Source organism: Gadus morhua, chromosome 15 (genome assembly GCF_902167405.1).
Source record: "Gadus morhua chromosome 15, gadMor3.0, whole genome shotgun sequence".
In the NCBI taxonomy this organism is placed as follows: domain Eukaryota; kingdom Metazoa; phylum Chordata; class Actinopteri; order Gadiformes; family Gadidae; genus Gadus; species Gadus morhua.
Genome location: NC_044062.1, coordinates 23,404,625 through 23,468,651, shown reverse-complemented (window position 1 = coordinate 23,468,651; position 64,027 = coordinate 23,404,625). Strand labels below are relative to the sequence as shown.

General features: G+C 44.4%; 3 protein-coding genes and 1 long non-coding RNA gene across 12 annotated transcripts in view; 2 read left to right on the top strand and 2 right to left on the bottom strand.

Annotated features, from left to right (window-relative positions):
* The first annotated feature begins 5,020 nt into the window (after positions 1-5,020).
* ppm1ba (protein phosphatase, Mg2+/Mn2+ dependent, 1Ba) lies at positions 5,021-37,108 on the top strand. Of its 6 annotated transcripts, XR_003979637.1 has the most exons (8): positions 5,021-5,388; positions 24,520-25,410; positions 25,991-26,108; positions 29,243-29,354; positions 32,648-32,705; positions 34,412-34,428; positions 34,884-34,964; positions 35,193-37,108. XR_003979637.1 is itself a non-coding variant. In XM_030379017.1 (7 exons), coding segments are annotated over exons 2-7 (1,173 nt in total). In that variant the 5' UTR covers positions 5,021-5,388; positions 24,520-24,543; the 3' UTR covers positions 35,194-37,108. The 6 variants fall into 6 exon arrangements, 4 of the variants coding, with proteins under 4 accessions (XP_030234877.1, XP_030234876.1, XP_030234875.1 ...); XR_003979636.1 differs by lacking the exon at positions 34,412-34,428; XM_030379017.1 differs by lacking the exon at positions 34,884-34,964.
* Positions 13,992-21,306, bottom strand: LOC115559870 (uncharacterized). The gene is made up of 2 exons (XR_003979638.1): positions 21,169-21,306; positions 13,992-14,629 (listed from the first exon to the last, which is right to left on the bottom strand). It is a non-coding gene; the product is annotated as an uncharacterized LOC115559870 (long non-coding RNA).
* Positions 37,109-43,418: 6,310 nt separating the features above from the next.
* On the top strand, positions 43,419-63,244 carry slc3a1 (solute carrier family 3 member 1). Its single transcript, XM_030378358.1, has 11 exons — positions 43,419-44,080; positions 45,444-45,623; positions 46,832-46,977; positions 47,432-47,557; positions 47,917-48,036; positions 57,287-57,411; positions 57,766-57,967; positions 60,241-60,423; positions 60,781-60,906; positions 61,450-61,914; positions 62,462-63,244. The coding sequence occupies exons 1-10, from the start codon at positions 43,618-43,620 to the stop codon at positions 61,879-61,881; spliced, it is 2,103 nt and encodes a 700-aa protein (XP_030234218.1). The 5' UTR covers positions 43,419-43,617; the 3' UTR covers positions 61,882-61,914; positions 62,462-63,244.
* The window catches only part of prepl (prolyl endopeptidase like), a 13,566-nt gene continuing 12,349 nt past the window's right edge, over positions 62,811-64,027 (bottom strand). For 3 of the 4 annotated variants that reach the window (XM_030378353.1, XM_030378356.1, XM_030378357.1), the window contains 2 exons: positions 63,909-63,944; positions 62,811-63,427 (listed from right to left, as the gene is read on the bottom strand). In XM_030378353.1, coding sequence (XP_030234213.1) covers positions 63,362-63,427; positions 63,909-63,944 — 102 coding nt within the window. In that variant the 3' untranslated portion in view covers positions 62,811-63,361. The remainder of the gene's footprint in view (positions 63,428-63,908; positions 63,945-64,027) is intronic. The other variant, XM_030378355.1, reaches the window with a different exon arrangement.

Below are 64,027 nucleotides of genomic sequence, written 5' to 3'. Positions count from 1 at the left end.
TTTATTGTGAAAAAAACTCAAACATTGGTATGTACCATTTTACCAATTGATGGTAAAAGGACAAATGTGTTCAGTTGCCTAAATACAGGGGGTTGGTCAACTTAGCCACTGGCTCATCTTACCCGACCCTCCCCTAAGCCACAGGGGGCTTGGGGGAGTTCCGGGTGACTTCTTGCTGGTGGCCGCTGCCCAGATAAGGTCTGTGAGGCTGCCATTGAGGCAGGGGTATATTATTCTCTGGTTCTCCTTTGGCCATGTTGTTTGTGACGATTGTTCAACTGTTTGTGTAGCTATGGGACCACAGGGTAATGGGCATCAGACTAAATATTTTTAGTAACCTGATTTATGTTATCCTCTTTTATCCTTTCCGTAAATTATTTTACACATTTACTGTCGTTTATTTCGTTTTGCACTGAACAATGCATTGCACATTGTGTTCTTTTAACCTTTGCGTCGTGTTCGTTTCTCCCCCCTTACTTTGGTGTTCCCAGTCAAATTTGACTGGGAACAAGTTTTAACTGCCCTTACATTACCACAAAAACCATTGATCATCACCAACTTTTATTTAACTCCCTTTTAACCTGTAAACAATAGCTGTGTTCGAAATCGTTCCCTATCCACTCACTCACTATTCCTATATAGTGTTCATGATATAGTGCACTATTTAGGGAACGAACAAACGAGAATTCGGACACTACGCTTAAGATTTCTAAACGTCATTTGCGTCAGTAAATGCGCCGGGTATTTGTGTGACGCAGACAGATGCGCTGTCACGTTAAAATTGTACCGGGGGCGAAAATTGTACCGGCCTACGTCATCAGTTGTTTACATCTTGACAACCTGCCTGGCAACAAACGACGCGATCGTCTGTTGCCGGGCAGTGTGGCAACCCGGCTTGGTGAGTGACCCGCCTCCTTCCAATAAGCACACCAGCTGGAGCTTACTTAAAGCCAAAATGGCACTTTTATTCATTCATAAATGATTTATCTAACAAAGCAAACCAAAAAAAACTCAGCTTTGGAGGAATCAACAGTCTTTTCCCTCCGGGTGGAATCACATCACCCACGAGACTGGTCTCTCCACACACGCGAACCAGGGGACCCCTCCATGAGTGTGGAAGCATGCTTTTTAAAGCATGCTTCCCCCCCTGCTCCTCAGGTGCTCCGCATTTCATTAATTGGCCCAAATGTTCTTACTGGCGCCATCTGTTGAGAATCGGTCAGTTCCTCTTGCGGATCAGGTGCTCCCGTTCCTCCCTCTCTTAACACTGACGGATGCGATCCCGCCTCGCCACCTCTCGGATGCGTCGCCTAGGCTGGGCTGCCCGTCCAGGTGGCGCTGTTCCCTGTCTGTCCTGACGAGTCTCAATTGGCTGGGGCTGGGGACCGACGTTGATGCTCAGCTGTTGGGCAACCTGCTGGTTCTCTTCCAGCTCCTTCATCAAACCCAACAGCTGGGCCTTCAGTGCCTCCCTCTCCCGCAACCAGTCCAGGCTTTGGGCCTCGTGTCTGGCGGCAGTCTCCTCCAGGGCCATCTTGTGCTCCACCTTCATCCTCTCCAGCGTAGTCCTGCTGGCCACCAGCTCCTCACCTTTCTCCTGGTCATCCTGGAACCCTTGTTCCTTCAGCCGCTGGATGATATGCTCCTTCTCAGCGAGGGATTCCACCAACCTGGTGAGGGCGCTGTCTGTGTTGGAGGTGTCCGCCTGCAGCGACTTGATCCTCCCTTTCAGGCTGCCCATCTGCTTCTCCTTGTCCCGAAGCTGTTCCTGCAGGTTCTCCATCCCGTTCTGTAGGTCATTGACCCTCCGCTCCTTAACCTCCAGCATGTCCTTGAGGTCCTGGATCTCCCTGATCTTCTCGTTGAACGTGGGCCCCTGCTCGAGCCATTGGACTGCCTCTCGGAGGAGTTGGAGTTCCTTTTCTCTCTGGGTGGCAGCTGCAGCTCTGTTGGGGCTCTGCATCGGGGTTCTGGCATCCACTGAAAAACCTGTGGCTCGGTCGAGGCTCTGCGTTGGGGTTCGTTCATCCATTGAAAAGGAAAAACAGTTGCGTGGTCGGATTGCCTCCATTGGAAGTCGGCGTTTACTTAAAAGACGGTCCGTAGATTGGTCGAGATGCCCGCATGCTCCACCATATGTGGCAACCCGGCTTGGTGAGTGACCCGCCTCCTTCCAATAAGCACACCAACTGGAGCTTACTTAAAGCCAAAATGGCACTTTTATTCATTCATAAATGATATATCTAACAAAGCAAACCAAAAAACTCAGCTTTGGAGGAATCTACAGTCTTTTCCCTCCGGGTGGAATCACATCACCCACGAGACTGGTCTCTCCACACACGCGAACCAGGAGACCCCTCCATGAGTGTGGAAGCATGCTTTTTAAAGAATTCGAACACCCTACAAAATGGCGTGCACCCTATTTAGTGCACTACATCCATGATAGGGGAACGATTTCGAACACAGCTAATGTCTCAGACTACTGGTTTACATTAATTACTGCAGTGAATAGACACAGAAATTCCAAATCCTATTCCAAAATGAACATTTATATTTAAAAAAAAGACAGAAAAATATAAACAGAGACCAAATTCACAGAAGGTCAGAACATCAACATGAACACATCGTGTGTGTGTGTGTGTGTGTGTGTGTGTGTGTGTGTGTGTGTGTGTGTGTGTGTGTGTGTGTGTGTGTGTGTGTGTGTGTGCAGGAGTGGCATTTTGCAATCAGGTCGCAGTGTGCCTTGTAAACGTAGGTATCACATTTGAAACATGTAAGACGTGTCTTATTGTCTCTAGGGGCACAGAGCTCGCATTGCTTCCGTTTCTGCCCCTGTTTTGGGGGGAGAGCGGCCAGGGCAGTGGCGAGGGCTTGCATCCTCCTCACCAGACTGCCAGAGGCTGGTGTGCGGGGAAGGTGCTGGCGCCGTTGAATTAGAGGAGTCACTAAAGCTTTCCCAAGCTTTGCCAGGAAGAGTCTCCTCCTGAAACATTTCCCCTGATTCCAGGCTGGGTCGATCGCTGTCCACACCACACATTACATACAGGCGCTCGTCCATTGTCACCTCAGAGCCTGGATTGTACATCAGTGGTAGGCGCTCCACCCTCCTGTCCCAAACGTTCCTGATGGTAGCCAGTTTGTCGTCTTGCCAGCGGAAAGGTTGTGTAGCTCTGTCATCAAATCTGAAAACTCTTGCGAGGACATGAAACTGCTGCAGGGACATAGTTGAAAGGAATATAGGCCTCCCTGACTCTCCATCCCACAGACTTTTTGTAGCCTCATTGTTGGACCGATGTTCTCCTGCTAGAATCAACAGACCCATGTAGGCTTGGAGGTCTACCTGGTCCAAAGCCTTCCTTGTGTCCGCAAACACATGCCCCCCTTCCAGGTTTGTCATCGCCAGTATAATTTCCACAATGGACTCTGGTAAAAAAGAGTTTGAAGCTGGACTTGATGTCATCCAAACGAGATGTTGCATACCGTGTTGGCCCTGGCGTCATCCTAATGATATTTTCCCCTCTTGCTCTGCCTCCTCTGTCCTTGGGGGATGAATACCAGAGCGAGTTGCCATCCTTGGACTGGAATGTCACCTCAGGTGTGTCTTCCTCCGGTGCCTCTTCCCCAGGTGCCTCTTCCTCCGGTGCCTCTTCCTCAGGTGCCTCTTCCTCAGGTGCCTCTTCCTCAGGGGCCTCTTCCTCGCCATCTGTTGACTGTTCGGTCTCATGATGGTCTGGATCGAAATCAGGATCATTGTCTTCTATTTCTGAGACATCCTCCTCTATTTCTGGTTCAACTTCAATCTCCTCTTCGTCAGTTTGAAAAAAAAAAGTTCAAGAGCCTCAAATCGTCTGATCGGGCGCCGTCTCATTGTGTTCAGAGTAAAATAAGAACAATGCACAAGCAAGAGATATAGGGGATCTGTGAGAAGATATCATACATTTTGTATCGAAAGTGTGTCGTTCACGTGGGGGGATGGACACATAAGCCCGGGAAAGAGCCGGGTTCGGCTCTTTCGGCTGTCAAAAACCTAATTGGTAACTTTGAAATGTGGAACAGGTGTTATACGTTTAGTCTGGAAGGTGTGGTTCACGTAGGGGAATCCGCACATAAGCACGGGAAAGAGAGGACACCTAATTGTTCAGTCTGAAAGGGTTCACGTTGGGTGGAGTGTTTGAGTGTGAGTGTGTGAGTGTGCGTGCGTGCGTGCGTGCGTGCGTGTGCATGTAGGTGTGTGTGTGTGTGTGCGTGAAAGTATGTGTGTGTGTGTGCAGGGCCGTCGGACAAAGGGGACAAAGGGGACAGTTGTGGGGGGGCCCAAGGCAGAGGGGGGGCCCATGACCAAAAAAATCTTATATCTTACCTCCCCCCCCCCCCCCCCCCCCCCCCTCAACAATCTGGCGCAGGGGGTCCATCAGTACCTATAGTATAGGGGCCCAGGATTTGGTGCTACGGCCCTGTGTGTGTGTGTGAGTGTAGGTGTGGTGTGTGTGCGTGTGGTGTACTATCTGATGGATGTACACAATCTGGGGTCACCCATTCATTTCCTATGGCGGTCATTTTTGACCGGGAACACCACAGGTGTTACAAAGTTGACATTCAAAATTCAATGAAAGAAGTCATCATTAATTGTATATGTTCAAATGCCTAGTGTGGAGGATATCATAAGCCTGCGAGACAAATAAATGTAAAACACAATATTTATGATTGATCGAAAATGAAATCGGTCAGATTTGACCCGAACACGACAGGAGGGTTAAGTAGGCTATTTGTCTTATCTATATTGTCTCATTAAAGCACTTTGAAAACCCTACTCGAAGTGTAGCATTGTTATTCTATACTCTTCTTTTCCAATTGTTTATCCTCCAAATCGTGAGTGAACCCCACTCTTATCAGGGTTAGGGTAACCCTGACTTTAATGAATGGAGGTAGAGGGTCGGACTGATTTGGCGTTTGGCCTATCTCATCATAACTTTTAAGACAACACTGGCCAATGAGAAGAGAGAAGCAGAAATATGACCCTCCCTCTAACTGGATGGGAATGAACGTCATCTGTCTCTTACGGTTAGCCATAGCCACATTTAGCTCGCCGCTCCTGTGACGGGTGTTTCGTCTCAACGAGCTGGTTGTCTCACTTTGACCCTTTGGGGCCCTCATTGCTTCCTTGCAAAACATGTTTCCCAGAAGCGTAACCCGACGCCGAGGCACACAGACCGGAGTACAGACCGGAGTACAGACCGAGTGAAGGTCTGGCTACATCAATGCTAGTGGACGAGAAACCAAAGTGGCAGGAATAAGCCACCTAAACCTTTAAAAACACCTTTCGGTGGGTCACCATACCGACTACTGGGGCTGTAGAAAGAGCCCAGACCACCCTGTCCTCCGTATAAAGTAAGTGATGTTGGCGTTTCTAACATTGAGGAAATCTCGTTTACATGTAGAGCACATTGGGACTGAATCCAGTGGTATTAAACCAGCTGGTTTAAATGACCTTATGTTTACAAATCACTGTCAGAATCTGGGTTGGTTCGATTGCCAACATGAACAGCGCTACCCAATGTGGTGTTGTTGTGGTGGTTTCACATCAGTCGTGATTTTCACACTTAATAACCTGCAGCCGTGTAGTGTAGTGTACTGTAGGCTACTGTAGTGTAGTGTAAAGCCCTGTACTGCACTGTACTTCGCTGTTCTGTATTGTACTGTTCTGTACAGCCATGTACCGCACTGGACTATACGATACTCCACTGGACTGTACGGGCGCGTACTGCACTGCATTGTACTGGACTGCGCTGGAATTTACTGCACTGTACTGCACTGCACTGTATTCTATATTTGTGTATAATCCACGCCGTGCATGCATGCATCCCTCTTCACTTTAATGTCTTGTTAGAGTGCTTTAACCTGAGTAAAGCAAATGTTTGTACATTGCTAAAAGTGTCTTCCATGCAGCAGGTGCAACTAGCTATTTAAAATGTAATAAGATATTTATTTGGAGCCAGGTTATTAACTATTCATTCATTGAACACAGGTTATAACCTCGTGTGTGTGTGTGTGTGTGTGTGTGTGTGTGTGTGTGTGTGTGTGTGTGTGTGTGTGTGTGTGTGTGGTTATGTGTGTGTGTGGTTAGCTTAGCAAAACTTGGTTGGGTTGGTTCACAGATACACACAGACACTCACACCCCTCACTTTCTTAAAATAACCCAGATAAGTGTGTCAAGCACCAAGTGGGAATCGTGGTGTGGGAATTAATGGAATAACCCACATGTCCCATATCAACTCTGTCATACTCACACACTACAGGGCTGTAACACCTAATAGTTGGTAGACTTAGTCCAATTGAGTGGTAGAAGATTCTTTAGTTGGCGACCCATATTATCATTTGTTTCGGTTAGCATTTACACTGGACTTTGCTAGCGAGCCAAACATTGTGAACAAAGGCCTCATGGTCGATCAAGTTGGTCATCTTTTAGACAACGCATGAACAAATACTTGGGAAACTCAACTTTCAGTTGAGCATCATTTACAAACATCATTGTTTTTGTGGGTGACTATTTTATGATCTCTTTATATTGTAGTCAGATCATATTTCGATGAGTGCCTCCTCAATGCACAACGTCGGAGAGCGACAAATTTTAATCCACCATAAATTCACGCCTACCTGGTTCAAAATGTTTATTAATTTCAGTTTGTCTCAAAAGTGTGCATTCAACCCACAACGCATAGTTTTTCAGTTGGTTACCTATATTTGGCTCAGATCACGTTCAGACATACAGCGAACCAAACAAGAGTTTAAAAGCAAGGAACACCCTGTTTTAAGTAGATCAGAGTTAAACCGTACTTGCGTCCTGGAAAGCCCTCAGGGGTTTGATTAGAAACAGCTAAGTTGTAAAAGTATCCGTTCCCTCATAGGTCTATTTCAGAAATGCCTTACTGGATTTGATTAGACAGATTATAATTTTTACTCCTGTCTAGTTTGATATAACACAGCCTTGAATGAAGTACAGTGCATAACCAACCACTGAGCCATCTTCATTCATAACCACCCGTGATAGTGTTTGTCATCTTCATCACTCCCTCACTCCCTCATCTATAACTATAACCACCTGTGTTAAAGTTTGTCACTCCCTCACTCATCTATTACCACCTGTGATGTTTGTCACTTCCTCATCTATAACCACCTGTTATGTTTGTCACTCCCCCACTCCCTCATCTATTACCGCCTCTGTTAATGTTTGTCACTCCCTCATCTATAACCACATCATGTGTTAATGTTTGTCAATCCCTCACTCCCTCATCTATAACCACCTGTGATAATGTTTGTCACTCCCTCACTCCCTCATCTATAACCACCTGTGATAATGTTTGTCACTCCCTCACTCACTCATCTATAACCACCTGTGATAATATTTGTCAGTCCCTCACTCCCTTATCTAACTAGCCTGGCTAACGCCAGACCTCATCTCAATCGACATTGAGATGAGGTTTGGGAAACACGCATTCATTTTCTCGTATTTGAGGCGTGGTCTACGATTGCCCGAAGCCGTTTATTGAGCGCTACGAATGTCTATCATATAAGTCTGTAGTAGTACGTAGGTCATAGCCAATCAAAGCCTGTTGGTAGCAGATCAAAGACAGTTGCTATTTTTTCACAATAAACTTGCATTCTAAACTGCTTAGAACACTATCTAATCCTTAAAAGCATACCAAGTTAACAACAAACCAAATGTTCTCACCGCATACGATGTGGGTGGCCATATTGAAATTATGTCAAATTACATTGAGGCTTGAACTGGGGGTTGAGGTATCCAGGGGAAGGGATGTGAAACAACATCTCCGGGTTTCACCTGGGCATGAGGAGAAACATGGGCATACGATAGTACGAACGCTGAACAAGCAACAAAAGAAAACCAGATGTGTATTTTCGTTCTTAATAAAAAACAAGACACCTCGACACTCCTCTGCAAACTTGGTTACCAGTCTACCTCCTCTAGAAATAATGACTATTTCTTAATGACAAGCATGACACAAAACCGCTAGTATGCTGATCACATCTAGCATTTCCCCCATTTGATGGCGTATAAAGTCCAGCGGCTAAGTGGCTGCCCTTGTTACCGCTCCTCTAGTATAAGTACCGGCAGGCATGGTAGGAGCCCGGGTTGGTGGCCTACAGAGCACCGCTATTCTGTCACCAAGTTACCTGCTGCGGTTCTTTTTTATTTTATGACATGTTTGATTGATTTGATTGTGTAAATGTTGTGAACGATTCGTGAGCGTTCATTCTTTCCTATCTCCATCAGATAAATGGCAAATGTCATTGTGATAACAACACTATTGCCCTAGAAGGGAGGCGATTTGATGATTTGCTGCTGACAACCGCAAACGGATGCCTATAGCCCGCGCAACAGAAATCACCACAGCTGAAGACGGGGTTGGGATTGGGCCATTGTCTCTATTCATAGTTAGGGATGCACCGATCCGATATTTGTATCGGTATCGGTACCGATATTGAAGACATTTCGAGATCGGGTATCGGTGACAAATGGGCCGATCCATATTTAAAAAAAAAAAAAGAAAAAACTTTTTTTTTTTACGTTTATGTACATACTTGAATCCTATTCCTACTACCTTGCTGCTTTGATAATTGAATTTCCCACGAAAATGTTCTCACGGGATTAATAAAAGTGTATCTATCTATCTATTGGCTGAGCTATTCAGTTTCTATGCTGTGCGCTGTGAGTGACGTCATAAACAAGCAACACGCCGTGCGGAGCCTACAGTGATTGCAAAATGGAGCGAGCAAAAGGATCTGCTATCTGGAGCTATTTCACTTTACCTAAACCAGCAAGCTCCACGGCTACATGCAACATATGCAAAGTAAATGTCCCGAGGGGTGGTACTAAACCTTCTAGCTTTAATACCACAAACCTTATAAAGCACCTCCAAAAATTCAAGTCTCATGATCCCAGTCTTTTCCCCTCAATGAAACGTACAGTTTGTAGCCATAATTTCGCGCTGTTTTTCTATATCGGTATCGGATCGGTATCGGCCGATACTAAACCTCAGATATCAGTATCGGAGGTGAAAAAAGCGGATCGGTGCATCCCTATTCATAGTGGTGAAAGTCTGGATTAGTAACATACAAAGTTGAATTGAGTTGCTATCTTATTTGGGGGAGAGGCTACATGGAGTAGGCTATTGACAGTGCATAACTCCCATGGGGAAACATGGTGGTTCAAAAGTTCATGGCACTGAGCATGTTTAGCTAACTACGCTCAGTAGATTAAAATAGAATCCCCAGTGTCTCCTGCAGGTTCACAACCCACTGTATGGCTGGATGTGTGAGAGGATCATTGGAGCTGTGTTAAGCCTATTTGAGGTCCAACAAAGCACATGGAGTGCTGAGTTGCATGGCTTAGCCTCCATAGGCACCAGATTACTTCAGTGAGCACCTTTTCGCAACAAAGTGTACATTTATAACACAATACAATGTCACTTCGTATTCAAACCTAATTTTACATGCTGAATGTCTGTACCTTGAGGACCATAAGGTACATTTTTCAGACAGACAGACAGACAGACAGACAGACAGACAGACAGACAGACAGACAGACAGACAGACAGACAGACAGACAGACAGACAGACAGACAGACAGACAGAGGATGGCACTGCACTGCAGTCCCCTAGTTGCACGTTTTCGCAACTAAATTATACAGCTTCTGTTGCTCATTACTCAGCTGCTTCTCAGATCTGAGTTACCATGGAGATTTGGGGTGACATCACACCCAGTACTTGCACCGGATGGGATGCTGCCTATTTGTCGTTTATGTTTCCGCGATAAGGATTGCCGAGTTGATTGTGCTTCAGTGCTTAAAGAAAAAGAGAGGACAAGGAATATACATAAACAATATATACAGTATGATAAAAAAGACACTGTATATCTAACTAAAACTGATACATCTAATATAAATCTAACTAAAAATAACACATCTAATCTAAATCTAACTAAAACTGAGTTAAAGTGCAGTTGAATGACTTGAAAAAACATGAAACCAAAAAAATCCTTATGTTAGTTGTGTGTCGTTTTTTCCTGTAAAACGCTGCTGTATTTATATTGTATTTAAATAAAACTATTTATATTTATATTGTTTTAACTTCACATATCACTTTATACAATGCTTGAGTTGTAAATGAGGAGGTGGTCGAACACCGAGGGACTGCTGATCCGGCCGGTCGAGGGGGAGAAAGAAAAGTCACCAACATGACTGCGGATGGCTTCAAAACCACAGGGCCTGGTGCACAGCCACAGCGATACCACATGCACACATTATGCTGCAGCCATGGGCCTTGAATAAGTATTGGCCATGCTCATCTCATTTCAGAGCAAAAATGTGTGGTTGACAGTACTGAATGCATGTGTAGTGTACCTTTTTCTTTGTGATTCAACAGAATATACATTCAAACATGCCACATACTACTAGCAGACTCTACTAGTCTGTCATCAGTCAACTAGTAACATTGTGTTGATAAGATATTGGCATATTCTGTTCATATTATGTCAGTAGTATTTCAACATTTTCTCCCACCCTTCTCTTCAGGCAGGGCTCTACACTGAGCAGTACATATTCTCCTCAATGAAATTATTTGGTAGCGCAGGGAAATATGAATTTAAGGCACACACACACACACACACACGCGCGCTACGCACACACGAATACAGAGGCATACCTGCACCCAACTGTCCACAGATAGGGTGATCTGGTTAGTGTTTGAAGTGTGTATGGAATGAGTCTCTAGGGATGGGTTTTGGCAGTATGATATCGATACTACTAATAAAGTTACTTCCTATCGGTTCAGTATTTTATCAATAGTTTTATTGGTTATTTTTTAATATTTTTGAGGGGAAAAAAAGGAAACTGAACAGAATCGGCATTGCTCATTGTTATTTTCTGAAAATTGTATACAATAAAATACAAAATATTCTTTGCAGATTAAGCCTGACTACATTTTCCTAGCAGTTCTTCTGCAGACATCCACAGAGTTGCTTGGATGTGTCCTGACCTGCGCGGTCACTAGAGGAGACCCTGTCTCTTTGGCTGAAAGATGCCTGGACACGGACAGTAGTTGAAAGCTGGGCAGGGGAAGAATACAATTTTTTTCTCCCCACCAAAATGCATTGGATAGTAGCTAAGCATTGCTAGCCAAACAATTAGTTTAAATTGAATAGCCTGGCCATTTGTAGCATTTAGCTTTTAGACTTGGGAACTCTGTATCTTTGACTCGGGCATGGCCTACCCACAGTGGAGGAAGATAGAGGAATCGAGGTAAATGGTCAAACCGCCAATTTTGCAGATTTATCTCATGCTTGCTAGCGATTTGTTTTGTTAAATTGGTTAGCGTTAGGGTTAGCTAACCCTTACTGCCATGGAGCTTATCACATTTGTGACTTGAATAAAATAACCAATGTAAATGTTTAATTCTCTCTGCTATGATGAGTCTCACTGGACTCCACGTTGCACAAACAAAAGCCAAGAGAGAGACACAGGCAAGATGATGTTTGCATTTCTGCCAATGATTTGTCTTTATTCGCCACTATGGAAATCGAATACCCTCATTTCTCCAGTACCGATAGCAGAACGTCATAGAAGAAAACTACTGTGATGAGGCTTATTGGATGTGGCACTTGTACTTATTGAAGGGTGGCGGAGAAATATTACAGTAGGTGTCAAACTTTTTTCGCACACTGCTGTTTATAAGCATTCCGGTTTGCACATTTCTATTTTATTGGGCAAATGCGACTGAAATGCGCTCAATGTAGAGCCCTGCCTCCCTCCAAAGCCACTCCCAGAAACACATGGCTAAGTGGCTAACTTTAGCAATAGGTCACCCATGTGGAAGACTGGGGACAGGCCTAATGAGGGCACGCCCAGTTGGGCTGTCAACGTCTGTCACTTCATCGATTGTTCGCTCAATATGGATTTGTTTGATCGAATTCTCATTGGTCTGACAATTGCTGGTGTCTTTCATCAGGAGAAAATCACTTCTTAATCCATTATTTTCAGTGGCTGAAGGGACATATGGAGACCAATGTGTTTTTTTTTTAGTGATTGGCTATATTGTGTTTTGTGGCAACCCGTCTCTGGCACGGCACCCCTGGAGGCCAAGGGTGCAGGTTGTGGAGGCGGTGTACCACAGATTTTCAACAGATGGCGCCAGTAAGAGCATTGGTGCCAATCATTGAAATGCGGAGCACCTGAGGAGCAGGTGGGGAAGCATGCTTTAAAAAGCATGCTTCCACACACATTCAGGGCTTTCCTGGTTCGCGTGTGCGGAGAGACCAGTCGCCATGGGTGATGTGAGTCCACCCGGGGAAACAAGACTGTGGATTCCTCCAAAGCTCGGTTTTGTTAGGTTTGATAGTACCAATATAATTTATGTTTGAATAAGAGTGCCATTTTGGGCTTTAAGTAAGCTCCAGTTCGTGTGCTGATTGGAAGGAGGCGGCTCACTCACCAAGCCGGGTTGCCACAGTATGAATAAAAAATAATCTTCAAGTATTGGTTTTAATAATTGGATGGTTTATCAGCTATCAGGTATACAAGATAGTAGTCAAAATACCCCAGTTTTCACAAGTTTAATTCACCAAGCTTGGAGAGACTGCTAGCTAACATACCAAACTCTTACTCCAAACTAATTTACACAATGCCAAAGACGTAGTCAGTTTGGCTATTGTTAAAAAGGACAACAAAAAAGTATGTAGGTATATCCTGATATGCTGTCAACCTTTAATGGATATTTAGGCTAACGGGTAGAGTAGAGTGCACCTGGATGGACCACAACTTCCCTAAACTCAACGGCAATAAAACTGAAATTTTCTTCGGCACAAAAACCATCATCCCCACCTCCCAGAACTTCTCACTTTGCATCGATGGTCACTCTGCACTCCCTCCCCCCTTGTCAGAAACCTCACATCATCATGGACCCCACGCTCTCCTTCAAGTCACACATAAACTTCAGAAAAACATCCTTCTTCCACCTCCGCCACATTGCACGCCTTCGACCCACCCTTTCATCCTCAGCTGCCGAAAAACACTAATCCACGCCTTCATCACTTGCACTCGACTATTGCAATAGCATTCTGTATGGCCTCCCCTCCACTATTCTTCAAAAATTGCAATATGTACAAAACTCTGCTGCCCGACTGCTTACAACTCCCCCTCCAGAGAACACATTACTCCCATCCTCCGTCAACTTCATTGGCCTCCAATAAAACAACGCATCAATTTCAAGGTTCTCCTCACCACTTACAAAGCGCTAAACAACTTTGCACCCTCGTACATAACAGGTCTCCTCTATCGCCACTCCCCCACTCGCCGCCTACGCTCCGCTGATGCCAACCTTCTCACCTCCATCACCAAGACCAAGTATCGCATCCTTGGGGACAGAGCCTTCGCCATCGCCGCCCCTACCCTCTGGAACTCCCTCCCTCTGGCCATCCGAAATTTTGATACACTCTGTTCCTTCAAAAGTCAACTTAAAACCTATCTCTTCAGGAGCTCCTACTCCAACATTTGAAAAATCATCCTCCGCCATCTTCCACTCCCTCCCACTCTCTTAATGTGTTGCCTATTGTTGTGGTGTTGTTTATTTTTTCCCCTTTGGTTTGATTGTCTGTACTGTCTGTATGTATTCCTTTCTTATTTGTAAAGTGTCTTTAGAAAAGCGCTATAAAAAAACAGATTTATTATTATAACTATTATGTTGCCAATTAAGTTAATCTAGAGATAACATGCAGAAACTTGTTTTATATCAGTTGACCAGCATTATTTGGTTGACTACTGCCCCAAGGGGCAGAGTGTGCCCAGGTATAAGAATAATTAATAATAATAATAATTATCAAATTATTAGAACAGCCCGGCAACTGCCACATTTACCCGATTTTCTCAGCTTTTATTTATTGATCGCTTTCAACAACAATGAATCAAATGCTTCTAACATGCTTTTTTCCCCCAAAGCTTTAATTTAATAATCAAAACAATAAAATTTCCTTCCAAAATGCATAAGATATCTTTGCCTTTGACTGAAAGCAAGATATAAAGGAAGGGGAAAAGCAAATACATCAATGTTGAATACGTAATACTTAATGTAAGGCATAGTATCATTCCCTTTGTTTTAACTCCAACCTTGAATTATATTTATAATAATGGCAGAATTTTGAGGTATACATCACCATTCACCAACAAGCCCACACATTGTCCATCAAGGTAGAATAAGGCCAGATTGTAGCCTCATCGAGTCCTAATCAACACTCACTCAGTCACTGAACAATCGAAGGTAGCCTGCAAGCAACTTTAATAATGAGCCTATGCATCAGCCACAATGGCAAAGCTTTCCCTTATTATAACGCATGTGTAATGTGTTTCATAAACATGAAAATACTGCAACCATTAAGGGACAGATCACATGGTGTCTTCTCTGCCATAGACCAGATGCTCTGCGCTCAGTGCCCACAGTGGAGATACTATAACTTCTAAATGGTGCGCTCACACTAACTGTGGTTTGGGGTGAGTTTCTTAGCCTCGCGGCTCTCAGCTCGCCTTGTTCTAATGTTTCTGGAAGCATGTTGTTCTGGCACCTGAGCACGTAGCGATGCACACATCACCAGACAGCTAAACACTTTTCCCCAACAAAACTTGAAGACAGGATCAATGATGAAAGTCCGTAGAGGATGTTGTCGACATCCACTTGAATGTCCATTTATTGATTGTTGTTGAACAAGTTGTTGCAGGTTTAGAAGTGTGAAACTGAAAATGAACCAATATGCAAATTGGTTATAAAAACGTAGTTATAAAGTTGTGAAATACAATGAAATACGAACGTAAATAATTACATAAGACATAGATGAATTAAGTTACTTGCAAACAAAGCTTCTCCAAGGCTTACACGGATGAATGACGTGAGATAAAAAATATGTTTCTCCGTGTGGATCTCTGGCTCAAATGACAGATCAAAATGGCTGCCGAAATAATGACAGATCACGTCTGAAATCACGTGACTAACAACGTGACTCTTATCAGCCAATGAGAATGAACGCAATATTAAGACTCTACGAAAGAACTGAATACAAGTAATGGCCTGCAGGGGGCTCTAAAGTGCCTAATACAAACTCAAAATGTGTAACGTAACACTCCCCGCCTGGTATTGAACACAATAACACCTTAAATAACCAAACATCTGGGGGTCAATCGAGAGTCTGTTTGATCCTAAGGGGTCATCAGCACCACCACTTCAGTGATAGGGCGAAGAAAGGTCTTGGAAGTGCCTCCTCTAGTTACCTTGAGCTCCAACTTCCTGATCTTTCCGTCACTTCCAGGGAAGGTTTTAGTCACCAATGCCATGGGCCACTGGTTTCTCTTCAGCGTATCGCGAAGAAGCACTAGGTCTCCCTCCTTGATGTTGGGCTGGCTCTTCTGCCACTTAGAACGACTCTGGAGGGTTGAGACATACTCACGCCGCCACCTTTCCCAAAAGGTGTTGGCCAAGTGCTGGACTCTTCTCCATTGCTGACGGTGTAAGTCTGCGTCGACGAAGCAGCCTGGAGGAGGATATGGACAGCAAACCTTCTGGGTAAGAATCGTGTTGGGAGTCAGAAGTAACGGAGCGTCTGCATCGGTAGAGATGGTTGTCAGAGGTCTGGCGTTGATAATGGCCGACACCTCTGCCATCGTAGTAGACAGAACGTCGTGGGTGAGTAGGGAAGGTGGAGTCTGACTTAGCATGGAATCCAGAATCCTTCTTGAGATGCCAATCATCCTCTCCCACACACCGCCCATGTGTGATGAATGAGGTGGGTTAAAGATCCATGTACAACCCTCTGCACTGAGGAACTTAGAGATGTTGGGCTCCTGGTCGTCTTGCAAGAGTACTTGCAGCTCTTTACAGGCTCCCTTGAAATTTGTGCCACAGTCTGAACGAATAAGCTTCACAGGACCCCGGATGGCAAGAAATCTATGCAGAGCGTTGATGAAGCTTGATGTGTCCATGGCTTCAATGAGCTCTATGTGAACAGCACGTACACTGAGACAGGTGAAGATAACTGCCCACCTTTTGCTGTTGGCAGCGCCTCCACGGGTGCGTCGAGTAGAGATACTCCAAGGACCAAATACATCGATGCCTACGTTAGTGAAAGGAGGCTCTGTACTTAGACGATCTGGAGGGAGGTCGGCCATCTTTTGCTCTGCTGTTTTACCTCTGAATTTGTTACACTTGACACACTTGTGTAGAAGCTTTGCGATGCACCTCTTGGCTCCGACCATCCAAATGCCATCTGCACGTATAGCTCCCTCCGTGAAGATCCGGCCCTGGTGTTCGACTCTCCTGTGGTAGTAGCTGGTAAGTAGAGCGCCGACGTGGCTGCGACCAGGGACAATGAGAGGGTGTTTCTCCTCCGCGGTAAGACTTGAGCGTTGAAGCCGGCCACCGATTCTCAAGAGTCCGTCACAATCGAGAACAGGATCCAACTTCCTCAGTGGACTGTCGTTAGGAATGCATATCCCTTGCTGTAGACAGGACATCTCAGTGGGATAGGTTTCTTTTTGAAAACATCGAATGATGACCATTTTTACCTTCAACAGATTGTCGGATGTGTGTGCTTTTGAACATTGATGCCAGCCTTTACATTCTTTGTTTCCAGTTGTAGTGCTGGATCTGATGACGTCTGTGATGTGGATGAGTGTGGCTATGGCTCTGATGAGAGACTGCCATGTTGAAAACCGTTCAAACCGCTGAGAGCCCAGGTTTGGGCTGGTGCATGTGGTTAGGTGAGATCGCACTTCTGCGTCAGAGTCTGGGTCCACAAGGCTGAAAGGTGTTCCCAGTGGGATGTCTTCTTTAGACGGTAGCAGCAGAAAGTCAGGCCCGGTGAGCCAGCTCGTGTTGGTGAGCAGTGCTGCATGTACTGGTCTGGTTGCTACGTCTGCTGGGTTCTGGTCGGTGGGTACGTAGTGCCACTGGTTAGGGCTTGAGAACTTCCTGATGTGTTCTACCCTGTTACTGACATACACGTAGAACCGGCGGGTTGCGTTATAAATGTACCCAAGCACAACCTTGCTGTCTGTATAGAACCGCACATCATCAAACTTCAGATCCAACTCTCTTGAAGCCAATTCTGCTATCTCAACCGCCAGGACTGCTGCTCCCAGTTCAAGCCGCGGGACTGTATGGACTGACATCGGAGCTAACTTTGCCTTTCCTATGACGAATCCTACATGGACTTCGCCGCTGTTGTCTAGCACCTTGAGGTAAACTACTGCAGCAATGGCCTTCACAAAAGCGTCTGAAAAGATGTGTAGCTCCACGCGCTGGGCGTTGGAAACAGATGTGCTTGTGTAGCAACGAGGAGTCTCAAAGCTTTCAAGGGCTTGTAGTGAATCCCTCCAAGCAATCCACTCGGTTTCCTTTTCAGCAGGGAGTGGCTCGTCCCAATCGACGGTGTTGTGGGTGAGTTCTCTCAGAAGGAGCTTTCCTTGTATGGAGATCGGTGCCACCAGGCCAAGTGGATCGAACAGACTGTTCACACAAGCGAGCACACCTCTGCGTGTGAAGGGTCTATTGGTGTTGGCGACCCGAAAAGTGAACGTATCTCTGCTCAGGTCCCAATTCAATCCTAGGCTGCGCTGCATCGGTGGAGAGTCAGTTTCCAAGTCGAGGTCCTTCAAGTCCTTGGCATACTCAGAGGATGGAAACGCTTGCATAACTGCAGGACAGTTGGACGCAATCTTGTGGAGACGTAGGTTGGACATTGCTAGCATACCTCGTGCTGCTGTAAGTAGGTCGACCGCTTGAGACACAGAGGGCAGAGATTTGAGGCCATCGTCTACATAGAACTCTATGTACGAACTCTTTCGCTGCGTGACCAAACTCCTCTTCTCCGTGTAGAGCAGCTCGTCTGAGGCCGTAGGTCGCTACCGCTGGAGACGGACTGTTGCCAAACACATGGACCCGCATCCGGTATTCTACAACCACGTCCGTAGGGTCGTTGTTCCTGAACCATAGGAACCTAAGAAAGTTCCTGTGATCTTCTCTCACGATGAAACTATGGAACATCTGTTCGATGTCGGCGGTGAAGGCAACCTGTTCACATCGAAAACGCATCAGAACTCCCAGCAAACTGTTGTTAAGATCTGGTCCGGTCAACAACACGTCGTTCAGAGACACTCCAAGATGTTTGGCGCTGGAGTCAAACACAACTCTGATTTGACCTGGTTTGTGGGGGTGATACACTCCGAATGTGGGGAGGTACCAGCACTCCTCTCTGTTAGTCAACGGAGGAGCGAGCTCTGCATGATCTTGATCGAAGATACGTTGCATGAAGGTGACAAAATGCTCCTTCATCTCCGGCTTTCTTCCAAGCGTACGACAAAGAGAGTTGAAACGATTCAGAGCTTGCTCTCTATTGTTAGGCAGAAGTGGTCTTGACGGGCGGAACGGAAGTGGGGCTACCCAGCTGTTGCCGTCGTTGATGTAGCTCTCTTTATCCATTAACTCGATGAACAGCTTGTCTTCAATAGAGGGAGCGACCTTGTTGTCATCTTCGGTGCGTTGGAATATCTTGCGTCCCAAGGAGTCATCGTAACCGCATCTCTCTGCTTCGCGAGTCGGTGGTGAGCTTGACAGTTCAGAGAGACTGTTGGTGCTTTGGGTCTTCACGGTGAGTTTCTCCTTAACTGTGAGATGGTTCGGACAGGGTGAGAAGTGTGAATGGCGGCCGTTCTCCAGAATGTGAGTGCGGAACACACTTGCATGTTTGGGTTTGTGAGCTGTGCCTAGGCAGACCTCACCGATGATGACCCAACCAAGATCCAAGCGTTGGGCATATGGTGCGCTATTAGGTCCGTTGCGCTGGTCTCGTACCTTGTGAGCCTGTAGGACATCACGCCCAAGGAGAAGAAGGATCTGAGCCTCTGGGTCAAGCGGAGGAATGTGCTCAACAATGGAATTGAGGTGAGTGTGATATTTTGCTACTTCTGGAGTAGGTATCTCGGACCTGTCTTCAGGAATGTAGTTGCATTCAATGAGTGTCGGAAGATCTATACTGAGATTTCCATCCAAAGGTTGTGCGACAAAGCCTCTGCCTCTCCTACCTGACATTTCAGTGAGACCGGCACACGTACGTAATGTGTAGGGAGCTTCTGAGCTTTCAAGGTTAAAGAGGTTGAAGAACTCTGGCCTGGCGAGTGACCGGTTGCTCTGGTCATCAAGAATGGCGTAGAGTCTCACTGACCTGTTTGGTTCTCCCTTAGGATGCACTGTGATGAGGCAAATTTTAGAGCAGGAGCTAGGTCCGTTGTTTCCTCCACAGATCTCGGTGCACATGGAGTTCACTGTAGGAGGAGGTTCCGACTCCCCGCCGTTCTCTGCCTGAGGGGACTGGTTAGCCCAAGGAACTGGCCCAGCGTGAAGAGCCGATATATGCCTGTCACTGTTGCACTCCTTACAGTGCACTTCTGTTTTGCAATCTTTGGCAACGTGTTTGTTTGAAGAACAACATCGAAAACATATACCAGCTTCTTTGAGAAATGCCTTGCGTTCTTCGATATGTTTGGATCGAAAGCCTCTACAATGTTTGAGGGGGTGAGGCTTTTGGTGGATGGGGCACTGTTTACTGACATCAGGCCTAGCACTGGAAGTCTCTCTTGTGTCGGAGTCGGAAACCGGAGAGACATCCGTTATATGGGCGGATACGAAGTTTCTTGTCTTCTTATCTGCAGCGTCTGGCTTAGTTTTTGTAGTAGCTGAACTGGCAAAAGAGAAGCTTGGATCGTTGCGGATGAGGGCCTCTCTGGAGACGAAGTCAGCAAAGTAGGTGAAAGGTGGGAAGGGCACGTTGTGCGCTAACTTGTAGTTACTCCCCTTAGAAATCCACTTTTCATGGAGGTTCCATGGTAATTTTTCCACTATGGGGTTCAGACCTCTAGCTGTGTCCAAGCAAGCAAGTCCAGGTAAGTAGCCCTCGCGCTTAGCCGATGCTAGCTCCTGTAGCAGGTCTCCAATCTCTCTTAGTTTAGGATAATCCCTGCTGTTGATTTTGGGAAACTTCCCCACTCTGTCAAAGAGAGCCTTTTCGATCATCTCTGGTGAGCCGTAACACTCCTGAAGACGAGACCATGCCATTTTCAGGCCTTGAGTTGAGTCGTTGACGTGGACAGCTCTTATCCTCTTGATGTGCGCTGAAGACTGCGGGCCTAACCATTTAGTGAGTAGATCGAGCTCTTCGCTGCAGGTGAGATCAATTCCTCTAATGGAGTTTAGGAAGCTCGACCTCCATGCCCAGTAGCTCTCAGGTTGATCATCGAAAGGCTGGAGCTCAATAGTTCGCGCCGAACAAGGAATTGAGCTACCTCACCGAACCCTGTATGGTCACCATAGTGAGTATGAGGAGCCTGTCTGGGGTGAGGGGACGAGAGTGGCTGATGTGTCCCCATTGGGTAGGGGATGTGAGGTTTTTCATCAGGAGCAGGGCTTGGTGCCTGGTTGGTTAAGGCAGATTGCCTAGATCTGTTGAGGTCTCTATCGAAGGAGTTTTGATTGTATTGCCTTGTGCTATTAACGTTAGCAGGGTTACGTTGTTGAGGCTGACGTGTTGGGTCAGTAGGTATAGACTCAGAGGCTGCATTTGAAAGACACTCAATGTAGTTAAACGTTCTTTCACGTGGAGATTGAGTTGGAAGAGAAATTATAGTTCTAGAGCCTCTCTCCAACTCTGCTGCAGTTGACTCAAGAGCTTCGGCTTCTGCTTCTGCTGATGCAATCTCTTTGTCTAGCTTTAGGGTAGCAAGAGTAGCGTCCATGCGAGCTTTTTCTATTAGTAGATCATTTTCTTTTTGAACAAACGTGGTACGGGCACGTGCGGCTAATACTTTAGCCCTTGCTTTAGCTGCGGCTAGGCTAGCCGAAGAAGACCTTGAGCTTGAGCTGGAGTCACCATACACAGACTTTGTAGCATCTGCTAACGTAGTGTCTTTTTGTTCTTCTGTTCGTGAAGCAGCTTCCATCTTAACGCAGTGAGACCACACTGATGCACTGGAACGGCTAACGGAGAATATCTCTCTTGATCGCGGTAGGTATCCGTTGTTTAGAGCCCGCTGTGATGCTGTTTTTTCACTGTTCTGGCACCTGAGCACGTAGCGATGCACACATCACCAGACAGCTAAACACTTTTCCCCAACAAAACTTGAAGACAGGATCAATGATGAAAGTCCGTAGAGGATGTTGTCGACATCCACTTGAATGTCCATTTATTGATTGTTGTTGAACAAGTGGTTGCAGGTTTAGAAGTGTGAAACTGAAAATGAACCAATATGCAAATTGGTTATAAAAACGTAGTTATAAAGTTGTGAAATACAATGAAATACGAACGTAAATAATTACATAAGACATAGATGAATTAAGTTACTTACAAACAAAGCTTCTCCAAGGCTTACACGGATGAATGACGTGAGATAAAAAAGATGTTTCACCGTGTGTATCTCTGGCTCAAATGACAGATCAAAATGGCTGCCGAAATAATGACAGATCACGTCTGAAATCACGTGACTAACAACGTGACTCTTCTCAGCCAATGAGAATGAACACAATATTAAGAATCTACGAAAGAACTGAATACAAGTAATGGCCTGCAGGGGGCTCTAAAGTGCCTAATACAAACTCAAAATGTGTAACGTATCACATGTAGTTCATGTGTGAATCTCCTCAGTCCCTTCAGCAGTAAAGGACGTATGATTTCCATGCATTGGTTCTACATAAGAAATATTAAGATTATTTATCTTTGCTGTCTGCACATCACACAATGCTGTGCTTTTAGTTCCTTTATTATTGAAATGCTACCATTTGAGAATATACTTGAAATCAGTTTGGCAAACACTTTTAGCAACCTTTATTCCTTTGTATGTCTCTGTAGATATTTCATATTGGTTTAAGATTGGGTTTAAAGGTCCCATGACATGAAAATCTCACTTTATGAGGTTTTCTAACATAAATATGAGTTCCCCTAGCCTGCCTATGGTCCCCCAGTGGCTAAAACTTGCGTTTGGTGTAAAACGAGCACTAGCTGTTCTGCTCGCCTTTGGAAAAAAACGGAGGCTCAAGTGCGCTGATTTGGAATGTCGGTATTTAGGACGTCACCTAGAATCTCAGCTCCTCCCCTTACTCTGCCTGGCCCGCCCAGAGACGTTGGCCCGCCAATGAGACTCGACTGTGCGAGCGCTGTGTGTGTGTGTGTGTGTGTGTGTGTGTGTGTGTGTGTGTGTGTGTGTGTGTGTGTGTGTGTGTGTGTGTGTGTGTGTGTGTGTGTGTGTGTGTGTGTGTGTGTGTGTGTGTGAATACACACACTGTAACGCAAGTGTTTCTTGTCGGTTCTTTGACGTGTCTTGTATTTCCACAACGAGACTGTTGTGGGGGTTATCTGAGCCATGGTTGAGAAGGAATTGGGGGAAAGGAACTTGGCTTTGACTCGCTGAAGTACATGAACTGCGACATGCCGCCGGTTGCCGCGAGGCACCATTGCCCGGCAGCGGGCAGCCGGCAGCAGGCAGCGCGCGGTTCAGTCGACTTCAGGTTAACGTGAAAGTGGAAGAACCAGAGACGTCGCAGAACCCGACAAAGTCGTTTGTGATTCATAATATCGTCTGGAGTCGCACACAGCTTTTGACCGTGATAATATGTATTAAATGATATAGATTTCTATGTATTATATGATATTATTTACTATTTAGATATAGAGCCCCAGGACTGTAACGCAAGTGTTGCACACTTCCTTGTTATTTGGATAACCGTTCTGCTTTTGGTGTTATGGCGCATAACACGTCGGACTCTCGTCTCTGGTATTTCTACAACGAGACTCGTATTGGGGGTTATTTCAGCCAAGGTTGAGAATGAATTGGGGGAAAGGAACTTTGTCTTTGACTCCCTCAAGAACATGAACCACGACATGGAGGACAAAGGGATTGTTTGCGGCGAATGTCTCCCGCTTGAGCCCCGCTGAGGGACCACCGCCAGAGGCGGAGGTGCCTAAGCGAAGCGCTGCCCGGCAACGATCCCTTTCTCCTCCTTGTCGCGGTTCAGTCTACTTCACCTTGATGAGGACGTTGAAGAACCAGGAACGTCGGAGAACCCAACGCGGTCGTTTGAGATTCATAATATCGGCTCACACAGCTTTTGGACGTGATAATATATATTATATGATATAGATATCGATGTAGGCTATATGATAATATTTAGATATAGAGCTCCAGGACTCCCGTGTGTTCTAGAATATTTGCAGAACACGGCTAAAGGCTGTGTGCGCTTCGCCATTGCGATACATCCACTGTAAACGGAGCGCATGGTACCGTGGCTGCAAGCTGCTCAGGGCCACACCCCCACCCTCCTCCTTGACCCGCCTCGCTCTTCCTCATTTGCATTATAGCTACAGACACCAAAACAGCGCATTTGGGGGAAGCTCAATGTGCGACTGGCTCGGAGTGGCTGTAACTCTCCACCACGGCTGAATTTCGGGAACGTCTTTGAATACTGTGTTAGTTGCCCACTAATACCTATATTAAAGAATACATAAAATAGCATGTCATGGGACCTTTAAGGTTGTGTAGTAAAGGGAAAAAAGTGTCAATTGTGGATCTGTTTCACATGGACAGAGCGAACCCCTTATTATTGGATGAGACTTTGATTTAACCAAAAAAGCTGAAACATTTTCCACTTTTTTTTCAACCAGCCACACAGCTTGGTGTCTTCTTTCTACCCTTCCACCTTCACATCACCATCCTTGATTCCTCTTCACTTCGCCCTCCAGTGCCGTCTGCCATAGAAATATATTAGACTGCATCACCTGCATCAAGTTTTATCACCTTGGCCCAAGGAAAATAGATTTTTATGGCAAATAGCAATACATTTTAATTGATTACAATTTAAACATGTGAGGAAAAAACCTATTGACGTATTTTCCGCATCAGTTATTAACGTTGATGAATCAAAGCGGCCCTACTGGTTACGGAAGTGCATCTAACTTGACATTTAGGGTAATCACACACATCCAATACTGAATTTCATAAGCTTTTAGAAGCTAGTTCACACTGGCAAAATAAGAATACATCAGAATCCCTCAGTAGTTATTTCTGGATATGATGAGTTATAACAATCTTGGTAAAATAATCATTTTATCCCCGCAAAGCAAAAGGTTAATGATCAGTGCTAAGGATTTCTTTTTATTTCATGCTTTTATTTTCCAGATCTGAGCAAACACTTTAGATTTACATATTATTAACGTCCATCTGGGCTCATAATGAGCCTAAATAAAAATTATGAAGTTTATACTATTTGTGCCTTTGTGCTTGTAAACCACCTCGATGATCCTGTCATTGAGTCTAAATTTTCTGCCTGAATTTAAGAAGTAGGCCATTGTGATGGAGCAGCCGACATCATGAATGAATTCCTAAATTATTCTAAATATCCCCCCCCCCCCCCCCCCTCTAGCGGTCGTCTCTCCAGGGAGGAGCTATGGGGGCGTTCCTGGACAAGCCCAAGACGGAGAAGCACAATGCCCATGGCGAGGGCAACGGGCTGCGCTACGGCCTGAGCTCCATGCAGGGCTGGAGGGTGGAGATGGAGGACGCCCACAACGCCATGCCCGGACTGCCCGCCCAGGGCATGGCGGACTGGGCCTTCTTCGCTGTCTACGACGGCCACGCCGGCTCCCGGGTGGCCCACTACTGCTCAAAGCACCTTCTGGAGCACATCTTTTCCGCCGGGTCAGGGCTACTGGGCACGGATAACGACTCGGACGATTCCACCGCAGACCCGATCTCCCCGGTCTGCCTCACCGTGGAGGCGGTGAAGACCGGGATCCGAAGCGGCTTCCTGCACATCGACGAGCACATGCGCAGCTGCAACGGCATGGACCGCAGCGGCTCCACGGCAGTTGGGGTCCTCCTGTCCCCGGACCACCTCTTTTTCATCAACTGTGGGGACTCACGGGCGGTGCTGTACCGCAACGCCCGCGTGTGCTTCTCCACGCTGGACCACAAGCCCTGCAACCCACAGGAGAAGGAGCGCATCCAGAACGCGGGCGGCTCAGTGATGATCCAGAGGGTGAACGGCTCGCTGGCCGTCTCCAGGGCCCTGGGGGACTTTGACTACAAGTGCGTGGACGGGAAGGGCCAGACGGAGCAGCTGGTGAGCCCCGAGCCGGATGTGTTTGAGATGGTGCGCTCCCCTGAGCTGGACCAGTTCGTGGTCCTGGCCTGTGACGGCATCTGGGACGTCATGTCCAACGAGGAGCTGTGCGAGTTCGTCCGGTCCAGACTGGAGGTCTCCCACGACCTGGAGAGGGTTTGCAATGAGTTGGTTGACACCTGCTTGCATAAGGTAAGTGTGTATCATTAGCAGTCACTGTTAAGGAATCGTAAAATCGAATGGCTATTACCGATTTTTGTACCACTTCTACTCTTAACCCTGTTTTCTATAAGAAATGGATTAATGAATTGCGATCCTTGAGATCTTAAGAGCAGGGCCGACGGACTAGGGGTGTAAGGTGGACAGGCTTACAGGCTTGTAAGGCAGAGGGGGGCCCATGGGAAGTTTTTATTTATTTTTTTTCTACCACCCCTAGTGGTAGGAGCCCCACACTGTGCCCAGTGGCCACTTACTGCTGTATTTAGGTCACACGAATGAGCAATCGCGAAATGTCCCCCCTTCCCCCCCCCCCGTCAGGAATCCTCATCCCACTCCAACCCTGGTCATATGGTATGCTTTGTGATATGTTAGGGTATGGCACTTGGGGGGGGGGTGGGGGGGGGCATCAGGACCTCTTGTACATAGGGCCCAGAAGTTGGTGCTACGCCCCTGCTTAGAAGTCCACTCCTGGGACTTTTGATCTTTGTTTTCAGCATGGTACCGAAGCCACTAATTGCTAATTATTGTCTCTCTGGTCTCCGGCCTTCCTCAGGGGAGTCGGGATAACATGAGCGTTGTGCTGGTATGTTTCCCCAATGCTCCACAAATCTCAGAGGAGGCTGTGAGGAAAGACGCCGACCTCAACAAACACCTTGAGTCTCGAGTGGAAGGTGAGGATGGATGGATGGAAGGATAGAGGTGTGGGTACAGAAAAGGACGATGAACTGATGAAATTAAGAATATAATTCCTTGCTTCCTCGATATAATCTGTTACCAATGATAGCCCAGACGGAGCGGCACACATCCTTTGGGGTTATACTAGAAGTGTCCGGGAGGATTAGCCTTCTCTCGGGCACCTTATGCTTATGCTTCGTCTGTTAACCAAAATAGTTTTACTTTAGTGAGGTGAAAGTCTGATTTCCAGATGAGGGAGATAATGATAAGCAGGTGTGTATTCTTTATTAGGTGAGTGCTGCATGCAGCGCTCAACTATTGTTCTTCATAAGTTTTATTCTTTCTTTCTTTATTATTCTTTACAAACTTTGGGACCTATCTCCTCCCTAAATTTTTCACCTAGAGACTCCATTAAAATATTCAGAATAGCTTGGAATCGCGCGTTTCTTTTCAGGTTTACGTGGTTTACTCCATTTAGACTTTTGAACTTTTGTTCAAATCCCTTCACTTGATTTAAGTCATTTAACATTTCTTTATGTCTTAATCTATGTGGCTTCATTAAAAAATATTTTCAACCTCACTTTGTACTACAGCACTCACCTCATTTTCTGCAGGAAATGCATTTTCTAGTTACATTTTGAGGTTGTTTCCCCGTTGGGAAACAATAGGGAAACAACTGGGCTTTCACTCCTTCTGAGAAATTTGGCATCCAAAATGAAACTAGAACTGCACACCGTCATGTTATCGAAAGCAACCTATACTGAAGTACCGCAGTGCAAGTAAACATTGGCTTGTAGCGCCGATTGCTAAGGCTGCTGCTAATGTATCAATCTCTCCCTGTCTCTCATTCCGTATCAATCTCTCATGCCACTTTTCCTCTTTCCATCTTTTCCCTTTGAAACAACTTCACGATAATAGCGCTGTAATGCATGGTTGTTCTCCTGATATACAGTAAAAGTCATTTTAAAGACAAGCTTTGCCCCATTGGTTTTGCATTGATCATATGTTTTTTAAGTATCCGTGCATGATTAACCAAGCATCAGTCTTTATCTCTACCTTCAGCCAGGCTCGCTCCAGTTCACAGCTGAACAGTCCTGACCCCCTTTTCTCTTCCAGCTTGCATTCTCTCTTTCCCTTCACACTGCCTCCTCTCACTCCCTCGTCATAACACTTGGTCCAACCCCCTCTTCCCGTCGCTACCCTTGTTCACACATTCCGCCTGTTCACTGGATTAGTTCATCTCACCTAATCCTCCCAAGTAAACTTTTCTCTTTTCCTTTTTTCCCTGTCTCTCATTACATTATAACACCTTCTTTGTGTCTTGATGCTGAGATAAGTCTTAGATTGTAGAAGTTCAGCTGGGTAAGGAAACAAGACTTCTGCTCATTGCACTGGGATCACCCTTAATTGTACATTTCAACATTTGTCTCGTTGATGTAGGCTAGAGTTAGGCGTGTTGACCTCTGGCTTCTTGTATTCCTTTCCAGACAATACAAATCTTGTGACGGTCCAACAGTTATAACTTATTGGGCCAATACCAGTTTGTTGTACAGTGCATTTGCTCCAAAAAAATGAAGTCGGTCTGAAGATCTTTAATATTTGTGCTGGGTATTCTCCATGGTATAGGTACATGTGACATGATGTAGTGGTCGACCGATTTAATAGTTTGGCCGATGCATCAGCGGTGATCGTACGTTTTACAAACTATGCAGTCCCTCCAGAAAAACGCTGCATTTTTTTGTGATTGTTGCGGCCAAAAATCCTTGATTATGCGCCACGTTTTCTTAAAAAATGCGGTGAAATATGCGCCATATTTATGCAATTTTTATGCGATGAAATTGCGGGAACTTGCGAAAAAATGCAGGAACTTGCGAAAAATGCAGCTTTCCGATGACATTCACGTCGCGTACTTACGTCACTTGATAACGTTCCCATGGCAACAGGGGAAATGGCTGCTTTTGTGTGAAGTAAACGCAACATTTTCAACACTTTCTGCTAAGTTATATGTGACTTTTTTGCAACGAAAATGCGGAGATTATGAAATCATGCAAGCCCCGCGTATTTTGCGTGGAAATCGGCAATTTATTCGGTGTAAGTGCGGCATATTTGAAAAAATGCGGCCCCCGCATGAATATGCAGACTTTGGCTGATTATGCGTTGAATTATGCGATTGCATAATCACGTTTTTTCTGGAGGGACTGAGTTTATGGTTATCTTGGGAGCTCAGATAGTGGCCGGCGGCCTCACCTGGTCCCACAGGGCCATGTCCCCGTGCTCCACACGTTGACACACACACCGCCGAGACAGACCTCCACACATCCGCACAGACCGCCCAGACAGAGCTCAACACGTCAGCACAGACCACCCAGACAGAGCTCCACACATCCACACACACCGCCCAGACAGAGCTCCACACGTCCACACACACAGCGCTACCAGACAGAGCGCCACACGTCAACACACACCACCAACACCACCCACATCGCCCGGAGAGAGCTCCACACGTTTTGTGCGCTTATTTTTATGTTCAGTATTTATTGAAGTTTATATTACTCTGACTAAGATGTTCGGTTTGATAGTTATCCAGTTTCTAATAAAGTCAAATATTTTTAATTTCTGATATCGGCCGATTTATCGGCTATCTGCTTTTTTCTGCCCCAAACCATCGTTATTATTACAGCAAAACTCTAACTTTGATGTTGGCTGTTGTGACGATGTTTGAATGCTAAGGTGCTGCTTTGCGATTGTGAGGATGTTTGAATGCTTAGGTGAGACTTGATTCAACGGGGAGGGGAGAAAGAGGGGAGAAAGTTCATGTTTGGCCCTGGGTGTTGTCTGGCGCAGTAAGAGAGAACGACCAAAAGAGTGGGAAAGACGGAAAGAGTCTGAGGAATGTTTTGGCGGAACATTGAGCTGGCTTCATGCCACATTCCCAACTAGGTTTCAGGTCTCTGTCTCGTGTAAGAGAGATGTGTAGTTTTCATCTTCTCTCCGTGCTTTTCAACTCTCCCTGTTGTTTCCCCTTCCCCCTCACTATCTCTCCCTCTTCATCCCTGACTCTCTGTTGTTGTACTTGGCAAACCTTTTGTCCTAAACACTGACATCTGTGAAATGTGTGTTGTTGGCTTAGAGATGTTGTCTGGATCAGGGGAGGAGGCCATACCAGACCTGGTAACAGTGATGAGGAACCTGTCTGCTGCCAACATCCCCAACCTGCCACCTGGGGGAGGTCTAGCCAGCAAGTAAGCCCCTCTCCTACCATACCTTTGGCTTCATATTCTGCAAGAATCATTTAAATGTTGAATGGCCTTAGTAAACATGTTGTTACCGCAGATTTTCGTCACCACGTCCCGACTATGGCCCAGACAATCTATTTGAAATGCTACCATACCATGAACGGTTTGCATTCGTTCCCACCCATTTTTGTTAGTTGTTCATTATTCCCAAAATGTAGTTGAGTAGCTGACATAAATTAATAGATTTTATTTCAATCTTAATATAAGCGGTATAAGGTGATGCATTGAAAAGAGTTGTGAGTCCAATCGTTTCCAAATGGTAAATAACCAGTATCAATACAATACATGGAAAGCTTCTGGATTTTTTCTTGCCTTCTTTGTAAATGCAAGACGTCATAAGGCATTTATACATGTGAGAGAGCGGTAATGTGTCACACCCAAACGATATGATTCCCAACTTGACGTCTTTTTTTTAAATGACCTAAATAAACACAATTCCAAGGGCAGCATTGGACGTCATTCTGACCCTGCTTTGCGTTTACTGCACGTACTCGACAAATACAAAAACAAAAAATGGAGCTAACACACAAACAACGTGACACAGACCAAACGCCCCCTGCAACAGTGATAAACAGAAAAGAGAACGGGTTTGAAAGTCTTTAGTTTGCGGATATGTGGAGCTGGTTCTTGATATGTGGAGCTGGACGTTGATTTTTGATGGTTTCTTCAGCATAACATCTGAGCAGCGCTTTGCTCCGATTTTCACTTCCTGTATATTTTCAAGTTTGATTGAATACCCTCGTCTAGATGTTATGATACGCCTTGTGTCTTGCATCTCTTTGTGGTCTCATAAGTCCACCGCCTCGACAACAAATTCACTTTTAATAATAAGATAGCAACAATGTGTGCGTCCGTTCATGCAAGCATCTACATTGAATTTTATAGAAAAGATATGCTCCTAATATTGTACGAAAATATATGCTAATATAATCTGCATAAATCATAAAATGCATCTGTGAAATTCAACAGTTGCCGGGCTCTGTGGAGACTCTCTGATTAGAGTAATTCCATCCCATCATGTCAAATCCCGACAGAGAGAAGATAGAAGCCTTTGACTGATTTATGCGGCACCATTATGTTAACAGTAGAGCACAACATGCGGATATGGTGGAGGTTACTGCCTTCTACGTTTCTCACACACAGTCCTCTCACTGTATCCATCGTGGTAAACTACATTCATAGACCTATCATTATAGCTATCTATTATGTATTGATCATCAATAGTGGTAAACTAAATTCATAGACCTATCATTATAGCTATCTGTTATATGTAGTGATCATCCATAGTGATAAACTACATTCATAGACCTATCATTATAGCTATCTGTTATATGTATTGATCATCCATAGTGATAAACTACATTCATAGATCTATCATTATAGCTATCTGTTATATGTAGTGATCATCCATAGTGATAACTACATTCATAGACCTATCATTATAGCTATCTGTTATATGTATTGATCATCCGTAGTGGTAAACTACATTCATAGACCTATCATTATAGCTATCTGTTATATGTATTGATCATCCGTAGTGGTAAACTACATTCATAGACCTATCATTATAGCTATCTGTTATATGTATTGATCATCAATAGTGGTCATTACAGTGTGCAGGTTGGGATTAACTGGCAAAATGGTGAGAGGGATATTGAAATGGAATCAGACGGCACTGATGCGAGTGACGAAGAGGCAGATGAAGATGAGAAAGTGTCAGCGGTGAGGCCTTTCCCTCCACCGACCACTGGAGTACTTCCAGAAGTTTGTTTCAGAAGACATGATTCTGGCAAAGCACTAAAAATCTGCGAACTAGGAAAGACGTACTGAACAGGAGACTGTTTCAGGTCCAATCCGCATCCTCTCCAAGCCTGGGGAACACAACTCTCAGCACAACAAAGAGGGGACGACCATCTTCAGGCAATGGGAGCCCAACAACGCAGAAGGTGACATTCAGGATCCTTCTGAATGCTCTATAGAGACCATCCTCAGGTGATGGGAGTTCACCGAACCGGGTCCCAGCCAAGAGGCCATCTGTACACCCCCTACCGGATGCAGGCGCTGACCTACTCACACACATGCCAGTGAAGACAAACAGGGGACGCTGCAGATACTGCACTGAAGGATTCACCACAACCTGATGCAGCATATAACTTTAGCCTGTGGGACTATCAGATAACCTGGCTGAACACCGGGACTGAGACCAAATTCAATATTGAAATACCATTATTTGCATTTTCTTTTATTAATAAAAGTCTATTCATAAAAAATATGACTTGTGTGATTATTATTCATGTTATATACTGCTATAGGACTAAAAAAGCAATCAGCCCTGCAACTGAACCCTTAGTTGTTCTGAATGTATGTTCAGACCATTTGAGTAAAAATACAGAAATTCTGCTCCAAGCTCGGTCCCATCGTTGAAATACTTCAACCTTTTCCTAAAATATGTACTATATTTAGAAAACCCTTTAACTTCTTCATCAGTGGCCTCCTACAACAACATCTGAACTGTAGTTACAGGAGCTCCGTCTGGGCAGTGGGTTTATGGCCGAGAGAGCGGAACCATAATACATTTGCATTGCGCCACACTCCTACATTTTTCAACTTAGGAGCACATTTACTCCTTGGGAAAAGGTAAGCGTCAAACCCTGCGTTAGCATTCTTCACATCAACATCAAAGGCAGAAGTAACATTGTTTTTGCTGGTCTCTGCCATCTATTGTTGTGAACATTGTGCTCCAGACGCCGCTGGTGTTTGTTTGGAGACGTAGAAGGGCCTTTTTGTACACTGTTGATATCACAATAAAGTGACCCAGGCAGCAAGGTGTGTGTGTGGAGCTCTATCTGGGCAGTGGTTGAACCGCGTCCATGAGAGGGTTAAGCTTCTCTATAGTTTGTGTGTGTGCGTGTGTGTCCGAGAGAGGTAAAGCCTCTTAGACAATTTTTATATCTCGTTAAGTTGTGTGCCGCATTTAATATACAATGTCGCTCATTAGAACGCTCCTACACAACGACGGCAGTAAGAAAGTATCACAAATTGGTCATGCCCGCAGAGATAACACGCCCCCCCCCCCCCCCCAACACCACCCCCCCGTCTTCCTAGAACTCTAAGTCCAAATGCATGCTTTTAATTCTCATTCTGTTTGAAGTCAAGCTGAAAGTGGAAGTTCACTCACACTTCATCAACAGCCCACTGTTGAGCCTGTAGTGACTCTGTGTGTTCTTTCCTCCTGACAGACGCAGCCTTATTGAAGCAGTATACCAGGACCTGAACCCACCTGGTGAAGAGGATGGGGTGAGTGTCCACTCGCCCTTTTGCTGACGCTTCACCTGACTCCGTCCTCCTGCTGATGAGTGATTTCTGTTCTGAGTCATCTGTAGTACTAATTTCTCAAGAGCTCAAACCAATTCGAGCTTTGTTTTATTGTTGGGTTGGTGGCTTCAATGAAAGATAAAGGTGACACAGTGCTTCTCATAGGATTCAGGTATTGACAGATAAAATCAGTTTATTTTAGGGCTAAGACCACAGAAAGGAAGCGTTGATAGGATGTTTGATGAGAGCCTCCGATATGGACGATTAGATTAGAACGATGTTCTCCTGATTATAATTAGGACCACAGTCCATGGTGTCTCTTGAACACTTGAATTATTATAATTTTTTTACACTTTGTCCTATTTTGCACTTGTACTCTCCCCATATCTTGTGCATGCTGTATGCAGCACATGGCAGACTCATGCCGAATTGCAAGGCTTCATAATTCCTCATGAAGTATTTCAAGAACTTAAACTTTTAATATTAAAAGTGAAATTTCAAACTCTAATTGTTTTTATTTGCCATACAGCTGCTGCTCCCCTTAACAGTGTTTCATGTTTGCATTATATAACAATTTAATAAAACCGTCAAAAAAAACGTTCTATGACATCAACAACAATAGTGCTCCATCTACCCTAATGGCCATGTTAAGAGGAAGGGCTCATCTATCCCCGCCCGGAGTAGGTCAGTTTTCAGCTGGGGTTTGAAGGTTTCTGGATCCTCTGCGGACAGTTTAGAAGTGGATCACTGGCTTCACCATTAAAGCCCCATTCAGAGGAACCTGGGTTGGGAACCTGTTACAATGCGGTTCCTTCCACAAAGAGTGGCTTGTTGTCAGGACTTGATAATTCTGGAATGATTGGCAGGAAGCGAGCGGGGTGAAATGAAGAGTGCCTAATGTGTGTCTTGTTATGGTTAAAGAGCAGACATACAGCTGCATTTTGACTCAATTGCAGAGGATTAACAGCTTCTGCTGGGGGTCGGCCATTCACTTATTGCAGTAGTGAGAGATGTTAATACATATTTCAATGGAGTTCACTTGTTCAGTAGTGGTTACAGTGAAACAACTTCATTGTAGTTTACTACATAGTTTATATATTTTGAAAATGGTTGTGATTTCTAGTTGGATAAATGATGATACTTCCCCTAACTATTGGGAAATGTCTTCTACGGCATATTGATGTTTAGACTTCAGTCTGGTATCCTGTTGATCAGGACCAGGCCTAGCTGCTGACCCTGCATCGTCCCATGGGTTCAAGCTCCTAGGAACACTGCATGCCCAGCTCAGGAAGCAGCACACTAGCCGGCATGTTGTATGTTTTGGTATGGCTGTGTTCATGTGCTGATCATCAACATTGGCATGCGTGTGCATGTGTGTTTCTCTTTCATATCTCCATTGTGTTAGATATTCTGGATACCTATATACCTTATACTGTCAAACGATTAAATTAAATTAAATCAAACAATGATAATCAAAGAAAGCTGATGGCATAATACAGAAACAAACACTTTGAACGCCCACGTATCACTTAATAACTTCTTACTGTTCAGAATAATCACTTCCTCATTAATACTGTGTTCAGATGTTTAGCCTTTAGATATGTCATTAAAATATGGCAGATATTTAGAGGAGTCACATTCAGCCTGTGGAAAATGTTCTAACTGTGTTCACCCTCTGGTTAACGCAGCCCTCCTGTTTCATCTGGTATGTTATCACACACACACACACACACACACACACACACACACCAACACACAGGCATCTTAGTGACAACCATGCATACATACATACATACATACATACATACATACATACATACATACATACATACATACATACATACATACATACATACATACATACATACATACATACATACATACATACATACATACCAAAGGCATGTTAGTGACCGCCTGCTCACGCCTGCAGCCCCTTGTTCTTATCTACCCTGTACATTGTGTGTATGGTAATGTGTTTGTGAGTGAAAGAGAGAGTGCACACACACACACACACACACACGCAGCCAACAAATTAACGCACACTACCTCCAAACGCATAAAACCTCTGTCCGCCACCTTCTCTTTCCACAATGGCACATAGATTCTTAACAACTATCGATTAAGTCTCTCATTAATTCTCTTTTCCTACCCATAAAGAGCAGAGGACCTAACCTCCCCTGAGAGCACCATGACAGATCACTGTGGTTTACCCGTCCCTTCTTCCCACTTCAAAACTGTGTATGTGATGTCCATGTTACTAGGAAAACCTACTTTTGAAATCCAGGTGGGATACATAATAAGTGTTCTATGGTTGATATTACAAAGCTGTCCCTTCTCTCCCTCTCTTCCTCTCTTCTCTCTCTCTTCCTCTCGGTGGCTTCTTCTGGACCTCCTTTCTCTGTGATCTTTGTCTCCTCACCTGTTCTCTGCTATTACTCCACCTCTGTCGTGTCCTCACCCCTGCAGAATGGAGCTGACTTGGAGGACCCCTGGTAGCTGTCCTACTGCCTGCTCACAGAAACAGAAAAACTGTTTGAAGGTTGACCTTTTTTTTCTTTCTTTTTTTGCACCAGTCTGATATCAATTTAAGCTCAAACAGCAATTCCTGACACTCAAAGAATCATCTGACCACAAAGGATTTGCAAAGACCAAGACAAAAGTCGATTTTTTGTGACGCAAACAGGACAGAGATACATTTTGGGAGAGAAAGAGGGAGGTTTTTAGGTTGCCACAGCTTTCTTCTGGGTGCTATTTGTGGTCCTCTTTGTTAAGCTACTGCGATGTGGAATCCACTGGTTTGGATGAGCTGGGCTAACAGGATCCCAGTAGTGCAGAGTCTGGCTCAGAAGGCAGAGAGAAGGGAGCTCTGTGGGGGGCAGCTCGCTGGCCGCAGCCTGTAGCATTGGTTCATATGAAGGCCTTCTCTCCACCGGACCAGGAGCTCAGGCATGGGGGCCCGAGAGGCCGGAGTAGCCGCTGGGACCCACATAATCCCGGGCCTGGTGGGACGTTAAACCTTGTGAAACCAACCTGCGGCCTACCTCCGCCACTCCCCCTTCCCTTCTGCTCTGATTTGACTAAATAGTTTCTTTCTGTTTCTTCTGAGCTGTTATTTGCCTCAGTGAACTTTGTTATACCAATAAGCATAAGCAACCTGCTGATGACAAAGACAATATATATCTATATCTTGATTTATAATAGTTTCCTCCTAATCCCTGATGGTGGGTGGGTGGGGTTCCTCCTCTGTGCTATTTCATCACACGCAGCAGTCTAAAGATTGAGAGCTCTGGGGTGAAGGTGGTCCCATCTGCTGCTTGGCTGTCCTTCCTCACTTCTTGGTTTCTGTCCTCTTCAGCAGCCCGCTGTACACACACTCAGGCCAGACATCTGTTGTTTGACCACTATTCAAACACCCTGCATTAAAAACAACAACCACAGAGAGTGCAGTTGTTATTCCATGTCTTCTTTGAATAACCTTTCGTGAAACTGTCTATTGATAAAGTTGGACCGTATTGGATGACATTTCAGTAGTTCAAGGTGAACATATTGTTCTGTGTGATGATTGTTCTATCTTGAGGCCATCAGGGAACCCAGGCACAGCTCTGCTACCCTACTCATTATAGGGCACATTAGATAACCTTTAATCTAGAAGATGTGTACATATATATATATGAGTGTGTGTGTGTGTGTGTATATATATATATATGGTTAGATATTTGTGTATGTGTGTGTGTATATATACATATATATGTGTATATATATGTATGTGTATGTGTGTATATAAATGTATGTGTGTGTGTGTGTATATACGTATATATATATATATATATATATATATATATATATATATATATATATATAAATAATAAATAAAATGTATATAGCGCTTAATATGGTACTCTAAGACGCTTGTGTGTGTGTGTGTATACATATGTATATATAATATATGTGTATATGTATGCCGGCTTTCAGTTTTTAAATACAGTTGCCTCTCTGCTGGTATTACTGTCAGTATCCGGTGCCTCTTTTTTTCAAATAATGGGAGGTACTCTATTTGTTTTGTGCTACTCTGGGATGGGGTTAATCTATTGTTGATACTATTGCAGCTTTTTTAGAACAAGAGTATTGTATGTTCATGATAATCAACACCATAACTTAACTTCACAGTGCGGACTGAATACCAACAGCATTAATGCTCATCTCTCTGTCTCTGTCTTGGTGTCCGTCTCTCTGTCTCTGTCTCTCCCCTCCTCTCCTTTTTTTATGTGGAAGACATCTTTTTCTTTTTTTTCCACTGCTTCAGACAATTGGCATAGGCACCTGGTACTTACAAACCTTTGTCTTGTTTTTTTGAGGGCTCAAATAAATGCTATGCCACCCCACCTGTGTTGCTTTTGTTTTTTCTAATAATAATAATAAATTAAATTTATATAGCGCTTAATATGGTACTCTAAGACGCTTTACATATTGCCCTATCAAAACTATGTAAGACAGACTAGGAATAAAAGAAAAACAGGTTAAACATGAAGAATAAGGTGGGAGTTAGGTGGGGAAGGCTAGTGTGAAAAGGTATGTTTTGAGGGCAGATTTGAAAGAGAGGGTTGGAGAGACTTTGATGTGGGAGGGGAGTGAATTCCAAAGGGTGGGGGCAGCAACTGAGAAGGCCCGATCACCCCAAGTCCGTCGCTCAGTCCGTGGAACTTGTAGCAGGTTGGCAGAGATGGACCTGAGGAATCGGGAGGGGGCGTGGTGATGGAGGAGGTCGGCAAGGTAGGGGGGGGCTAGGCTGTTGAGGGCCTTGTAGGTGATGAATAAGATTTTGTAGTTGATTCTGTGTTTAATTGGAAGCCAATGGAGTTCACGGAGGACAGGTGTTATGTGTTCTCTGGAGCGGGTACCAGTGAGGAGGCGTGCAGCTGAGTTTCTGCATGAATCGATAGATTTGACTGATTTATGTAGTATGTCAACATTTCTAGATTCAAGATTATATTTATTTAGATGCTTTTAGACGCGTCAAAAAATTCTGTTAAGCCCTGTATGTTGGTTTATTTTTAAATGGAGAGGTGAATTGAGAGTGACCTCTGGCCTTTTCCCTGATCCCTTATCCTGATGGACGAGTCATGGAATAGGTCCAGGCCAAACAACACAGTAGTGCATTTGAAAACTATTTCAAATTAATATTTTCAATAAATGGTGATTCTGATGATAAATACAGCAAATGATAAAACACAGTATATGGTTAAAACTGATGTATGTAAACATGCCTGTCTAAAGCTGTAATGTAAATTTGATTCACATTAAAAACAAAAATATATCAATTAACAATTTAGTTAAAGACACAGCCAACGCGTGCATGGCAAGTTTCCACTTTCTGCTACCTTCTGAGTAATCGTTGCTAATCCACATATTTTGAATTAGCAGTAACTAATCCATTATTTATGCAATAAAATCCTGCTCAATTCAACGTTGACAATCATGTGGTCTCAATGGTGTGTTTGTTGAGGAAGTGGTTATTTAGAAAGAATGTCAGAAGTTCCCCTGATTAGGCAAACTTTTTTGCATTTCATCAACGAGTTACGGGTGCTTCAAAATAAAAAGAAGAAGAATCCTGACGGTAACAGTAGGAGTTCAAAGTCAAAGTCAAAGTGTGTTTATTGTTGCATGTACCAAATTGATTAAACTGTGAATACCTAACTAGAAACATCTGAGCAAGTTGAAAACATCACAGTAGAGGATCGACCTGGCCCTCGATTGGTCCGCTGTGCCTCAGCAGTCTCTAAATCTCCCACATTCCTGGGCCTTTTACACACTCTCAGTGTAGCCCTTCAGGGGAAACAGACTCAGGCCTGATCTTTACTTTAGACACATTTTTTCTGCGTTCAAGAAACCTCATACTTTCTTATGCTTCATCCATTGTTAACCTACAACGCAGGAACCTAGCTTATCTTCTCTTTATGGTGTAAGACAGGACACTAGTTACCCATTGGCATTCATGGTCACTTTGGACAAAGAGGAATGTTTCATTTTCAAGGTCCAGTGTGTAATATTGAGGTGGCCACTAGCTCTGAGGGTTGCAGATTGACACCAACTTTATCCCCCCAGGTCCCCACCCCCCGGACCCCTCCTTTTTCAGTACACTACGGTGGCCTGTACTGGCCTGTAAGCTGTCCTGTACTGGGGTCTCATTTATAAAACTGCGTGGGATCGTTACTAAAAGTGTACGTATGCCCAAAAGCCAAGTTTTGCGTACGGCATAAAATATTCAGATTTATAAAACCCTGCGTACGCACACCGTACGCAATCTTTGCTTTATAAATCACAGACTGCCTACAAGTGTGCGCAGCTGAATCAGCTTAACGTTCCGCCCTGTACACGCCCCTTTTTAACCATAAATGGTCAATGCAAATGACCTCATGAATGCGATCTGCATATAAAACAGACTCAGATGCAAGTATTATGTCTTGTCGGAAACAATGGAAGAAGTACTGAGAAAAGCGAAAAAGCGAAATTTCTCAGAGGTTGAAGTGGAGACACTTGTGGGTGAGATGGAGGCCCGAAAAGTAGTTTGGTTCGGCGGTCACGGGATTGGGAACGCCAACAACAAAAAGCAGAGTGAGTGACAACATGTTGCTGCAGCAGTGAACTCTGTCAGTAGCATGGAGCGCACAGTCCCAGAATTAAAAAAGAAGTGGTTTGACACAAATGTACATATTTTTATGTAGCCTACCAATAAATCTTTATGGTCCCTAAAGACCCTCTCCCTCCGAATCCTGCCATTTGCATGGTCCGCCAGAAGTGCCATATGGTGCAGCATTACCACGGCGCTCACCTCTGTATTCATAGGGTTACGGTAATAAGACTGACCGAGAACACCTTGGATAATCAGTTTGTAATCACCCTCGTAAAATGCTCTTGAACATTTGTCATTTGTCATGAAAAGCATCAAGAGTAACGGACAACGATTGTGATGAGGAGTGTGGCTTGGTTTTCCACACTTGGGATTTAATTGACATTTGATTACCATTAAACTTTGATGTCAAGTAGGGGGCCACAAAATATCATCCCACGGGCCTCAATTGGCCTCCGGGCCGCGAGTTTGAGACCCCTGACGTAGAGGCACTTCTGCCACACCCCCATATGCCTGGTCAAATCTGCGCGCGCACGCTTCAAGGAAGGTGACCAATCACAACGGAGTTGGGTTGGCAGGAGGGGGGCGAGGGGGCGGAGAAGGACGAAACCGAGCGTTGACAGAGAATGCTGAAAGCGCCCAGATGAGAGGAAGAGTTTCCCGAAAATCTACATCGTTTTTTGTGCTGTCATTAATAAGAAATTAGGACCAGAAAAGTAGTATAATAGGTCCTCTTTAAGTTAAATAAAACTTGCAATTAATACCTGAAAATAATTATATATTATGAAAGTTGTCCACTTGGAACCACAAAACATATTTTCTAAAGCTGAAGTATGCAGTACAAAATACCTACACACATATATACATGCAAGTAAATACGCCCAAATACACATGAATTCATACACATATGCACATTACACACATACACACAGCCACATCACCACAACCATTTATCATGGGAGTGGCATCATGCAACTGTTGCAACACCACCACCAACCCAGATGGACAGCCCAGCAATGTGGATCCCGCCGTTCAAGTCGGCGGTGCTGCGACAGCAGGACATGTGCCCCCCCAGACAACAACATACATATAAACATTACACATTCACGTTATAAAACATACTCAAATTAATATAATATAAAATTTCTTCAAATTCTGTTCCGCTAGATGCCAATAAATGATACACATGACATTACTCCTTTCACTATCTGTAACGTGAGCGTTTGGCGACAAGCGTGGAACAGTGTCAATAGTTTATTCGGATACAGGATCGGCAGGCAGAATAGTCAGACAGGCGGGGATCAGGAACCGGCAGAATAGTCAGACAGGCGGGGATCAGGAACCGGCAGAACAGTCAGACAGGCGGGGATCAGGAACCGGCAGAAGAGTCAGACAGGCAGGGATCAGAGAGCAGGCAGGATCGGTGGAGGTCAGGATTTGAATCGCGGGAAAGCACTGTGAAATACAAGAGACAATCTGGCAGGGAATGTTTGGGAGGAAAGGACTGATATAGGGGAAACACAGGTGAAGGTGGTTGGGTTAATTGGGAGTGATCAGGGTGGCAGGCAGGTGAATGAGAAAACCAGGGGCGGATCATGACACTATCACCATGAGTAGGCCTACTTTATGAAACGCCTGCACAATCCACAAAGTTTCCAAGGATGACCTCCCAGATGGTTCTGTGTATCGAGCACTCTGGCATGTAAGGTTAGGGTTTGACAACAATCAACCTTTTATCCCTCCACTGCAATTCTTCACATCGTATTGTGAGGTTCCCTACAGTGAACATAACCTCCAATAAAAAAGATAGTTTCAAGTTCAACTGCTTGTTTTATTCTAGAAAGAGAACAAAATAATGAATGGTAATCATTTGTTACACTATGGGTTTATCTCCACTGTCAAGACCAAAAAATGCCGACACTGTGACTTGTATTTTTTGCTATTACCATGTACAATTTAATTATATAAACTGTAGCTAAATGGTCATTCAATGACTAAGGTCATTCAAGGGAACCAGTGACGGAGTTGCAACATGTTTCTGGTGTCTCTTGTGAACCAGTGACGGAGTTGCCCCATGTCTCTTGTGTCTCTACTGAACCAGTGACGGAGTTGCCCCATGTCTCTGATGTCTCTGGTGTTGAACCAGTGACAGAGATAGTGGCGTCACTAGGCTGTTTTATTCGGGGCTAAAGCCCCGGATCTAAATTGATTAGCCCCGAATCTTTTTTGTTAAAAAAAGAATTATTTTTTTTTTATAATTTTCTTTTCTTTTTTTTTAATATTTTTCTGCATGCAGAGCCTGTGCCATATCCGCACGTCGCACATGCTCCAATTTGTTAGGATTCTTGCGTAGCTAACTGCTAGGAATTTCTGTTCTACTGCTCAAGATTTGAAGCCATGAATTGATGAACTTGCATTGAAGAGAATATGTCATTTTTCTGTGGGCTGTAAATAGCCCAATCTATGAGGCTAATAGCATGCCAATATTGATGACTGATTGTGTCACATGTCGAAGGATGAATGCTAACATGATTTGTTTCCAACTTTGACCTTAAGTTACAATTTAGCTAACTAGCTAGCTGCCCACCCTTTTCAATTCCAATGGTGGCTGTCATTTCATCACCAATGTTAAGTGTCATAAATAGTTAACACTGGTGCTGAGTCATGATTCCTAAAAAAGAAATACCCAAAACATGTGATGTGTTTTCAATTTGCAGAAAGTTTTGAAAAATCCAGGATGCCCGAGAGCCTTACTGCATTATACTCCATAATAGTTGTTTCTTTAGGAACCTGAATGTTGTCTTTTCCTTCACAGAAAAAAAAATAATTCCACTATAAAATGATGCAGACTATCTGCAGGCACAGATAGATTAATAAAAATCCACCAGAATGCAGGAAATTAAGTGTTTGACGCTTAAAAGTTTATAGGGGAGCACCCCCATACCCCCCACCTATAATTTGTCCCCTAAAATGTTGAAATGAAACCTAGCCTATATGACCCTCTACGCAGGTTGTATACAATATATTCATAAATATGTTGTTTTTACTTTTTGGATTAAAAAGAAGGCATGTCAGTAAACTCCATGTCGGCCCTTAGTGTGATTAGTGGCCCTTTGTGAAAATGAGTTTGACACCCCTGATATAGGTAATGTAAGGTCTGTCTCACTTGTATTCATTTTACTCTTAAATAACTTGAATGGAACTTTAGATGTCTGGGGATAAGCAGCAGTCAGGTAGCTATTCAATGTAATTACCTGCCTATTTTTTTTATTTAGGTAAAGCATTATGAAAAAAAATGTGCATGCGCAATAAAGTATACAACAAAATTTGCCTGTCCTATTCCCTCTTGGGCTAAGCCCCGGATGTTTCAGAAACCTAGCAACGCCCCTCTAGTGAACCAGTGACGGAGTTGGCCCATGTCTCTAGTGAACCAGTGACAGAGTTGCCCCCTGTCTCTAGTGAACCAGTGACGGAGTTGGCCCATGTCTCTAGTGAACCAGTGACGGAGCTGCCCCATGTCTCTGGTGTCTCTAGTAAACCAGTGACGGAGTTGCCCCATGTCTCTGGTGAACCAGTGTCGGAGGTGCCCCATGTCTCTGGTATCTCTAGACCAGGGGTCACCACCACAGTGCCCGCGGCCACCATGGCGCCCGCAAGGACCACATGAGGCGCCCGCAGGCCTGTTCTAAAAATAGTACTCATTCTTGAACAACTCTTTCCCACCTTTTTTAAGTCATTGTTGATAATTATTGTGAGAAATCCATAACATCACTTAATTAATTGTCTTCACTGGATGAGTATCATTAATCATTAATAGTAAATATATAACTAAAGGCAAACTGAGAAAATGTGTTATTTCAGAAGAGTGTATAGAACTGGGTGCCCTTCGTATGACTCAGTGCCCATGAAGTAGCTCTCAGGTTCAAAAAGGTTGGTGACCCCTGCTCTAGACTCTAGTGAACCAGTGACAGAGTTGCCCCATATCTCTGGTGTCTCTGGTGGTGAACCAGCGACGGAGGTGCCCCATGTCTCTATGTGTTTCACATTCCACGTTACCTCGCGCGCAGCGCGTTCATGCGTGAGGCACATGTCGCCTTCAGTTCGGTAGTGCATGTCTGAGATTCTGCACTATGACCCTCACAGAGTCATGGGCGTTTTTAGGCTGAAACACACCGGACTTCTCGCTACCGAAGTGCACTGGGATAACTAACAACGAGGGCCGAATTAGGCTATTAATCGCTATTTGACGTGTTCTGTTTCAACATGACCAATGGGAACGACTTCGTGGAGCTCGAGGAGTGCATCAGCAATCCGGGCTTCACGGAACATGGCGCCGAGGAGTCCCGGGACTCCACAGAGAAGAACCGGGGAACGACCGAGGAGAACCGGGAGTCCACCGAGGAGACTCGGGACTCCACCGCTACGTCCGTTGATCCAACAGGTGGAGGGCAGCAGGACGCTTGTACCGAGTACACGCAGATCAAACCGTACGCCGGGATGCCCAAAGAGGTGCTGCTGCTTTACTCCAGCCAGGCCCGGTACCGAGTCCCCCGGCAGATCTTGTTCTGGCTCCTGATCCTGTGCGTCCTGGCGCTGGTTGCGCTGACCATCACGGTCATCGCGCTGTCCCCGCCGTGCCTGGGCTGGTGGCGGGCGTCTCCGCTCTACCAGATCTACCCCCGCTCCTTCAGGGACTCAGACGGCGACGGCGTCGGGGACCTCAAAGGTGGGTTTATTGTCATATTGTACTGTGCTCATGGGTTTCAATCAATCAAACCATTCCTGCCGCTGATTTATTTTTTTCCACTGTCACCTGGAACACTGTCATCATTTTAAACAAACACACACACACACACACACACACACACACACACACACACACACACACACACACACACACACACACACACACACACACACACACACACACACACACACACACACACACACACACACACACACACACACACACACACACACACACTCTCAACCAGAGATGATCATAGGACTATGATCATCTCTGGCTGTGTAAAGGGGAGAGTGTAAATAATAACAAGTAATTTATGCAAAATAACCACATTGGATCAATTAATCCTTTCAACAAAAGTTTGGGTTGGATAGTGTGTGAGTATTTCAAGCATTTGCAATGTTGCTAACAAGTGACCGTTTAATAACACTTTTTGAGACGGGTGATCTAGGTTAAGATCAAGAATTACCATTGATTATTATAGCCTGTTATTAAACTATAACATTATTCTCTGAATATAATATTTTTGCCTGAATGATGTTCGTATAAGACGTCACTGTTCTGAATGGCTAAAAGGAATGAAAACCCTGTGTGTAATGGGTCCATAGTTTTTCAGTCAATTTCTCTCTGGCACTGGGGACAGTTTATAGTACAGTTGAAGGAGCAACACACAGTAGAGAGGACCTGTGTGGCAGGACGTCCCATGGAGGAAAATTGAGAGGAACATAGCTGTCATCCTGTTAGGAGATTGGAGAAGAATACACATCATTTCTTGGCACAGGGTGGTGGGATTGAAAGTTTCCTAGGATAAATGGATATAAGTGTCAATAGCAATCAGAAAGAAGAACCCATTGTTTAGCATTTCAATTACATTTACAGGGCTGCTAAAGTGGGAATATATAGAAAAGTAAAAAAATATATTGCTTAACGAGATTGAATTTTGCTAGCATGTGACTGAAAATCACCTTTAAGTGTAGAATTTGTAGCCATTAATAAGGGGTCCACTTTACCAAAAGTCCATTAGATGGGCCTATTGGTTCCTCCACACTGGGAAGCCAGGAGCCACTTGTTGCATTAACTTGAGTTCTTTCTGTTCCTCTAAGGCAGCTTACCAAGTACACTTTTACACACACACACACACGCACGCACGCACGCACGCACGCACGCACGCACGCACGCACGCACGCACGCACGCACACACACACACACACACACACACACACACACACACACACACACACACACACACACACACACACACACACACACACACACACACACACACACACACACACACACACACACACTTACCTTGAATATGTGTTACGCTGTGTGCTAACAGGTATCATAGAGCAGCTGTCTCACTTTGAGTACCTGAACATTAAGTCGGTGTGGATCAGCCCCTTCTACCGCTCGCCCATGAGGGACTTCGGCTACGACGTGGAGGACTTCCGCGAGGTGGACCCTGTGTTTGGGACCATGCAGGACTTTGAGGAGCTCCTGGCCCAGATGCATAACCGAGGTGTGTGTGTGTGTGTGTGTGTGTGTGTGTGTGTGTGTGTGTGTGTGTGTGTGTGTGTGTGTGTGTGTGCGAGTGCGAGTGCGAGTGCGAGTGCGAGTGCGAGTGTGAGTGTGAGTGTCAGTGTCAGTGTCAGTGTCAGTGTCAGTGTCAGTGTCAAATGACACCATATGTATCCTGGTTCTACAGTAATGTAGTGTATTGGAGTCCTGGTTCTACAGTAATGTAGTATATTGGTATCATGGTTCTACAATAATGTAGTGTATTGGTAATCTGGTTCCACAGTAATGTAGTGTATTGGTATCCTGGTTCACTTGTAATGTACTGTTGTAATGTACTGGAATTTAGCCAGAAGAGTGGGTCTGTGCCCAGAAAGGTTGTGGTGGAAGGAGCAGCTTTTCTCCCTGTGACGGCCTTTACCAAGCTGACCAAATAGCCAACATGACGGAGCACTGGGCCTGTGTTCATCTTGTAGCTTGATTCAGGCCAATGGAAGATAAAAAAGGAATGTGAGGTGAAAGTGGGTTGGCTTAGCTTAGGAGGTAGAGCAGGTTGACTTGTTGCCGGAAGGTTGCTAGTTCGGACCCCGGCTCCTCGTAGAGCAGGGGTGCCCAACCTTTTTTGACCCAAGATCTACTTTTCAAGTAGCCAACCTCCCGAGATCTACCAGTCTAGTGTCAACATTGCAAACCTACCTTCAAGCGCGGGGGGGGGGGGGGGGGGGGGGGGGGTCTTAACTCGTTTCCCCTCAGCCATGCCAACGTTTAGGACTGCGTAACTACTGTTGACGGCTTTCAACTACTGTTGACAGCGCATGCGCTACCGCGCGTATATGTCCCGCGCAAGTTTTTTTTTTTTTTTTTTTTTCCCTCACCCCTCGCGGTCGACTTGGGATCTATCGGCGGTCTACTGGTAGACCGCGATCGACTGGTTGGGCACCCCTGTCGTAGAGTGTTGAGGTGTCCCTGAGCAAGACGCCTCACCCTGACTGCTCCTGACGAGCTGGCTGTCGCCCTGCGTGGTTGACTCCGCCGTCAGTGTGTGAATGTGTAAATGGACCGTAAATCGCTTTGGATAAAAGTGTCTTCTAACTGCCCTAAATGTAAAATGAATCATCTAATGGCAACAAATGTTGTTCTGATGTTTCTGTATCACAATGTAATGGACCTTTCAGGATGGCCTGTATTCAACTTTTTTCATCCAACTTCTAGGATTGAAGCTGATCATGGACTTTATTCCCAACCACACCAGTGACCGCCACCGCTGGTTTAACCTGAGCCGCAGCAGAGACGAGCACTACAAAGACTACTACCTCTGGACTGACTGCAACGCAACCGCACCAAGGCCCAATAACTGGGTAAACATGGATACCATTATGATTTAATGCCTGTCTTCTTGCATTCATCTGTATTATGTCTTTGTGGAGTTAGGATCGGAGAGTCACGGCGAATCGGACCTTGAGTAACAGATGCCTATAATTTGTTGAGTCTTCTAAATTTACATTTAGGGCGTTTAGCAGTAGATTCTATCCCAAGCGACTTACAACAAGTACATTTTTCAGAAAAAAGTGAAACAACAATATACCGCTGCCTGTACAGTAAGGATGTTCATAGAAATAAATGCAAAGCACTAACAATCACTAGGTTAACCCATTCCCTGTATCCAACAAAGATAGCTAGGATAAGATGCTACACAACTAAGCACTATAACTAACTAAGTATGGATGGGAGGGGGTGGCTATGCAGAGTCAAGGTTGACTCTTCTCTCTCATGTCCCACCCTAACCCTGTCCCTATCGGTCTCTTTCTGCAGGTGAGTGTGTTTGGTAACTCTTCGTGGACGTATGATGAGGTTAGAGGCCAGTGCTACCTGCACCAGTTCCTCAAAGAGCAACCCGACCTCAACTTCAGAAACCCTCATGTCCGCCGGGAGATGATTGTAAGTTATTTTCCGAGACAGGCAGCCTTCCTCTATGTGCTGTTATTATTTGTAAATCATTTATATTGACTTGTGACTTATCTTTTATGTGCCTTATTATGAGCAGAAGTTCTGTGTGTTCACTCATCAGACATAGTAGCTGATGGTCACCTAGTTAACCATTTCCTTTAGTCAATAATCCTCTTTCTGTTCACTGCTGCACACACACACAACATACAATGAACACACACAACGGCTATCCCATGCAACCTAACCATGAGCTAACGTGAGATTGTATGTGTGCGCATGGGTGTGTAACCTGCAGGGCTGCCTCTGTTAAAACCTGGGGCTCGGCCGTGTGTTGTGTTTGTGGTCATCAGGACATTCTTAGGTTCTGGCTGGAGAAGGGAGTGGATGGGTTCCGCATGGCTGCAGTGAAGCGGCTCCTGGAGGCCTCACATCTGAGAAGCGAGCCCCTTACCGACCCCAGCAAACCCCCGGTAAGCCTAACAACTTCCTGACACACTCTGACCACCATTGGTGCACACTCAACAGCAAAATACCGCACTATTTACTCTTGAGGCTGCGGTCAGCGTGGCATAGTTACCAAATCATTAAAACATTGAGTCTGAACAATGAATTTTGATAATCGATTCATTGTTTAAGTCATTTATCAAATAAAAAAATCATTATATGAATTGACTATGAATATAATTGTTGGTTTAATCGACTATGAATATAATCGTTAGTCACGGCCCTAACACTTATTGACCATACATTGATTTGGTTTATGAAATGTTAGAGGAACACAACTTTCTTTAACAAATCATCGTATTTAAATCTTCATACTTATCTAAACAGATTATCAATCATTTATACTTCAACAGTAGGGCTGGCCCGAATACATAATTTGAAGCTTTAAATATTTGTTAGGATTCCAAATTATATGTTAAGAAAATCCAGGCATGGTGTGTATCTTTCAGTGCATGAAATGTAGCGGGCGGAGACCAATACTGCACAATCTATATTTTATCAACTGATTGTTTTGTAAAGTGGTTCAATTGGTTAAAGAAAGTGTTATTTTAATAACGCAAAACAACAGCATCCCGTCATTGGCTCTGGGGTCCACTTATCAGTCCGAATGCCACTTGGTTACAGGAGCATCAAGGCAGCCTAAAGGTTTCTGAACACACATGGTTTCCTGTCTATTAGTAGGTAGAGCTACTTGGTGTATTTTGGCCATTAGTTCATTATTAAAACCCTTCTCAAACGCTGCACTGGCTGGTGTGTTAATGGCTTGTGTATCCTAACTGGACAGCAGCTGTCAAAGTGCTCCCGGAATATTCCAATAATTTTGAATGTCCAAAACTAGCGAATGATAATCTGGTCATCCCACGTTTGGGCATGCTGAGGATGGCTGCCGTTACCTCAACTGAAGCGTTACATTTGACAGCTGGGATAGAGGTTAAAAAACATTCATATTTTTCGCATTAAAATTTCATCATCAAAACAAAGCAAGTTTCCCAACACCGAATTTCGATTTCAGTACCAACTTAACAAACTCATATCAAAATAATCGTGCTCAGCCCTATTCAACAGTTTTAGTTCTATAACTGCTTTGTGTATATCTGCTTTGTCTCATTTACTCCACTGAGCCCTTGTAGCGTCACCCGCTCTAAGCCCAAACTAGATTAACAACAGCTAAACATTTCGAACATCACCGAGTCTAACAACGTCAGTATTTATATCTAGAAACACAAATTTAAGCTTAAACCATTTTGGTTGTTCTCTCTGGCATTGAAATTATTCAGTGATTTGAAAAACAAGTTTTTGATTGACGTTTTCATTATAATGGCGCCCTATGGAGACTCGCCTGTCTTGAAACCACAGTCTCCTCTTTTAAACCATTTTTAAATTTGCAAAGAAACTCCCATACTTGAAGGGACAGAAACAAGATGGACAGCCACGTCTTCTTCTACTGAGCTGGACAATTTCCAATTTATTGTTGTCAGAATTATAGTTTTTCACTATGGTTTGAGGATACGTTCTTCCTACATCCTATACAATTATACATTTTAACATCATGCTATCTGCAAAGATGATCACATTAAGCTGAGACACAACAGATTCCAATAGAATTATCCTTATCATTCTATAAATTTATCTCGGTGAAATGATGTGAAATAATATAATTATCACTCTACATCTTTTAGGGTGGAACCACAAATGATGTGTTACCTTCTGCTATTATCATACTAATACTACAATGTAAAGTATAAATACTGTATCATACTAATACTACAATGTATAGTACGAATACTATATCATACGACTTATCATACAAATACTACTGTTTATCATACCAATACTACTTCTACTACTTATTATTACTTATATTATTATGTTACTACTATTACTGGTACTATCATTACTAATAAGTTACCATACTAACCAATACTTATGGATAGATAGTAAATATAAGTATACTAATGCATATATCATATTGCTAAATTTTAGGTTCAAAATATCACTTTGATTTAGCTGTTGGTATAACTTCCACCCTATTTTCCAACAGTTCGACATTATTTAAATGGTCTGTACGTTTATAATGTTTCTCCAGGAAATGTATTTTCTAGGTACTGTTAACGCTGTATATGGAACTGGTAAAAGGTCATTATGACGACAGTGAGAACAGCTACATTCTACAAAATGCTAAAGGTAGTTGTAACCCTTCCACAACCGCTGCTAGTTAGGTGAGTGCTGCATGCAGCGCTCAACTACTGTTCATAATTTGTATTAGTCTGAATGCTGTAGCATCGACACTCTAGATATTGAAATCTTTATTATTAGTGTGAATGCTGTAGCATACACACTCTAGATATTGAAACCTTTATTATTATTATTCTTCCGCCGTTTTTTGGTCTTCAATTCCTCCGCCATACTTTCAGCTACAGAAACCTTCAACTCTTTAAGACGTAACTAAATCGATTTTCACCCGTTTCCCTTCGTTTCCCTTCCCTTCATTTAACAAATCTACACACTTGTAACTTCAATAATATTCAAACGGAATTTCGGTATCATTTATACTTTATTCAGATTCACAGTCAAACCGTCATATTCTACAGTTGGTCACATTGAAGCCATCTGCCCATTCTGACCCATACATTACTTAGGACAATGTAACTCAGTCAAATTTCAACCGTTTAACATTGTGTAAACAGTTAAACAAATCTATACATTTGTATCTTCAATACTATCAGAACGCAATTTCAATAGCATTTATACTTTGTTTAGAATCACAGTTTTAGTTTCATACCGGCTTCGTTTTCAGTTGGTCTCATTGATTTACGTTGACACTGGAGCGTGACGTTCAGCAGTGTTGCCAAATTGGGCGTTTTTTCCTGCTGGATTGGGCTACTTTTGGAGGCGTTCAGGCAGTGTTGCCAGATTGGGCTGTTTTTCCCGCTCTATTGGGCTACTTTCAATCACACACCGGCTCGCTATTCTCTTAAACAAATACACACACACACACACACACATATACACACACACACACACACACACACACACACACACACACACACACACACACACACACACACACACACACACACACACACACACACACACACACACACACACACACACACACACACACACACACAGTGCAGGGCAATACATTTGACATTTCAGATTCATAAGTTCAATTCATTTTACATTTCTGCATTTTTAGCAATGCTTTCAATTTTTCATTCAGCGGTCACTTTATTTGTTTCCAACCATTGTTTACTCCATTTAGACTTTTGAACTTTTGTTCAAATCCCTTCACTTGATTTAAGCCATTTAACGTTTCTTTATGTCTTAATCTATCTGGCTTTATTAAAAAATATTTTCAACCTCACGTTGTACTACAGCACTCTTCTGCAGGAAATCCATTTTGTAGTTTACATTCTGCATTCTGATACAGTTTTTTCCACCGCCCTATTGAACATTCATATGTTATCAATCTTAACTAGAACTGCAAGCAGTTATCCAGGGGTCCAAGATATGTGCATTTCGCCGGCACAACGCGAAGCATGTATCCCCAGTATCCTTTTTATGACAGGTAGCCTTTCTCCAAAGAAAGAATCCTGATGCCACAGTCAGTTAAAACATGAACTTTGGTATCTCTTACAGCACATTAATCTGTTATCTTGTTAGACGATAAGATAGGCAAGGCAAGGCAAGGCAACTTTATTTATATAGCACTTTTCATACACAAGACAGGCTAAAAGTGCTTCACATATAAACATTGTCATAGAATAAATAAAATAAAATAATAGATAAGTAAAAGAAAGAATATGCAAAAAATTAGTAAAATAGACAGAAAATAAAGGCAAAGTTAAAAAAGCATTTTAGAAAGTGCAATGTAATCAAGATCTGTTCAACAGTCTCTCTGGTACCCACGTTAGGACTACAACCCGACCTAAAGGAACTTGGTCCTTTTTCTGGGACTACAACCCAGATTCTGGGACTTCAACCCGGATTCTAGGACTCTAACCCAGACAGAACTCGGGTCTCAAACCCTTATCCTTTCTCTCTGGTATCAGATCATGTATCTCTCTGGTAAAAATAGAAAATAAAGGCAAAGTTCCCCATCTCATTTTCGTCCGCTTATCCGGGGTCGGGTCGCGGGGGGAGCAGCTCAAGCAGGGGGCCCCAGACTTCCCTTTCCCGGGCCACATTGACCAGCTCTGACGGGGGGATCCCGAGGCGTTCCCAGGCCAGTGTTGAGATATAATCTCTCCACCTAGTCCTGGGTCTTCCCTGAGGTCTCCTCCCCACTGGACGTGCCTGAAACACCTCCCAAGGAAGGCGCCCAGTGGGCATCCTTACCAGATGCCCGGACCACCTCAGCTGACTCCTTTCTAAGTAAAGGAGCAGCGGCTCTAATCCGAGTTCCTCACGGATGGCTGAGCTTCTCACCCTATCCCTAAGGGAGACGCCAGCCACCCTTCTGAGAAAACTCATCTCGGCCGCTTGTACCCGCGATCTCGTCCTTTCGGTCATCACCCAGCCCTCATGACCATAGGTGAGGATAGGAACGAAGATCGACCGGTAGATCGAGAGCTTTGCCTTGCGGCTCAGCTCTCTTTTCATTACAACGGTGCGGTAAAGCGAACGCAATACCGCCCCCGCTGCTCCGATTCTCCGGCCATTCTCACGCTCCATAGTACCCTCACTCGCGAACAAGACCCCGAGGTACTTGAACTCCTTCACTTGGGCTACGGATTCATTTCCTACCCATAGTAAGCCATCCATCGGTTTCCTGCTAAGAGTCATGGCCTCAGATTAAGCGGTGCTGATCCTCATCCCAGCCGCTTCACACTCGGCCACCAGCCGATCCAGTGAGTGCTGAAGGTCACAGGCCGATGATCCCATGAGGACCACATCATCTGCAAAAAGCAGTGACGAGATCCTCAGACCACCGAACTGCAACCCCTCCCCACCACGGCTACGCCTCGATATCCTGTCCATGTATATCACAAACAGGATTGGTGACAAGGCGCAGCCCTGGCGGAGACCAGCACCCACTGAGAACGAAACTGACTGGCTGCCGAGGACGCGAACACAGCTCTCGGTTTGGGAGTACAGGGATTGGATGGCCCTGAGGATAGACCCCCTTACCCCATACTCCCGCAGCACCTCCCACAGTTTATCCCGGGGGGACCCGGTCATACGCCTTCTCCAGATCCACAAAACACATGTAGACCGGATGGGCATACTCACAGGCCCCCTCCAGGATCCTTGCGAGAGTGAAGAGCTGGTCCGTAGTTCCACGACCGGGGCGAAAACCGCATTGTTCCTCTTCAATCTGAGGTTCGACGATCGGCCGAACCCTCCTTTCCAGCACCTTGGAGCAGACTTTACCAGGGAGGCTGAGAAGTGTGATACCCCGGTAATTGGCACACACTCTCTGGTCCCCCTTTTTGAACAGGGGAACCACCACCCCGGTTTGCCACTCCTTTGACACTGTACAGCCCCTCAACACCCAGAGCCTTTAGCATTTCTGGCTGGATCTCATCAATCCCTGGGGCTTTGCCACTGCGGAGATGTTTGACTACCTCAGTGACCTCCACCAGGGAAATTGACGACGAAACACCATCAACCTCGAGCTCTGCCTCCAACATAGAGGGCGTGTTATTCGGAGGAACTCCTGAATCCGAATAAAGGCAAAGTTAAAAAGGCATTTTAAAGCAATGTATTTAAGATTTAGCAGAAAGCTAAAGCAAACATAGACGTCTTCAGTCTTGTTTTAAAAGTGGTCAGAGTTGGGGAATGTCTTAAATATTCAGGGAGTTTATTACAGCTATTTGTTGCATAGTAACTAAATACTGCTTTCCCATATTTAGTGTTTACTCTGGGGATAATTAGGTGAGTGCTGCATGCAGCGCTAAACTATTGTTCTTCATAAGTTTTATTCTTTCTTTCCTCTTTATTATTCTCTACAAACGTTGGGACCTATCTCCTTCCTCAACTAGAGACTCCATTCAAATTTTACAATTTTCAGAATAGCTTGGAATCGCGCGCTTCTTTTCAGATATTTTTGTTTTTTTAGAATTTTTTAGTTATTCTACTTTTTAAATACTATCTTTTTTTAACATGGGAGTCAATAACTGTTTAAAACTTAACTAAATCAATTTTCAACCGTTTATCTTCGCCCAAACCATTTAGCAAATGAACACACTTGTATCTTCAATAATATCTAAACAGAGTTTCGATATCATTCTTTAATATATATAGATTAAACTTTATTCTGAATCAGTTTTAGTTTCATACCGGCTTCGTTTTCAGTTGGTCTCATTGATTTACGTTGACGCTGGAGCGTGATGACGTTCAGCAGTGTTGCCAGATTGGGCGTTTTTTCCCGCCAGGTTGGGCTACTTTTGGAGGACGTTCAGCAGTGTTGCCAGATTGGGCGTTTTTTCCCGCTCTATTGGGCTACTTTCACGCTCGCTATTCTCTTACACACAAACACACACACACACACACACACACACACACACACACACACACACACACACACACACACAGACACACACACACACACACACACACACACACACACACACACACACACACACACACACACACACACACACACACACACACACACCAGCAGTGCAGGGCAATACATTTGACCTTTCAGATTCTTCAGTTCAATTCATTTTACAATTCTGCATTTTTAGCAATGCTTTGCGATTTTCATTCAGCTGTCACTTTATTTGTTTCCAACCATTTACATTTCTTAAATGGTGGGCATGTTTACATTGTTTACTCCATTTAGACTTTTGAACTTTTGTTCAAATCCCTTCACTTGATTTAAGCCATTTAACGTTTCTTTATGTCTTAATCTATGTGGCTTTATTAAAAAATATTTTCAACCTCACTTTGTACTACAGCACTCACCGCATTTTCTGCAGGAAATGTATTTTCTAGTTAACAGATTGGTCTCAGAAGATCTTAGTGGTCTAGAAGGGTTATGTAGTGGAATCATATCAGTTAAATATTTTGGCCCTAAACCATGTAGGGGTTTAAAGGTTACCAACATGATTTTAAAATCAATTTTCTGACCTACAGGATGCCAATGTAACAATTTAAAAATTGGTGTAATGTGTTCAAATTTGTTGGTCTTTGTTAAAACTCTAGCAGCAGCATTCTGAACAAGCTGAAGTTTCCTTAGAGTTTTTTTTGGGAGACCTGTAAGGACACCATTGCAGTAATAAAGCTTACTAGTGATAAAGGCATGTACACGTTTTTGTAAGTCTTCAGTGGACATGAGCCCTCTAAGTCTTGCTAAATATTTAAGGTGATAATCTGCAGATTTTGTAACTGATTTGATGTGACTGTCGAAATGTAAATCTGAATCCATGATAACCCCTAGATTTCTGGCTTTGATTGAGGTTTTCAGGGACAGAGAGTGAAGGTGTTACTTTAAACCTTTCCGTTTTAGGTCCAAATACAATTATCTCGGTTTTGTCCTCATTTAGTTGAAGGAAATTTCGGCACATCTAGTCTTTGACTTGCTCAATGCACTGGCACAGCAGATCTATGGGGCGATAGTCATTTGGTGAGCGATAAATAGATTTGCGTGTCATCAGCATAGCAATGATGGCCAATATTGTTATTTTGCATGATTTGCCCTAGTGGGAGCATTTAGATGTTGAATGAAGAGGGTCTTAAGGTAGAACCTTGTGGGACTCCACATGTCACGTTGGTTGATTCTGATACAAAGTTGCCAATGGAAACAAAGTAGTTCCTATTTTATAGGTAGGACCTAAACCAATTTAAGACTTTGCCTGAAAGCCCCACCCAGTATTCTAACCTGTCCAAAAGTATTGTATGGTATACAGTGTCAAATGCAGCACTGAGGTCTAGTAGCATTAGTATTGAGGTTTTGCCAGAGTCTGTCTTAAAAGCTTTTGGGAAATTGCCTGATTGGAGAGAGTTGTTAACTATTTGCATTATGCCTATTGCTAGGCAGTCAAAAACATTCTTAAAGAGTTTGGTAGGTAAAGTATCAAGGCAACAGGTGGATGGCTTTAGTTTTGTCACTCTTTCCACAAGAGTTTTAGAGTCATTGACATTAAAGCATGTCATCATTGCCATGTTATTTTGCCTGAACAGGGTGGTAGTCCAACATTTTTGTTTGAAGTGGAGATATTGATGACACGTCTGATGCTTTAAATTTTATCAGTATAAAATGCTGCATGGAAATCTGAAAGATAGATGAAAATCTGAAAATGTTGCAAGCATTATTATTTTTGAACAAACACAAGAACACTGTGTTTGTCAGTGTGATTGGTTAAATCTAAATCGGTATTCTAGTATATGTGTTTAACATTGCATTGTGTAAGATTGATAGTTAGTAGGCGGGAATTAGAATTAGAAACGATCAATAACAGTATTCAGTCCTCTCTAACTGGTTCTGCTCTGTGTGACACCTTCTTTCATAGGCTGGGCTGAATTGGGGGAGTGGGAGGGTTGATACAAAGATTAAAAAAAAAAAAAAAGTCTTATGGGCTGGCCAACATTTTGGATTTGTAGAATATATCAGTTGAAGGATGTGATTTTATTGATAACATTATTAAGATCACTATCGATCAGCATTGACTACAGATTTTTGGAGGTGATTTTAAGCTAGCACGTGTTGTTCCCCATTGAGACTTTAAGGCTTTAGTTTATTCATGAGCTACTTTAGGAACTTGTTGTTCTCAGGATTCTCATTCTTCCATGCAGGTCTCCATAAGAAAGACTTTTTGTTGCACTGTGATGACGACAGTGCTTTGTCCACAGCGAAATTAGCAGAAGAGAAATATATTTCAGTGGATAGTGGATATTTGCTTGATTGGTAGACAAGGAAATAATTATCTAGATCAAAGTCATCTAATGTATTGAGTTTAATAGTTATGGTTAGTCAAACACTGAAATGTATTGAGATTAATAGTTTTGGTTAGTCACACATTGAAATGTATTGAGATTAATAGTTAGTGACGGTTAGTCAACCATAGAAATGTATTGACATTAATAGTTATGGTTAGACACACATTGATATGTATTGAGATTAATAGTTATGGTTAGACACACATTGAAATGTATTGCTATTAACAACTTTCTGACCTTTTTTAATGGTTTTATTGGTTGAAATTTGATCAATCCACCATGAAAGCCCAACCCAATCCCATTGTTCCACCTGCTCTTCCCATGAAGGAGGCCTTCCCATCACAGTGGGAGCTCCACCACGACTACACCACCAGCCAGCTGGGGCTCCACCAGCTGCTGCAGGAGTGGAGGGCGGAGATGGACGTGTATAGCCGGGAGCCAGGCAGATATCGGTGCGACGGCATTGCACGCAATATGCTCCATAATACTGTTGATACCATGGAACTGTACTATCGGACACACACAGTACAGTTACAGGGTATAAACATGCTCCATCACACTGTTGATACCATGTCACTGTAATGTGTCATTCATCTGCACCACACATTACAGCTACATGGTATCAACATGCCTTATCACACTGTTGATACCATGTCACTGTACTATGGCATTCATCTGCCATACCCATATGAAGAAGTCAGGATGGATCTGGTTGGATTTTAGCTTTTATAGGATTCATTCTCAAATTCCCCCAAATGCTTTTAAAGTTGTCTGTTAAAAAAGGAAATGTTTTGTTGTTCCATCAGGTTCATGGTGACAGAGTCGTATGATCACGAAGAGGTGGACAAGACCATGATGTACTATGGTAGCCCGCTGGTTAAAGAGAGCGACTTCCCCTTTAACTTCTACCTCCTGGACCTGCCCCGCAACCCCAGTGGCTTGTGGGTCCAGCATCTGGTGCTGCTCTGGATGAGCAATATGCCCGCTGGACGGTGGCCCAACTGGGTGGTCAGTTACCCTTAACCTCCATCAATCCATTCAATTCAATAGATGTAACCATAAGTTAAGTTTAAAAGTCATATGCTTACTAGAGGGCCAATTCTGTCTTTTATTTCTGCAGACAGACAAATGCTGTTCTTGGAGTCTGTGATATTTGAATGCCATTACAAAAAAACATTAGCTGTCTTAGTTTAATGTACATCTATTGATGCACTTAGACACATCATCAGTGATGGAACCTGGGGTCATTGGGTGTTTCGGGTCTCGCAACATCATACACCTTCACCCAGGCGACCCAGCCGGGATTGATCAAGTCCCAGCTTGTGTCTAAGTAGCATGTACCCACGGATCGCCCCTCTTGATCCACAGCCATCTAGGGGCCTTCTCAGCTGCCTCTGTGGTGGTCTTAATGGCCTTTCTCTGACAGAACTATGTCTGGTCTCAGGGTGGTTTCCACAATGTGCTCTGGGAATCTGAGCTGCTTCCCCAAGTTGGCCTTCATCTGCTAGTCCGGTGCGGTTCCAAGGAGTCCCGCTGCCCCCCTTGGCTTGGGCTTAGGCTTCTCCCCTGCTCGAATGAAAGCAATCGCCTGCCTTGCTGGTCGGAGAGGCTTGTTCTGGGTGATGCTGGTGAAGATGGTTTCTGCTAATTTCATATTGGCACACAGCAGTGTAGGCGATACCAGTGGTTCAAACCTTTGACTTTAGGTGGACCACTGAATCATCAAGACCTGAACTTTATATGCAAGAGGTCAACAATGATGAATTCACATGCAGTGGCTGAGCAGCGAGTGCCAGCGCCTCCTTCATCCAAAATCAATACTGCAGAGAAGACCCTTGCCTGTGGGACAGTGGGAAAGAAAGTGGGCAACACAGCTTATTCTCCCAGACCAAGCCATCATTCTATTTGCCTAAAAATATTAATAAAATATAAAAGATGATATTACATTTTTTACTAGTACTGGTAATGTCTCTATTTACAGAATAAAATCCCATGAACCAGAGATACAAAATAAAGTGCCAGACAATGTCAGACATGCTACAGTCTCATCTTTCTCCAGCAGCTCCGCTTTTAAATAGTTTGTTCTGTGAATTCCCTTCACACCTCGTACCCCTAGCCTGGCTCCGCCCGCCTAAGTACTTCAGCTCGATTTTTCCCTTCAGTGCTAGGTCTGGGTCTGCGGTATGTTAGTTGTTTTTCTCCTTCCACATTTTCTGCATCCAATCAGCGAACAGAGGGAGTGGCTGAGAACAATGACTTTAAAGTCAGCTCTCGTTGACGGACATCTTCACGCACAGTGTTTGGTTTGTTTACAGCCTGCGCACAACGTGATTCCCGGCCAAACGTTAGTGATTGGTTATGGCAGATCCAGTGTGGCACTGGGCAGATCCAGTAGCTTTACATTTCAACAGACACCCGCCTTCAATTGAGTTAATGTTTGTCAATTGAGTAGGTCCACACTCTGTGCAAATGAAATGAAGTACGAGAGTCTGGTAGGACCAGGCTACCGTACCTCAGCCCTAACCCTAACCCTATTTTACCCCAGCCCTATCCCTAACCCTAGTGTACCCCAGCCCCAACCCTAGTGTACCCTAACCCTATCCCTAGTGTACCCCAGCCCTAACCCTAGTGTACCCCAGCCCTAACCCTAGTGTACCCCAGCTCTAACCCTAGTGTACCCCAGCCCTAACGTATCCCGGCCAACTGTCGGGAAGGTATGAAAAAGGACTCAGCTTAAATATGAGCCTTATTGAGCATTAAGATGAACTTGTATATCCTATCGGTCATTATTTCTATTGTTGAATTAAAGAAGTGCTAGTTTGTTTAATACAAATTACAATACCAATAAATGGTATTTCCGAGACACCTGAATTTACCATAGTTAGTGTGTGTGGGGGACACCTCATCCACTACCAGTGGGACATCATTTATGTTACAATAGTGAGTGACTGTGGGGGCCACCTCATCCACTACCAGTGGGACACAATTTGTGTTCCCATAGTGAGTGTGTTTGGGGGACACCTCATCCAGTACCAGTGGGACATCATATGTGACGCATACAGAATGAAGGGGCGGTCCTTCTCCCTCCTAATGGCCACATGTCTTCTGGCAGTACCAGGCCATTCTTTCTCATTCACTTATCGATTTCCAATACCGGTACTTCAATTTGCATTGGCTCGAAACTGTTTTATTCCAAAACTTAAGACGATGTGGCATCATGTCAGAATAATCCGCAGCAACAATCCATGAATCCCTCTCTCTCTTTCCTCCTCGGTGTCCAGGTTGGGAACCACGACAACGGCCGCATCGCCTCCAGCGCTGGGCGGGGCTATACGCGCGTCATCAACATGCTGATTCTCACCCTGCCCGGCACACCCACCACCTACTACGGAGAGGAGATCGGCATGGAGAACATTAACATCCCACACAGCCAAATACAGGACCCGGCCGGCAAATACAACCCGGTCAGTGGTTTGAACACACACAATGAAAAAACACACACACATTCGCTCACTAGTGTCATTATTGGTGGATAGGTCAACAGTAATAAGAGGGAGTCTAAACTCATTAATTAAGTGTTCAGTGGGAACACAGTGACATTATTAAGGATTGCGAGAAGATGGTTAATTTGGTATACTAAAGACTGCATGATGATCATTAAGTCTAAACATGATGATAATTAAGACTACACATGATGATCATTAATTCTTAACGCTATGATCATTAGTGCTAAACATGATGATCATTCGGTCTAAACGTTATGTCAGTTGTAGCGTTCTATGGATCAGTGTCCTCAGGCTGACCTGTGTCTCCTGTGACAGAGTGCTGGCCGAGACCCCCAGCGATCCCCCATGCAGTGGACTGGGGACATGAACGCAGGCTTCAGCAACGTCACAAACGCCACCTGGCTGCCTGTCCATCCTGACTACAGCAGCGTCAACGTGGAGGTACTGACACTTCTCACTGCCACAATTCTAGAAATCATTGTCTTTATTTTACACTTGGCAAGCCTGTGAGAGGAAAATATAGGCTTCATTGTATACATGATAGACAATGAAATACTGTGGCATGTGTGGTGGATGGCTGGTTGAAGCAACCTCATCTTGAGTCAGGGTGATTGGACTGGGGGGCTGGTTGATGCTGCCCACCTGCGGTGCAGTCACTCATCAGGCCTCACAGGTTAAACCGGCCATCACAACACAATCATGTCAGTAGGAAACCCCTGCTCTCCTTGCAACGTTCGACAAACTCTGCAATAAACCCCAAATCGACCTACATCCTGGTGTCAGACATTCCAAACATGTACATTTTCTTTTTTATTGAAACATTTTCACAAACAATGTAGGGCAGAAATCGATGAATTGTGGGTGTGCTACTATTAGCTACTACCATAGCATGAATGAACATATACATTTAGCAGGAAAATAAGTCCATTTGTCAGAAGAAAGAGAAACCCTATAGTTAATGAGGGTTGCTGAATTCCTCTTCAGACCCAGAAGGCGGACAGCGGCTCGGTCCTGGCTCAGTACCGCCTCCTGAGCCGCCTGCGTCAGTCGGAGCTCCCACTGCAGCGCGGCTGGTTCTGCCCCGTCCACGCTGACACCAACGTCTTCTCCTTCCTCCGGGAGCTTGACGGCCTCGACCACGCCTTCCTCGTCCTGCTCAACTTTGGCAAAGAGGCCACCGTCACAGACCTGTCGGCGGTAGCCGAGCTCCCTGATTGGCTGACGGTTGTCATGACCACGGCGTCCGGGGCCGGTGGCAGGCGGCTCCCCAAGGCCTCCCTACCGAGCGAGGCCGGGGAGGGCCTGGTGCTGCAGTACTCCAGCGGGCGGCGCTACCACGCACGGCCCGACGCGCGCTGCTTCGTCTCAGAGAAGGCCTGCTACCTGCGGGTCGTCAACCTGCTCTATAAATGCTAGCACCAGATGCCATGGCAACGGCGGGCTACTTATGCCGCTTTTCCACCGCACATGTAGCTCGACTCGACACGACACGACTCGACACGGTAGCAGCGCGGGTCCTTTTCCACCGCAAATAGTACCTCCGGGACGTGGGCGGGGTCGGCTGCGCGAAAGGGCCGTGACGTATTTTTGTACGCGACCCAAACAACACCTACGTAACCCACACATGGACAGAACCCACATAACAACAATGGAGAACATCGATGCGATGGTATTCGTGTTCGTATTATTAGCTGGCATGTTGAAGAAGTGGAATATGTTGGCTGCGGCGCTGCTATGGCTGTTACCAGCATGGTTGCCATGTCGCTCTCGTGACTTCGTCACACTCTCTGGCCAATCAGTGGCCGGCCGTCTGCCGACGTCACCTTTTAGCATCGGCTCAGCCGCTTGGAACCTAGAGCGAGGCGGTACTAGAAAAAGCAGCCACTTCAGGTACCAGATACCATGTTTTCGCGGTGGAAACGCAAAAAAGGCGAGCTGAGTCGAGTCGAGTCGAGTCGTGTCGAGCTGGTACCATGCAGTGGAAAAGCGGCATTAGACTTAGTATATGCTACACGTGAACCTCCTAAGATGGCGCAATTTCATTGGTTCGCTATCGCGGGATCATGGGCAATATCCCATGATTGAGATCTCAAACTCGGGATATTTTTTTCATAATAAAATGTCCCGCTTTGCAACGCTAATAAGACAAATAAACCGCAAAAAAGTAAATACAAAATCCCGGCAAAAAGTTGTATCTTAATTATTTTTTGAGTGTTCACGTGTAGTATATACTAAAACAATTATTCACCTCAGGCTGCGTGAATAGTGGGAAATAGCTATTCCCCACTATTCACTTTGCCTTTGGCGAATAACTGTTTAATAGTCAATGGATAGAAGAGATGTGAGGCACATGTAATGCTTAACTGGACCCAAATTGAAAGCACTCAATTTTTTTTTTTATTACTTTAATGTAAAAAGAATAGTCATTTCTGTTTGAAAATTCAGGTTAAAGGTCCCATGACCTGCCAGCAGGTGTGGTGTGATTAGCCGTTACATGCCGTTTTAAAAATCGGTCTCTTATGAAATCACACGTGGGCGTGTTTACCTAGATGTGTAACGGATAGATGAGCAACAGTTGCTACAGTCCAATGGATAGGCTGGTAGACTGATCTATCCAGTACATAGCTAGGTGAACACGCCCACCTGTGATGTCAACAGAGACAGATTTTCTTCTTCGGCTTGTAACAGCTAATCACACCACACCTGGTGGCATGTCATGGTACCTTTTAAAGAAAAAGTTCATTGTACAACCTACAGAATAAAGGCTACCACTGGATAATGGCATCACATTACATTCTAGTGAATACAAGCTACTCTGGATCAGGGCAGCACAGTCCTTGTGGCCTTGTGGATCTTTGAGTAGCTCGTCTCTTCCACAGCGCTCTGACCATGGAGGCTAGCTCCTCCTCCTGGGTGAGTCCAGGCCCAGCTCTGTATAGAGGAAGGCCATCTGAAGTGCACTCTATAAAGGGGAGAGAAGGTACACAACAATCATGACAAGCAACAAGCTATTTCGAGAATGACCCCTTTTAACAGTAATGCTGCATCTACAAAGGAAGGATTTTTGTATGCTTCCAAGAAAGGTTGTATTCGACTTCATAATTTTCCACTTCTAAAGCACCTTACTGAAGCCACTTCAAAATCAGGACTTAATCATGTGAAGCCCTGAGTAACATGTACATCTAGGATTATTCTAAGGCCTACTTTAAATATGGCCGGGTTGGCTGACAGCAAGGGGAAAAGACAGCTGGGAGGTACTGAAACACTGAGCTCACAAGTAAAGTAGAGTTCAATCCAATGATTTTCATCACCCAATGTGCAGGCCCATATGTGAACACAAGGTGTGCTACATTAAAGTCCCTATGTGTGTGAATGGAAACACGGCAGTAGTGCCGAAGAGAGCTTTGGTTCAGCTGTGCAAGTGGCTTAGATTCAGCCACTACCTCTCCGGTGCGAGCGCCTCCACTTCGCCTTCCAGTCTGACAGGGGTCACAAATAATAGCAATTACTGAAGCTTCCCAATGACTCTTCTCCTTAAGCCATTAAAGCGGGCGAGTCAATT

What these genes read in the sequence shown, in the direction of transcription:
- ppm1ba (XM_030379014.1), top strand. Translation starts at nt 24,544, where the DNA reads ATGGGGGCGTTCCTGGACAAGCCCAAGACGGAGAAGCACAATGCCCAT. An exon ending in TTGACACCTGCTTGCATAAG is followed by an intron (nt 25,411 to 25,990) that starts GTAAGTGTGTAT and finishes GGCCTTCCTCAG; the next exon opens with GGGAGTCGGGATAACATGAG. An exon ending in CACCTGGTGAAGAGGATGGG is followed by an intron (nt 32,706 to 35,192) that starts GTGAGTGTCCAC and finishes TCACCCCTGCAG; the next exon opens with AATGGAGCTGACTTGGAGGA.
- slc3a1 (XM_030378358.1), top strand. Translation starts at nt 43,618, where the DNA reads ATGACCAATGGGAACGACTTCGTGGAGCTCGAGGAGTGCATCAGCAAT. An exon ending in CGGCGTCGGGGACCTCAAAG is followed by an intron (nt 44,081 to 45,443) that starts GTGGGTTTATTG and finishes GTGTGCTAACAG; the next exon opens with GTATCATAGAGCAGCTGTCT. An exon ending in GACGGTGGCCCAACTGGGTG is followed by an intron (nt 57,968 to 60,240) that starts GTCAGTTACCCT and finishes CTCGGTGTCCAG; the next exon opens with GTTGGGAACCACGACAACGG.